The 62,303-nt window shown below is 44.6% G+C and overlaps 1 protein-coding gene across 1 annotated transcript; it reads right to left on the reverse strand.

The window, feature by feature from the left end:
• Positions 1-15,982: 15,982 nt before the first annotated feature.
• ANXA2 (annexin A2) lies at positions 15,983-60,633 on the reverse strand. Its single transcript, XM_082619107.1, has 13 exons — positions 60,502-60,633; positions 49,289-49,347; positions 46,008-46,107; positions 31,479-31,573; positions 28,347-28,460; positions 24,946-25,036; positions 23,930-24,009; positions 22,270-22,329; positions 20,242-20,335; positions 19,504-19,599; positions 18,616-18,674; positions 17,366-17,488; positions 15,983-16,355 (listed from the first exon to the last, which is right to left on the reverse strand). The coding sequence occupies exons 2-13, from the start codon at positions 49,334-49,336 to the stop codon at positions 16,296-16,298; spliced, it is 1,020 nt and encodes a 339-aa protein (XP_082475233.1). The 5' UTR covers positions 49,337-49,347; positions 60,502-60,633; the 3' UTR covers positions 15,983-16,295.
• Between the last annotated feature and the right edge of the window lie 1,670 nt (positions 60,634-62,303).

Genomic DNA, 62,303 nt, shown 5'->3' on the forward strand with positions numbered 1-62,303 from the left:
GGGCAAAAGGAAAATAATACATGGAGGTTATAGGACCTCAGTGACTGGGCCAGAACTCGCAAAGCTCACTTCCACAGCACTCTAGTTCCACAAACCAGACAGAAACGTTTTGCCAATAAAAAGCTTTAATGTGCATACAAATCATCTTGGGGATCTTGCTCAACTGCAGATTCTGATTCAATAGGTTTGGGGCAAGACCTGATTCTGCATTCCTAACAAGCTCCCAGATGATTCTGGTGCTCTGGTCTGAAGACCACACTTTGCGTGGCCAGGACTTAGTGAACCATTAACATCTCTATGATGAAACCATTTTAGAATATTTTAAAGGCAACATTATTATTTGTGATTATCAAGAAACAATTTTCTTCTTCCCTTTTACTCCCAGAGCTACATTTGGAATTCTAAATATGCACCCATTGTTTAGCCATCCCTTTTACCTTATAAGTAATTGATCGAGTGGTGATCAAAGCCAATGTGCTTTTACTTAACTAAAACACAGCTGAGATTTGCACACAGTGAAACACTTCACTATACAATTTACCCTTCTAATAGGACTCAATGGCCTTGGTATGTGAAAGACCACGCTGTGCTGACCCTTAATCAAAGAACTTTAAAAAATATACCAAGCAAACCAATGCATAATTGCAATTAAGAATGTTAAATCAACATTTAATAGATGCCAAACAAGGTAAACCCATTTAGAATGATCTTTTCTGTCTGAAAAGGAAGTACTTATTATGAGATTAAAGTTTATCTGCTGAATTAAAAGATGTCAGTAATACAAAAGTTACTTCACTCAGCTTTTGCACGGCAAAGGAAACCATCAACGAAATGAAAAAACAACCTACTGACTGGGAGAAGATATTAGCAAATCATATGACCCATAATGGGTGAATATCCAAAATACTGAGTTGGCCAAAAAGTTTGTTTGGGTTTTTCAGTAAGATCTTACGGAAAATCCCGAACCAACTTTTTGGCCAACCCAATACGGAAAAACCCGAATGAACCTTTTGGCCAACCCAGTATAAACAGCACATACAACTCAGTAACCAAAAAAATCCGATTTTAAAATGGGCAGAAAACCTGAATAGACTTTTTTCAAAGAAGACATACAGATGGCTAACAGGCACGTGAAAAGATGCTCAACATCACTAATTATTAGAGAAATGCAAATCAAAACCACAATGAGGTCTCACCTCACACCTGTCAGAATGGCTAACATCAAAATGTCTACAAATAATAAATGTTGGAGAGGATGTGGAGAAAAGGGAACCCTTGAACACTGCTGGTGGGAATGTAAATTGGCGCAGCCACTACAGAAAACAGTATAGAGGTTACTCAAAAACCTAAAAATAGAACTACCATATTCTCCAGCAAATCCACTCCTGGGTATACATTTGAAAAAAGTGAAAACACTAACTCAAAAAGATACATGTACCCCATGCTCATAGCAGCATTCAATAACCAAGATATGGAAGCAACACAAGTGTCCACCAACAGATGAATGGAGAAAGAAGATGTGGCATATATATACAATGGAATATTATTCAGCCATAAAAACAATGAAATTCTGCCATTTGCAATAGTGTGGATAGACCTAGAGGGTCTTATGCTTAGTGAAATAAGTCAGACAGAGAAAGACATACTCTATGTTATCACTTATATGTGGAATCTAAAAAATAAAACAAATGAATATATATAACAAAACATAAACAGACTCACGGATTTAGAGAACAAACTAGTAGTTACCAGTGGGGAGAGAGAAGGGGAAGGGGCAGGATAGGGGTAGGGGATAAAGAGATACAAACTGTTACATATTTATAAACTATTTATAAAATAAATAAGAAACAAGGATATATCGTACAGCACAAGGATATATCATACAATGAAATATATCCATTATTTTGTAATAACTTTAAACGGAGCATAATCTGTAAAAATACTGAATCACTATGCTGTGTATCTGAAACTAATATTGTAAATCAACTATAGTTCAATAAAGATATACAAACAAAAAAAATTAATGTTGGCTTTTTAACAAATGGTGAATGTCTAAATTTAAAAAGATGAACCCAGACACAGAACTTACACCTCACACAAAAGTGAACTCAGAATGGATTGTAGGCCTCAATATAAAATGAAAAACTATAAAAACTTCTTAAAGAAAACATAGGAGGGGACTTCCCTGGTGGTGCAGGGGGCCCGGGTTCAATCCCTGCTCAGGGAATTAGATCATGCATGCATGCAGCAATTAAGGATCCCGTGTGGGACTTCCCTGGCAGTCCACTGGTTAAGACATCACCTTCTAATGCAGGGGGTGTGGGTTTGATCCCTGGTTGGGGAGTAAGATCCCACATCCCTCCTGGTCAAAAATACAAAATATAAAGCAGAAGCAACACTGTAACAAATTCAATAAAGACTTTAAATAAATAAATAAATAAAGATCCCCCGTGCCGCAACTAAGACCCAGCGCGGCCAAATAAATTAATATTTTAAAAAGAAAACATAGGAGAAAATCTACATGACCTTGGGTTTGGCAATGAGTTTTTACATACAATACTAACAGCTCAATCTATGAAAGAAAAAAATAGGCTGGACTTCATTAAAATTAAGACTTCTGCTCTGCGAAAGATACTGTTAAGAAAATGAAAAGCTAAGCCACAGATTGGAAGAAAATATTTGCAGAACACATACCTGGTAAAGGGCTTATATCCAAAATATGAAAGAACTCTTAAAGTCAACAATTTTTTAAAAAGAACTAAAAGGGGTCAAAAGATCTGAGCAGACACCTCACAAAAGAAGATACAGATGGCAAAGAAGCAGATGAAAAGGTGCTCAAAACCACGTGTCATTAGGGATTTGCAAGTGAAAACAACAAGGAGATACCACTACAAGACTATCAGAATGGAAGCAGCCGCATTGCACAGGGAGATCAGCTGGGTGCTTTGTGACCACCTAGAGGGTTGGGATGGGAAGGGTGGGAGGGAGATGCAAGAGGGAGGAGATATGGGGATATATGTATATGTAGAGCTGATTCACTTTGTTATAAAGCAGAAACTAACACACCACTGTAAAGCAGTAATACTCTAATAAAGATGTTAAAAAAAAATAAAAAATTGGGCTTCCCTGGTGGCACAGTGGTTGGGAGTCCGCCTGCTGATGCAGGGGACACAGGTTCGTGCCCTGGTCCAGGAAGATCCCACATGCCGCAGAGCGGCTGGGTCTGTGAGCCATGGCCGCTGAGCCTGCGTGTCCGGAGCCTGTTCTCTGCTACGAGAGAGGCCACAACACTGAGAGGCCCGCGTACCGCAAAAAAAATAAAAATTAAATAGTCTTACCACCTGCCTCAGTAATTGTATTACTAAGTATTTACCCAAATGAGCTGAAACTTATGTCCCCACAAAAGTCTGCACAACTATATTCCTAACTGCCAAAACCTGGAAGCAACCAACATGTCCTGTAATAGGTGGATGGATAAACAAACTGTGCTACCTCCAGACAATGAAGCATTGCCCATTTGATAAAAAGAAACAAGCTATCAAGTCACTAAAAAATATGGATGCATCTTACATGCATATTGCTAAATGAACGAAGTCAGTCTGGGAAAGCTGCCTACTGTATGGTTCCAATTATATGACACTCTGGAAAGGCAAAATTATAAAGGTGGTAAACAGATCACTGGTTGCCAGTACTTGCAGGGGGTGATGTTGAGTAGGTGAAGTGCAGAGGGTTTTGGCGGTGGTGATTCTGTGTGATACTGTAAAGTACACGCAAACTAGAAAAAAGTTATTTCGGAGGTCCCAGAATGGAATAAAAAATATGACAAACAACACAACTGTATTACAAATGTGTGAAACAACCTTATTAAAGGGGGCTGGCGGCGGGGAGAATAGTGCTAGCCTAAGTAACTCTGGAAATGAGGAGGATCTGAAACACCAAAGAAGAAAGTAACTGCACGCAGCACTGTACTCTAGCTGATAAAGTTGTTTTCCTTGGGGACATGGGTTAACAATTCTGATATTGCTGTGCACATATACTGGAACTGAACAATTAACTAAATGGATGCCAGATGGCAGGAAGCAGTTCCTCACTGTTGGAGTGGGAATTTACAGATAAAGAAGGGGAGAAGGCTAGAATGAGCCATGCAGTAGTAGATTGGAGTTGGAGATATCAGTATGAACTCATGTTTAGCTTAATATATAGATGGGTACATATAGAAAAAATTATAGATATGTGTATATACACAGATTAGTATATACACAAATATTTCCTTGCTCTTTCAGCTGAGAGGACCTAGAAGCAATGCCATCCCCATAGGAATGAGCACACCTAATGCCCAGATCTCGGTTCCTAATACCATTCTCCAATGAAAGGAACCAGGGCTGCTTAGAGAAATGGCAGATTCGAGGACTGGAGCAGGAAATATACAAGATGAGTTTGGAGCATCTTGTAGCTCCAGAAAATAAGGGAGTGCTCAAAAAAAAAAAAAAAAAAAAGTTGATGTGTCATAGGGACACAGGAGCCAGCTGAAAGAGCTCCCAGTGGCCAAAGCTGGAACAATGAGAGCAAGAAAATTAAGTAGCATTGGATTATAACCCAAAGCATGAAATAAATATCCATGAGGCCATACTGATATAAAGTAATGATTAAATAAAGAAATAGAGGGGCTTCCTTGGTGGTGCAGTGGTTGAGAGTCTGCCTGCCGATGCAGGCCACACGGGTTCATGCCCCGGTCTGGGAAGATCCCACATGCCGCAGAGCGGCTGGGCCCGTGAGCCACGGCCGCTGAGCCTGCGCGTCCGGAGCCTGTGCTCCGCAACAGGAGAGTCCACAACAGTGAGAGGCCCGCGTACCGCCAAAAAAAAAAAAAAAAGAAACAGGGAAAAGAGACAAATCCACTGTGCAGAATTCCAAATAACTTATACAGATACTCTAGCCTCAAGGAGCTGGTAACTTCCCACTTCTTAAGTCACTTCCTTCCACAGAGGAAAGCATGGAAATGGGGGAAGGAGTAACTTGACAGGGCAAGAACCTGACAAACACTACCTGAGGCAGGTGATCAACATTAGCATTTAAGTGATGTCACGCTGATAGGATGACCTTTGATATAAGATGATGAAAATGGCATTTTACTTCTGTAGTCTTCCTCCAAAAATATACTACCCCAATCTAATGATGAGAACATCAGACAAATTCCAACTGAGGAACATTCTACAAAATAACTCACCAGCAATCCTCAAAACTGTCAAAGTCACCAAAAGCAAGGAAAGTCTGAGGAACTACCACAGCTAAGAGCCTGAGGAGACATGACTACTACATATAACACGATATCCTAGACAGGATCATGGAACAGAAAAAGGACATAAGGGGAAAACTGAGGAAATCTGAATAAACCCTGGACTTTAGTTAATAATAATGTATCAAAGTTGGTTTATTCATCGTAACAAACATATACTATCATAAGATGTTTTAAAAAGGGAATGCTGGGTGTGGGAATACAGGTACACTTACTATCTTCACAGTAATTTTGCAAATCTCAAAATATTCTAAAATGAAAAGTTTACTTTAAAAATGTTGATAGTCTTTTCCCAATTCACACACACACACACACACACACACACACACACAAATCAAAGAATAGATTTTTCTTCCGTTTTTATTAAAATTCTGCTGCAGAAGCAGTGGATGAGCTAGTTACTAACCACACTGGAGAAAGAGAGTAAATATCAATTAAGTCCATCTTGTTTAACGTAGCATTTAAAGCTTTTGTTTCCTTATTTATTTTCATTTTGGATGATCTGTCCATTGGTGAAAGTGGGGTGTTAAAGTCCCCTACTATGAATGTGTTACTGTCGATTTCCCCTTTTATGGCTGTTAGTATTTGCCTTATGTATTGAGAAAGAGAGTAAGAGATTTGGGTTCCGCTTCTTACTGGCCACGTGATTTTGGGAAAGTCAACCTTGCCGAGCCTCAGCTCTCTCATCAGTCAAATGGGCTCATGATACCCACTTCCAGGCACAGTGGAGGAATTAAACATCATAATCTATGTCAAACACATAACACAGTGCTTGACATAGAGTAAGCTCAAGAGACTGTTGCTTTAACGAGCTAGCCAGTGTAGACTGATTGACTAAACAAATGTCCTGGTAGTAAATAGATTTCAACAGAAAAACTCAATGTATACAATCTCTACACTGAGTCCTTCATTGTGGAGGAGAGAATGACAAAGTCTTACTCTTAACCCATCAAGCATCAATATCAGTTCCCAAAAAACATTCAAACAGGTATCTACTCCAGGTTCAAGCGATACAGTCTAACTCACAGAAAGCCTTTCTGGTGGGAGAGATTTGGAGATTTCTTCTCTAATCTGCTCAGTCTGACTCCAGGGCTCAGCCCATACAAATGGGTCTTTAGTCCCTGGCCCTGTGGGCGCAGCCTGAAAAAGGCGCTCCCTCTCCCTTCTCTCCACCCTGCCCCTAGTGCCTTCTTTTGCTCTGCCTTTCCCTTTGCTCCTTCATGCTGAAACCCCTCCATGCCTGTCCTTTGAGATTCAGCTCTGCTCCATGGTCAAGTCGTGAGAATGGAGAAGACAGTTAAAAGACAATCAAACTCTAGGGACTTGCCTGGTGGCGCAGTGGTTACGAATCCGCCTGTCAATGCAGAGGACATGGGTTCGAGCCCTGGTCCGGGAAGATCCCACGTGCCGCGGAGCAACTAAGCCCGTGCACCACAACTACTGAGCCTGCGCTCTAGAGCCCACGAGCCACAACTACTGAAGCCTGCGCACCTAGAGCCCGAGCTCCGCAGCAAGAGAAGCCACTGCAACGAGAAGTCCGCGCACCGCAACAAAGAGTAGCCCCCACTCGCCGCAACTAGAGAAAGCCCTCACACAGCAACCAAGACCCAACGCAGCCAAAAAAAAAAAAAAAAAAAAAGATACGCCCAGCAAAGGGTTCACACCCACTAGCAAACCTCCTTATATGTTATGAAGCTCACAGGGGAGTTTCATTGTAAAAGGCCTCCTTCTCTTCCCTGGCCTCAGCAAGGGCAGCCTGCAGGACAGGAGGAGAGAATAGGGCAAGAAGGACCACCACTGTACATGTCATTTCCTAGAAATATTTTACATACACATTTGTGACGCATGAAAATGCTACGTATGTGATTATAAAATTTTCCATCCATAAAGCTACTCCTGGTTTATCTAATACATGGAAAATGGGTCATTATTTTGTGATGTCCCCAGAAGTGACTCACAGGGACTTGGCCACAGGAACAAATGTGAGAAGCACTGCCTAGACCTAAGACTCACCACACTGGTTTAACACATCCATAGAAAACAGACACCCCAGACTGCGGGCTTCCGGGCCTTTTCCATGTTTTCTGATCTTGTGGGAGCAAAACTCCCCTGAATCTAGGCAGACTGATATTCCCTATAGTTTTTACTATTATCACTTAATTGCAGTCATCTGACTTACAGCAGCAGACCCGGATCTAAACACTCCAAACCTGTATTCTTATTGAGGGTGGGGATAGAAAATGACTGATTGATGATTTAACTCACCTCTGAGAGGGAGCCCTCAAAAACTTCTGATATCTAAGCCAGAGTTCCATCCTAAAATACAGGTGAGCCTTGAGTAACATGGCTTTGAAATGCAGTTTGAACTGTGCGGGTCCACTTACACGGAGTTTTTTTCCAACAAATACAGCATCTGTATTTTCATTATACAGATCTTTACGTTAATTAAGTGTGGGAAAAGCCTGCGTTCAATTAGAGATCACATTATGCGGACTCAAAAGAACTAGGGCTTGAATCCTGATTCTAACCAAACTGTTTGAGCTTCCAGCCCTTGGGTGAGTCGTTTACCAATTCCTTTGTTTTTGAGGCAGAGACTGAGCATGAGAGGATTTTCGACTCCACGGGAGGTCAGTGCCCCTAACCCCAGCGTGGTTCAAGGGTCAAATGACCCATCTTACCTGGCTCTTCCAGTTAAACGTCTTATATTTAGTTTCCAGTAACGCTGCACATTGAGTTATCCTCAGACCCCGTTCAAAACTCCTCGGCCCGACTCCACGGGGCAGCGAATGGCTGGCGGAACGCCGAGCGTCCGAGACGGGAAACGCGAGCAGAGCTGCCGGCCCGCGCCGCCACCCCTGAGTAGCCCGGAGCCTCGCCTGCGGGCAGCGGGCCTGGATACCTGCGTGCGGCGTGGGCGGGACCACGCGCACGCACGCCCCCACCCCACGCCTTGGCCCCCTCGAGCGTGCGCGGCTCGCTCCACGCCTATCTCCCCTCGGCGGCGCGCTCGTGCTGCCCGACAGAGGGCGCGCGCGCGGCGGGGGTGCCGAGGGGACCTCGGTGCGCGTCCCGCCAGCCTCGCTGCTCCCCTGCCTGCCTGCCTGCCCGCCCCCCTGCCTGCCTGCCCGCCGGCAGGTGTGCTTCTTACAGGCGAGGGTAGGAGGCTTTCCACTCGGAATATTCCCGAGTGCAGCGTGGCTGTAAAACCCATTTCACCAGAGGATAGTGAAACGAGAGCGCACTCATCAGCCAGTGTGGGAAACCAGTGCTCAACATCAGCTACCGGCCGCCTTAGGACCACGGCGGCGCAGGTGCAATCCCTCTGTTCCTCCACCTTGGAAGTGCCCACCAAGCATCCAAGTGCCGGTTCCCCACCACCCTGCACGTGATCACGGCCCTGCTGAGTGTCTGGCGGCGGACCTCGCAGGCCTGCACCGCCCACCTGCACTACAAATGGATCCCTGTGAGAGTAAGCCACGCGGCTGACATTCGCTCCTGCTTCCAAGGAGCAATAGGCTTCATTGACTGGGTCCGGGAAAAGGAAGGCAAGGTCCTGGTCCACTGTGAAGCTGGGCTCTCCCGTTCGCCTGCCATCTGAATAGCTCATGTCATGGAGACAAGCAGTTCCGCCTGAAGGAGGCCATTGATCACATCCAGAGGAGGAGGAGAGTGATCTTGACTAGCTTTGGCTTCCTGAGATCCTGCCTCGCACCCCCTGCCCCGGGATCCCTTCTGCCCGGAGGGTGCATCCCGCTCTTCATGTAAAGCCCATTTGCAGACACTAAGCCCTGACGTGCAGGGTTCCTACTGCACGTTCCCCACCACCCGCTGGACAGCCTCAGAGCTCACCAGGAGTTCCATGGCCACATACACATCCTGCTAAAACTGGGATGGGGGAACCAGCCCAGCCCCAAGAACAACTGTGGTTTTGTTTTTTAAACTCGTGGACATTTTATGGCTGTGCGGTACTGAATTGCTCCCTCTGTCAGGCTGCCCCAGTGGGGTAGAGTGGCCACCAGGCTTGCAAACTTCAGACTGACCTTGAAGATAGGTTCTCAGAGGAAAGGAAAGCCAAGCCGCTTCAAGAGCACAGCCTGTGCTGACTAACTACTGTTCTTCCAGATCCCCTGCCCTCTCAGGACTAACCAGTCCTTGGATGTCAAAATTTGCCTTTTCATTTCAAGCATAAGGCAATAAATATCGGCATCCACGTGGGAGAAGGCAGTTGCTAGACCAGGAGAAAAGGCAATTACAAAGCCAACTGATTTTGAAGGAAGCACGATTTCCACCTTATTTTTTTAACTTTGGCTGTCTCAGTATCTGTCTTTGTTGCTTCAGGGCATAAGCTGATCACCTTCTAGTCAGGAGAGTAACCTGCAGGGTTTGTAGGGACATGAATATATAAGCTGATTGGAACCCCTTGAGCCCACTGGAGGCAGATTCTCTCCAAGGGGAGGGCTCTGGGGTGAGAGGAAGAAGCAAGTAGCCTGTTCCTGGGACAGCTGGGCTTCCCAGGACTGAGCAGGGCCATGCCAAGCGGGAGAAAAAGCTGGTTAAATACTCCATGCTCTGGCCAGCAAAGGCCTGAAACCAGGCACAGGACAGGCCTGAATTTCTATGTGGAGATTTGGAGGCTTCAACCAAGGGGAGAAACAAAGGATACAGAGGCTAGGAATAAGGCTGACATGCATTCTCTTACTCTGGATCTGTTCGTATTAGAAGCTACATGTGAACGATGCTGAAATTTCATATTAAAACAGAACTGGCAGTTATCCCACTGAAGAGCTGAAAAGTTTTGATTCCACCTCTTCCTTTGTTTCATCTATGCTCTGAAATAATTTTCTATGGTTTCTTTGTTTTCCTAGCAACTTGGAATATGCTATCTGGAGTGCATCCTTCATCTTCCTTCTCTTGCTTTAAGACTCTAATAGGAACCTGTTTTCCCTACTAACTTAGGGTCTTCAAAGCACAAAGTTAGGTCTAAATTATGGAGCTCTGAACTGTCTGGAATACTTAGGATTTATCTGGAATACATACTGTAAATCATAAAATGTGACAAAGAGAAAAGTCAGAAGGTAAACATACAGAGGTTCCCTTCTAGCAGTTGGTTGTGGGATGTGTGCTGTCCCGGTGACTGGGGAGGAAATGGTATAAAGTCAGAGCAAGACTGGAAATAGATTTTAACACTGGGCAGAGCCTCATTCCCCATTCACCATACCATCACTAAAACGTTCCCTGCGGGAGCTAGCACTGCGGCGGACAAGGTTTTAATTCCCTGCAAACACCCGGGCTTCCCAGAGGTCAGGACACTCCAGGCACTGCATGGAGGCTGGGTACTGTCCCCATCCCCTGGGCACCGCCATGCTCAGTCTCTGAACCCAGCTGAGCCAGGGTTAGGCTACTTGCTTCTTCCTTTACTCCAGAACCCTTCCCTTTAGACAATCCAGGCCTACATATTCTTGAACTGGACTTGGAAAACTCAAAATCCACTTAACTCTTCCATGAGACAAGGGAAGCCTGACTTTTACTGCCTGAAACTCAGCCCTTCCTCTTCAAGATGGGAAGGGAAACCTGCCTCTCATTCTTTCCTGATGAGCTTACTGCCAAGGAAACAAGAGCTCAGTCTCAAACAAGTCGTCCTGCCAAAATGTTAACGGTGGTTTGTTCTAGTTGGAGTTCCAGGTGATTCAGATTTTCTCCTTTATACTTTTCTGTATTTTTTGACTTTCTACAGTGATTCTGTATTCCTCCTGTATGTCAGGAAAAAAATACCCCCCCCCAAAAAAATTCCTGCTTTAAGGATTGCCTCTCCCCAAACCTTTCCATTACTCTGGACCCCCCCCCCCAAGTGTCTCACCTGTGCCTCCATCACAGCCCTTATTATTCTGCATGGTCAGCATTGCCTTGCTGTTCTTCCAATCCTCGGTGATTAGTTCAGTCACCAGCATATAGTAGGCTTGTCTACTGAATACATTAATAAGTCAATAGGTGAATAAGTGAATGACTGAGAGATCCTGTATTACCCGACCAACTCTGGACTTTAAAATTTTTCCTAGTCATAGATGAGTTCATATCTATTAGGACAAAGGTGATCCTTTAAGACCAAAACGGTTTTCCAAAGCTCAAGAATCCAAGAAATCTGGCAACCTCACTGATATAGAAACCTAAAACTTGTTTGAAATATTTCTGTATTCCTGATCCAAACTGCTTGCTAAGCCTTGTATTAATCTTTAGAAATGTACTTGGAAGTACGATAGCCTTGGGCTCTAATGGACTACAGCTGGGAAAGTTGTAATTTGTCCTCACCTACTGTTTAACAAGCCACCTCCACACCAGGTTCTACTGACTTATCATGTCCTTTCTGGTTTGTTTCTTATTAATATAAAGCTGATGGTTCAACTACAGAACAGCAAGGATTGCAGGGAAGGGCTAGTGATCACCCTAAATACTTAGCTCACTTCTTTTTTTTTTTTTTTTTTTTGGCGGTACGCGGGCCTCTCACTGCTGTGGCCTCTCCCGTTGCAGAGCACAGGCTCCGGACACGCAGGCTCAGCGGCCATGGCTCACGGGCCCAGCCGCTCCGCGGCACGTGGGATCTTCCTGGACCAGGGCACGAACCCGTGTCCCCTGCATCGGCAGGCGGACTCTCAACCACTGCGCCACCAGGGAAGCCCTTAGCTCACTTCTTTACTGTGATTTCAGGGGTCCAAGAAAGCCCTCTTGAATTCCAACCATTCTCCCATTTCTTCACTAGCCCCGTTCATTCTCGTAATATGGGAACAAAGCCTTCATTCCAAGATAAAGCTGACCCTATACACTTACTTCCAGGAAAGAGACATGGGCTAACAGCCCTACCAAGATTTAAACAGCATCCCACAGACCCTGAAAGGAGAGGCCCTGCAGAGACCAGGAAGGGAAGTTTGGAGAACTTAAGTCCATCCTTGACCCGTCCCAGTTTTGCCCAGAGCTTGCCTAGCTTTCAGACTAGATGCAGGCTACTTAATGTTGGAATCGTTGGGTTGGGATTTCTCTAAGGCCTAGATAACGTGGCTCCTGGTTCGCTCCCCCCTTACCCTCTACTGTGGAGAACGAGACTGAGCAGGCTGATTAGGGACGCATAGCTGGGAGCAGCACAAATGCAAAAGAGGACTTGCAAAGGGGAAAGTGTGTTTTCTGTTTTAAGAAACCTGCTGACATAGGGAATGCTCCTGTTTTCCTGTAGAAATGCTTCCTTCAGTGGACAAAATTCAGCCACAATCAAGCTAATTGAATGCACAAATGTAGTATTTTTCCAGGGCACCTCCAATTTAATGCTTGATGAAATCGTGTCTTTCGCATATATTTACAAAAGCTTTTCTTCATCCAGAAATGTCTGTTAAAATTGCTTATAGATGCTGAGATAGCAAATCACTCTTCTAATGTAATGAGATAAGTCATCTCTATAAACTTTGCTTGCTCAAATGTACTCGCATAAAAGAAATCAGGCTACAGGCTTTTTTCAATAAATAGAATGAACAACTAGAACTTGATGGCTATAGCATGTTCTGCCTCATTGCTAAGGGATGTTTAAAATTGCTCCCTCTCTCTCTCTTGCAGCGGAGTTTTCATTTTGATAGTTGATGGAAAAAGGAGGTCAGATAAACTAATGTGGGTAAGAAGGCAAAGCCGTTTGTCAAAACGTGGGGAGAGGCCTGGAGACTGGAGTCATTTAAAGACTAAAAATTGATTTAAAAGATTTCTGTCCTCAAATCATTTTTCTTGCTAAATGCAGCCACTTTGTGAGCCTGGTTTCCCCTGCTCTAGCTATCTTTACTAATAATTTACGCCACAGGAACTTCAGATACTGGGAAGATTCATATGCGTAGTCATTGATGCATAGCCCAGTAAGATGGGTCCAAAGATCAAGAGTCTGTGGAAAAGACAAGGTTTAGCCACCTGTTTCTAAGTAAGATTTGTCTTCCAACTCTAATCTGGAAGCCAACAATGTGACAAAAAGGCTTACTAGGCCATCTCACACACACCTAGGGTCACCATATAGGGCTGTCATGTATGGCCGCTCAGATTGTGCACTGCGTAAGTCCAGGGGACATACCATTCATATAGACTACAATGTGAAGGGTGCCGTCTGGAGCTGTGCAATGTGACAGTCCTGTGCTGCTCCACCACACAGGTCAGGGAGAAAAAAAATCGTATCTTCTTGCTCACAATCATAGTTTAATAAGTTTCCATGACTAGCATGCATTTACCTTTAACTCATCAAAGAACACAAAGTTCTTATTATCAGCTGCCATTGTTAAGCCTGCCACATTCCCTTTTCCTTCTCTTTACAAAGTAAAATTGGGAGAATAGTCAAATCTCCACATGGTTCTTTACTTCAAGAAACCGTTTGGGGACTTCCCTGGTAATGCAGTGGTTAGGACTCCACTGCGTCTCCAATGCAGGGGGTCCGGGTTCGATCCCTGGTCAGGGAACTAGATCCCACACGCATGCTGCAACTAAGGAGCCCGCCTGCTGCAAGCAAGACCCGGCGCCACCAAATAAATAATTTAATTTAATTTAAAAAAAAAGAAATGGTTTGGACAGCTTAACTGTGGAGGACAAGCTGGAATCCAGAATACGAAGCCAAATTCCAAGGGCCCTTTCTGTCAGTTTTGGAAAACACTAGACAGCCATTGTTCCATTCAGGGGAGACAGGAGGCAGCATTTGGAATGGTTCTCCGGTGGTCTTCCTTTCGCCAAGCTGCCTTTTGGATGTTCCCTCACGCCTGCTGGAGGGTCCAGAGCAGCCAGACCAGTGGCCAGGCCACCCTGGGCAGGGCGAGAGCAGGAGCCTGCCCACACCCTGGCTGCCCGGCCCTGCCTTCTCTTTCCACCACCTTTCCCTCTGCTGCATGAAACGCATTGCGTGGTGGGAAGAAACAGCCTGAATACTTTGTGATCTGAAACACCGCTCCCGACAGCCTCTGCTCAGCCCAATCAGTTTTTTTTTTTTTTCATGGCCGCGCCATGCGGTGTGCAGGGTCTTAGTTCCCCAACCAGGGATGGAACCTGTGACCCCTGCATTGGGAGCACGGAGTCTCAACCACTGGACTGCCAGGGAAGTCACAGAGCCCGATCAGTTCTGAGCTCAACACCAGAATGTGCAGGGAAACAGAAATTCCCCGCTTCTTATGCAGTTCCTTGAACTCTGCCCCAAGCATGCGGAAAAGTATATTCTGGGATTGGAGGCATCACATCTAATATGCATCGGAAGAGACATTTGAGGAAACACACTATTTTTTGCCTAACTTGCATTTTAAAGAGTATCTCAGTGGCCTTACGGGCACTTTATGGGCCTAGAGACTGAAGAGCCATGTTCCATCTGAGTTTCCACAGCAAGTTTGCCAAAGGTCAAAATAGCAAATCAATCAGTCCACAGATGCATATCTTTTGGTTATCGTGGTGCTGTTTTCATTGGATCTGGGGGCTGAAAGTGGGGCAGGTGTTCTCCATTCTCCAGACTCCCCACTTCTGTCCAACCAGCCCATTTCACACCTGCATTTCCACTACCTGCCTAGTCCCTGCAGGCCACTAAGTGCATCCAACATCAGCCAGGTGTCAAGAATTAGTGACTGACACAGCATCCTTTACAAGGAGGAAATGTAGTGTAAGAATTTGGGGATAGTCATCAACACTGCCCCAGCCCTACCCCCAGCTTAGGGGAGGTACCTGTATGAGCAAGCCATCTTCAGGGTCCTGGGCTAGAAGCCAATGAACAGCACCTTCACCTTGTGAGCGGAGACAGGTACATCAACACACACGCCTGTTTAGTACACAGCCTATCCATGGAAGGAAGGACCAGAAACCACGCTGACTCTAGGAAGGCCCCCTGGCTGGTTGGGAAGAGAGTGGGAGGGAGATGTAATTTTCACTGCACAGACTCTGTGTGACTTTTGAAATGTGAACCAGGTGTATGAATTACCTTTATCAGAACCATAAGAATGCTCGTGGAGAGCTTCCTCCCAGCTGTAACACTTCCCCTTAGATATCAGGGCATGGCTCAGATGTTTTCTTCTCTGGGTCATCTTTCTCAATCCTCCCAGGCAAAGCCAATCGCTTTCTTCTCTGTGTGCCCGTCTGCTTTTGTTACACCACCTGTATAAGGATGCTGTAGCCTGACTCTGACAGGTGAGCCCTCGAGGCTGGGGCAGGATGTTACTTATTTCTGTAATTCTTATGGGAATACTTGCAATATTTGCTAAATGGAGTCTACCACACCATCCTACCCTTTTCCCAGTTTGAGGCCCCTGCAGCTTCTTTTCACCTAACTTACCTGTATAAAGATGAGCAGATGAAGGGGTCATTCTGGCATTTTTCCCCCCATAGGTACTATCATCCCCTGTGCAATAGAACCTTCTATTATAATGAAAATGTACTCTGCCTGTGCTGTCCAATACACTAGGTGCTAACCACACGTGGATAGTGAATATCTGAAATGTGGATAGCTTGACTGAGGAATTGACCTTTTAATTATTTCGTTTAAATAAATTTAAATGTAAATAGCCGCATCTGGAGAGCAGCTACTATATTGCAGCTCCTTTCTAGAGCTTTCTTCCTCAAGGGGACAGCCTTACCAGCCAAACAATACAACCCTTAAGCATGTTTGATTTTGAAACAATTAAATTGAGAGCAAGGTCAACAAAGTACTTGTTCCTAAAGTAAAAATTCAGTTTATTCATCTGTTTACGACACAGTACTCAAAAGGCAAAGTGTTTCACATCATAGATTTCACTTCCAATTCCCTGGAATGTTCATTTCTTTGACTGAAAAGAGAGACTAGACCAGAAAGCCAGGTAATGCTTAGGCAACTAAACTAAGGGTGGAGCAGGTGGGGTGGGCAGCACTAATGTCATCCTCCCAGGGATGGGCACAAGGGGATTGTTAGCCACATGCTGATTGTGTAGATCTGTTAGCTGGGAGCGCAGAGCAGCCGTCCTGGACCCTCGGGCCATTGCGGGCTTCAGTCATCCCCACCGCACAGGTACAGCAGCGCTTTCTGGTAGTCACCCTTGGTGTCTTGCTATAAGTGGCCAAGGAGAAAAAAGAAATTCAGGGTCAGGAGAAAGACCCACACTCTGCAGAAACACACAAGCAGGCCCACGGCACATGGAGCCTCTGTGGGACCTGCCCAGACACACCCAAACCATCAGAGGACCCTCAGGGATCGCGGCCCAGGGGAGATTATTGCCACAAGGGTAGAGAGAACACAGGGTCCTGGGGATTAACACGGTAAGTGACCAGAGGACAGAACCCAGTCTCCTCCTGCACTGAGGTCCTGCAAACACCACCCGTTTTCTCCCTGGCCCGCATCCTTCCAGAGAAGACACGCGAGGCACCTTCCTGCCTGACTGTGTTGTTTCGTGGACTCTTAAAGTCACGTGGGAATAAGCTGATGAGTTAAGGAAATAATTACTGAGTCTAAATGCTCCCTGAATTTTAAACATATGCCCTAGTAAACCTAGTTATAGCAAACCCAGCTCTAAAAAATTCATCCCTGGTAACCACTGACACGACATTGAAATTTTCAGGATCTTTCAGAAAGAGGGGTTTGCAACATCTGTCTGAATTAAACACAGTGGGAGGGACCACGGTGAACGCAATTGCTCCTTATATACGAACACTCCATCCCTCCAAAACAGGGACAGGCTAAATGGGGAGGGGAGAGATGGGAGTTCTGGGTGAGGAAATGTTGCCAGGCTTATCACAGAGGAGTTTCAAGAAATGGAAATATAATAAAACGTAGATTAAATTGATCTGTCTTTTCAGGACGTCAGCAAGTCTTGCAGGATCACTGTCATGGGCACCAGCTGTCACTGCAGAATAGGTGTGGGAAATATGAAATATTTGCCTGATTCTGTAAGATTCCAGGACAAATCCTAATAGCACTTTCAAAATAAATCCCTGATATTTGATGACTAGCATCTCTTCCCCAGGGAGTTAGAAAACAGAAAACCGCCATTCTGCCATTGTTCTGACAGGCACCTGCCCAGGACTCCCAGCCCTCTCTCTGATGGTCAGGTGGGGCCTTACCTGAATGTAGTAGTACAGGGACTTGCCGTACTTTTTCTTGAATTCACATCTAATTTTCAACATGTCCACTTCACTGCGGGAGATCATGATTCTAATCAGGACCTTATCGCGAGTTCCCTTGCCCTGAAAGTCAAATTTACGCTCCAAGTTACAATTCGCTGACAATGTTAATCATTAAAAGAGTCTAGTGAGTTCTCCTGCACATGGAACTGATTTGGGCTCCTGAAGCCGCCCTCTAAGAGACTGCAGAAATAACCACAAAACTGCTCCCTTAAGAACAATGAGCGCCTTGGAAGTCCAAACACACCAGCATGAAATCGGCACAAAGCCCCAATGCCGTACATTCAGTAAACGTGAACTGAGCGCTAACCACTGCAAGGCTCAGGTCAGGAAGTGCGTGAGTTTACGTACGTAACACAAAGCTCCTGGCTCTCGGGGGCTTAGAGGGCACATGCTACCACGCTCACCATGGCTCTATGCCATTTTGAATGATACAAGCAATAAGGACCACTAAAGTTTACATCCAGAACCTCAGACCAGAGAACGGGCCATACTTGACATGGAACTAACCGGTCTGGGGAGATGAGAGAGAGGCAGTGTGGACAAGGGGGTGACCCAGGAAGAAGCGGCAAGCGCCTGGAAGCCATAAAGCACAAGGCACATCTAAGGCATGGAAAAAGGGATGGGACCGTGGGAAGAGACAGTCCATTTAAGGGAAAACTGCAGGGCTGGCTTTGGAGTCAGACAGACCCAAGTTCAAGTTTGGCTATGTAACCTCAAGCAAGCTGAAGCTTTCCAAGCTCCATTCTCCTCATCTAGAAAGAAAATAGTCACACAAGCCTCAAAGGTTTTTTGGTAATGATTTAAGATAAAGTAAGTAGCACAATGCCTACTGCCTAGTGGTTGCTTAATAACCTCTCTTCCTTGATTGTCCTTACTCTGGGGTACCAGGAGGGAATCACTGAGAAATCTGAACAGGAGTCTGACATGATCACCATCTGGCATTTTCTCTCTCCCGTGGCACTTTGCTTTCTACCTGTACACAAACACGTGTTCAAGTAGTTGGGAGAAACAGAAGACAGATTTGTGGTTTTCTCACCTGTCACGTAAAAGCAGAGCTGACTAGTGTGTTCCTGCACCTAGACAGTGGGGTCCCTTCCTCCATCCGCTAGTCAGAAGCCTTAGTCTGGGGCACAAAGGAAGAAAAAGCCTAGTGTGGAAACACGGACCTCTCGGCCAGTTGCCCTTACCTTCATGGAGTCGTACAGTCTGTCAGCAAAATACAGGGGCTTGTTCTGAATGCACTGGACTGTGGAGAGAAGAAAAGGGTCAGTAACTCCTCTCTCCTCCACCAGTGGGGGGTGAAGCCCTGACCTGGGGCACCACCAGATGACCAGGCGTAACAGGAATGGGCTCTGCAAAATGGGAAACGCTCAGGGAAAACCAGGAATCCTCTGAATCAGCCAGCTGTGCTTTTTCTTTTTCTTTTTTTAAATAAATTTATATATTATTTATTTTTGGCTGTGCTGGGTCTTTATTGCTGTAGGCGGGCTTCCTCTAGTTGCAGCGAGCGGGGGCCACTCTTCATTGCAGTGCGCGGGCTTCTCATTGGGGTGGCTTCTCTTGTTGGGGAGCACGGGCTCTAGGCCCACGGGCTCAGTAGTTGTGGCTCACGGGCTCTAGAGCACAGGCTCAGTAGTTGTGGCACACGGGCTTAGTTGCTCCGCGGCACATGGGATCCTCCCATACCAGGGCTCGAACCCATGTCCCCTGCATTGGCAGGCAGATTCTTAACCACTGCACCACCAGGGAAGCCCCCCACTGTGCTCTTAAACCAGGGGGCTCTGAGCAATGCAGAAACCCAAATGGATGTGTGAGTTCCCCCAATGGGGAGAGCCCTTTCTCTGGTTATCTTATTCCTCCTGGGCAACGCTCCATTCTACCAACGTAAGCCCTTCCTCAGTTCCATATCTTAAATTCATACGGTGAAGATTATGAAACTACCCAAATCATGTAAAGAAGCCATGCCTCCCAAAGCCACTTGAATTAACAGGATGGCCATTTGTTACTTCTGCTTCAGCACAGCTAGCTGACTGAAAGCTGATGTCCACTAGGGATGGGGGGCCACACCTGCTTACCTAGGTTCAGGAAAGCGTTTTCCAGGTCTCCTTTAACCTCCTTCTTGATGCTCTCCAGCATGTCATAAGGGCTGTAGCTCTTGTACCTTTCAAATACTAAAGAACAGCAACAGATAATTATTATAACAGAGCCACTAGTCAAAGCTATCAATGGTCACCCACACGGTTATGCATCACACACACACACACACACTCACACACACACACACTCACACACACACACACACTCACACACACACACACACACACACAAAGATGATGATAATCATAGCATCCTAGAAGGTTAGGGATTGCCACGCAGACCGGAGCTGACACTGTACCAGTTGCCCTGGGACAGCCGTACCATGCACCTGTCCTAAATGGCACTGCCCCAGCCACATATTTTGACCATCTTCATCTCTCCGGCGTGGAACCCACTTTATCTGGGCCATGAGAAACAGTACATAGCACCCAACTAAGTCCATTACTTCAACAGATGTGGCAAGATAAAATGATCCAGACGAGAAGAGGCAGCACAACAAAGCACCAAACATGAAGAGTATTTAGGGGAAAAAAATGATCCAAAATGGGAAAGAAGGTTGAATGGACTTGGTGAGGAAAAATGGGTGAGATTAGAGGGTACAAAGCAGGGAGTGTTCTGGCAGACCCGAGCCCCAACACAGACACGCAGCTGGCCCCCTTGAGAGGGCCCTCCATTTTGGCCCTGGGGCTCTAAGACCTCCCCAGCACAGCACACACCTTTCTGGAGGTGGCACACACTCCGCTCGGTCATGATGCTGATCCACTTGGGAACATCAGTTCCTCTCCTCTTCACGCCAGCATCATAGAGATCCTACGAGCACAACCGACCACGAAAGTTAATTCCACAATCCAGAGCAAGGTCGTTAAAAACGTGTCATGCACAAAACCCCAAAACCTATACATTCAGAATGCCAAATGAGAAAGGACGATTGCACTGCAGACACAGGAAAAATGTGCTATTTAGGTCAAAAGTCTTAAGAGCAGTCTTCCTGAAGCACAGACATACAGCATAACAGTAGGTTGTGTTCGTGAGGGTGATGCTGTAGAAATCTCCTTCCCTGAACACCGAAGGGATGACCAAGAACCTCTACTCATATACAGAAGGACAAGCCAATGCTCATTAGCACTTCCAGCTCTCCTCCATTTGGGACGTTCAATAGCACATAAACTAATGTTCATCTACTAAAGACAGCTACAAGTCACGTACCCACCCCCAGAATTCTTAGAGACTCCGGAAATGATGGAGCTGAAAGAAAAAAAAAAGCTGGTCCAATCACATTTTCAGTTTCTGGAAAATTTAGGGGCTATAAGTAATGCTAAGAATGGCAGGGAAGGAGGGAGAAAGGCTTATGCAAGAGCCGATACTTATTCAGTGACCATCCACTATCTGGGAGTTGCAAAACCCTTTTCTAGGGGCTTCCCTGGTGGCGCAGCAGTTAAGAATCCGCCTGCCAATGCAGGGGACACAGGTTCGAGCCCTGGTCCGGAAAGATCCCACATGCCGCGGAGCAACTAAGGCTGTGCGCCACAACTACTGAGCCTGAGCTCTAGAGCCCGGGAGCCACAACTACTGAAGCCCGTGCGCCTAGAGACCATGCTCCGCAACAACAGAAGCTGGTGCAGCAAAGAAGACCCAAGGCAGCCAAAAATAAATAAATAAATAAATTTAATAAAAAATAAATTTAAAAAACACTTTTCTACCTCTTGCTAAGTGGGCTATGTGAAATATACTGAATTTTCAAACTAAAACAGATTAAAATTAATTTTGTTCTTCAGCTCTTATGAAATACTTCGAGACAGCTGTCGACCCTCTGGGAAAGGCATGTAGTTCACAGTGATCTGAATCAGCTTCACAAATAGTTCTGGGTGATTATGGAATGAGAACCAGCAGAAGTTCTATTCAGCCGGTAAAGAAGGAAGGGCCTCTGCCTCTCTCACCTCTTCCCCCACCACCAAGGGCAGTAAGCCTTCCTGTCCCTGCCTGTGCCTCTACCATCTCCTCCCACTGTTCTGTGTTGTGAATTCTATTAGTGTGTGTTTGTGAACACCAGCATCATACCCTGCAGAAACAAGCAAAGCCTAAATGAGCAAATGTGAGTCAGAAATTGATCCTGTAACTAACACCAGCATTATAAGGGTATATCTTGTTATAACTACAGCTTCCAGAAAGTGAAAATGAAGCCCACAAATTCTTTGACATTCCTCCCTTCCAAATGTGGAGCCTACTTCCCCTCCCACTGACGGGAAGCTAGACCTAGTGACTCGCCTCTAATGAACAAAGTGTGACAGAAGTGACAGTGTGTGTGACTCTTGAGTTTACACCATAAAAGGCACCTGGCTTCCTCCTCGCTGTGTCTCTTGGATCACTCACTCGGGGGAGAGCCAGCTGCCATCTGTGAGGACACTCAAGCAACCCCTTCGAGAGGCCCATGTGAAGAAAGAGTAAGGCCTCCTGCCAACAGTCACATGGGTGGAGGACTACATGGGTGGGTGATCTGGGAAGCAGATCCTCCTGAAGCTGTCAGGCCCTCAGATGATGCAGCCCTGGTCCACGTTTTGTCTCCAACCTCGGGAGAAGTCCTGAGCCACTTCCCAGTTCCTGACCCACAGAAACTGAGAGATAATAAATGCTTGTTGTTCTAAGCCACTGAGTTTGAGGTAATTTGTTATGCAGGATGCATAACTATACCCACTATCCAGAGACTAGGAAACAAAACCCCAAACACCAAGAAGCTTGGCACTGACCCGGGCATCTTGGTCAATCAGTTCATAATCAATGACAGAGCCATCCTCTGCTCTTCGACCCTACAGGAAAAAAAAAAATTAAGAACATCAAATGTATTTCTTTGTACATTTTAAAACTGAAAATGTTATTTTCACCCCAACTCATGTAAGCCACTATTTACTGAATAAACACCCTCCTGAAATTTTTCTTCACTTAAAAGTCTAGGTTAAAAAGAAAAAGTCTAGGTAAGACCAAGGATTGTTACAATAATTGAGGCAGTGAAGTGGGGGCTATATACCCTCTTGTTACCCAGTTCTGGGCTAAGCACCTTACAGAATCTACCCTCCTCCCCCTAAAAAAGGTAATGATATTTAGCTCCTTCCTTCAGAGAGCTCACAGTCCAGATGGAGAAATACACATGGAATAAATGGTAAAACAATACAGTATCTGTGGCTCTAAGTAGACGTGAAATGCAAAAGAAGGCAGAAATCTATCAGGCAGAATCATCAGCAAAATCTGTGGACAATGGGGTACAGCTGAGGCAAAGCGCAAAGGCTGAATCAGATGAGGATGGCACTGGGAAGCAGGAGAAGCCATTCTGCACAGGAGGAGCAGCACAGGGGAGTGATGTGCGCCCAGCCGAGGAGAAGGTGAGCGGGAGGGAAGCCTAGTGAGAAGACTAAGTTAAGGAGGGCCAGCGTACAGAAGACACTTAAAGGCAGTTGAGAGTTTGGATTTGATGCAGCAGAAATGTCTGTTGATCAGGAGCTTGGTGCAAGTGGATTTCAAAAAGATGGGTGGGGGGCTTTCCTGGTGGCGCAGTGGTTGAGAGTCCACCTGCCGAGGCAGGGGACACGGGTTCGTGCCCCGGTCCGGGAAGATCCCACATGCCACAGAGCGGCTAGGCCTGTGAGCCACGGCCGCTGAGCCTGCGCGTCCGGAGCCTGTGCTCCACAATGGGAGAGGCCACGACAGTGAGAGGCCCGTGTACCGAAAAAAAAAAAAAAAAAAAAAAAAGATGGGTGTATGCAGGGCCCGTGGTAGAGAAGAGAGCTGGGGAGGGCAGTACAGAGTTGTTATGGTGATGGAGAGGTGCGTGGGCAGGATACAGCATGCCCATCGACCATTTGTCATCAGGGTTCCCAGGGAAAATTCCTCTTCCCTCGCCCAGCTCATACACATTAAACTGCACTCGGGTCAGAACTCAGACTCAGGAAGGAAACGCCTTTCATCCACATTAATGTGTTAACATCAGTAAACAAGCAAAGACCTCTCCAGGGAAACCACTACCTGGGCAAACTGTCTCTTAAGAAATGAAAGCAAGTGAAAGGAACAAGAGGGTCACTTGCCACTGGGTCCTATGTGACCACAGATAGGGGCAAAATGACCTTCCCCTGCGTCACAGTGAGGGCTGGCACATAAATCCAGGCCAGGAGCTGAGAGCCGCTTCTTCCTCCTCTGGCCCCAAAGTCCACCTGACCATACGGTTTTGCAGGATAAGAAATCCTATTATACAAAAATGACAACTCTGCAGTGACAGTGCAAACCCACTGTCGAAAATGCAGCTGGAATTTCTGATGCAGGCACAGAGGATTGAGTTAATTCGCTCCCAAGTACAAAATGAGGTGCGCAACTTGCCTTGGGAGGAAGCAAGCACAAAGAAATAAACTGGAAACCAACCTTCGACAGGGCGACCATCAGCTTGCGGAAGTCACCAGACGTGTCAGAAACGATATCCTTCTCCAGATCGGTCTTGTACACTTGGAAAACAAAACAACACATCTGGTTTGATGCTTCCTGCCTGTGCAGCCAGCCAGCCACCCATCCCACTTATCCCCTGCCCACTAAGCCTCTAAAAAGCAGAAACAGCTGTGGCAGCATGGATATACTCACCCAAGGGAGGTGGACTCTCTAGAATGATTTTTACCCTCATAAAATCAGAACCAGAGTTATCAGTGACAAGGGACACACAGAGCAGGATCAGACCAGGGATCCTCAAGCTCACCTTTGGTCAGTGACTTCCTGGGTAGCTAAAATACTGGTTCCCAAACTTCTTGACTATACTTATTTGGATCATCAAAAAATTTGGAGGACTACACACACACACATACACAATGCAGTTTATTATCTACTGATCGAGAAAATGCACAATGGCAAAAACTAGTAAGAATTAAAAGAGTACTTTTCAATGAATTTGTACTTAATTATTCAAAATAGCACCTATGTTTAAATGTAGTCGTACCACATACACATGTAAGCTGCATCATTTACTCCACCCAGGTCTCCTACACTGCTTGGTGCACATAGGTCCATGTGTCTCTTGCAACAGTGATCCACAGTCAAGAGCTAGGAACCTCCTCAGCAGAAACTGGACAGCACCCATTCCAAGAAATCCATGTAAAATACTTTCTACTTCTCCCCATCATATCTTTTTTTCCTTTTTTGTTTGTTTTCTCTGCTTTCGCTCCTGTATATCCTTTTGTATTAGTTCTAGGGGAATATAATCATCAAAACCCAGGCCATTAGGAGATGGAGGAGAGGGACCTGGGACAGAGCAAACCCCTGGACGGTCCAGATGGCAAGCATTTCTCCACAAGTAACCCAGGCACCCTATCCTGAACACCAGCCCAGCAGGCCAGGATGGGGGTCACAGAAACAGGGCTGAGAGGGTGCACCACAGAACTAGGGCTACTCACTTTCCTTGTAGACTCTGTTGATTTCCTGCAGCTCCTGGTTGGTCCTTGAGCAGATGATCTCAATGAGGGAGTCCTCATCGGTCCCCAGCCCCTGCGAACCAGGCATTGCAGACATCAGCAGGGAAAGCCCTCCAGGCCATTAGCGCACTTCCCTGATCTCAATCAGGTAAACTACACACACAGATGGGGTGTGTAGCACGCCCCTTCCTGCATTCCTCCTGAGGGATCTGTACTGCATTCCTCAGCACAAGGTAAAGTTATATTCTATTCCTTTAAAAAAATGCTTCATCAATGGACTTCCCTGGTGGCGCAGTGGCTGAGAGTCCGCCTGCCGATGCAGGGGACACGGGTTCGTGCCTCGGTCCAGGAAGATCCCACATGCCGCGGAGCGGCTGGGCCCGTGAGCCATGGCCGCTGAGCCTGTGCACCCAGAGCCTGTGCTCCGCAACGGGAGAGGCCACAGCAGTGAGAGGCCCGCGTAACGCAAAAAAAAAAAAAAAAAAAGCTTCATCAAAATAAAAGATGGTTTAACTGACATGTTTTTTTTAGCTCAACTATATTAAAAAAATTTTTTCCCACTATATATAAATATATAGTGAAATGGGAAGAGACAGCAATGGAATACACCAAAATGTTAAAAGTGGTTGCCTTTTGGCGATGGGTTTATAAACTGAATAACTTTATCGTCTCCCTATGTTTCTTCATTTTTCAACTTCTCTAATAATCAGCCATTACTTTAATAGATGAGAAATAATTTCTTTATTATACAATTCTGCTCAGAAATTTAAAACAAAGGAATACAGAGATTTTATGCTGTCATTTGCAGCCAGCATCGTTAGATTGGAGTAGGTCTTTTACGAGGGAAAGGTATAGATAAGATAAAATTTTTAGCTTTACCTCTTTGAAATGTAAAATTGGGTTAATGTTAAAAATTTCATTCTTGTACTTCCATTTTTGCTTGATTGCGATGCACTCTTTGGGCATTTTAGAGAAGCAAAAGGAAATAATGAAGTGCCAGATAAACCTAGACACCAACACTTTATTAAGGAATAAGAATTTGATGGGTGATGTATTCAAATTTAATATATACACTTTTGAGCTGGCATGCCAGAGAGCTTGAAAGGACCCAATGAAACTTGTATTTCAAAGCTGGCTTCATGATCAAAGTCAAGATTTAATAATCAGGATTCTCTAATACTTGTCTTTCCGAGTATGGAAATATCACTTTGAACTAAGTAGAATTACAACTGTTTAAAATGTAAATCAATTATAAGGTGTTAACACAATAAGAAACTTACTTATCCACATGAAAAGTGTGTCAGCTATTAATTAAACTTATTAGAGTTTATATGCCCCTAAAAAAGTGGTTTATATAAGCTAAGCCTCAGGTTAATAGTTAATTTTGAATTTTATTCCTCATCTAATCTGAGCCAAGGCCTCTTCTCCCAGAGTTTTTAATCATGATTTGTAGAGGTGCTGGCAAAGCCAAAATTTCTTCCCTTCTTAGCAAAAGGTCTCCACAACATTCTATACAGACATTATAAAGAGATTACCAAGCATCTTCAAATATTTTAGGGGGCAGTTTTTCAGTCTCAAGGATATATAAAATAGTCTAAAAATAACTCATGCATTGGAAGAAATGCTATATCCTGACACTGTTGAAACGTAAAACAGGTACAGCAATAGAAGATTTGTTTTCTTTCATCACTGATATACCCATGTTAATATCAGAGAATTCTAATAGTATTTTTTCTCTATATTTAAAGGTGACCTTGGCAATTTCAAACTTGGCCTAAGCTCTCCACAGACTGTCCACAGTTCACATTACAAGGGCAACGTCTACTGTAACATATGGCAGATATTGCCACTGGTATTGCCAGAAGTCAAAACAGATTTTTTTTAAAGCATAGTTCAGTTCATGTGACTCCAAGCTTTATGGATTTCAGAAGGGTACTCAGCTGTGATAGCTAATGGAAGAGCTGGCACAAGGTCAAAGATTTAGCAGTCAAAGCACCTTTCATTGGGCCCAATTACATAGATTACAATGGTGATTGACAGCTCAAGCAGGTCTGTTTCAAGTCACTAATACCTAGTAATAGATACTTATAGAATTGCACAAATCACAACTAAATGAATTCTTGGCAAAAATAAGATAAACTGATCTGAAGTGATGATGGTCAGAAGAAACCCAGGAGAGGCCAGCTCATCCATGGTTCCAAAGGTCCCAAGACTGAGTGTTTTCAGTGTTCTTTTTATTAAACAGGATCATTAAGTGTTGTTGACATTTTATCATTCTGTCCAATATAGTCTACTTAGAAAACTCAGAGCAAGTCTGCTCAAATAAACTGAGCACAGCTTGGGCCAAGCTGGAAAACTGATTTCAGAGCAAATCTTTCAGCAGCCCTGAGCTATCAACTTCTGGGCCCTGGAAATACCCGGTGGGAAGCTGCCTCCCTCTCGAGGTGCTCTGTGGGGGAAGGGATGACAACTGAACTGTGACATTAGCTGGTGACAGACTTACAGCTCCGTCTCTCCAAAATTCAGAAATGGCATCACAGAAAACACACTCGGACTTAGAATAAAAAATCAGAACTACAGCTTTCCCTCCACTCTGAGGCTTTACCCAGTTTTACCAGCAGAGGGCAGTGTCAGATTATTCAAAGTGTTGCAGGCACACTTACGAAAAGGATTCTGTGCTTTGCCATTAAACATGCATTTATGTTTATATATCTATTCCATTTATATAATACTTGATGTTTTAGGTACACACAAAATTCATGGGAACTTACAACCTGGAATTTTTACTATCTAATTTAACCTAAAAAAATCCATGTTCAAAATAACTTTGCAAAATACAAACAAAAGACAGTAGCATGTACCTTGATACTTTGAACAAAACACAGGAACCATTCACGATCTGAAATCACCCTTTATGTGCACTGTGATGTTCTGATTTTGCCCAAAATTTGAATCAAACAATGGGACCAGCAAGGAGAAGGTCAGAACAAACGACCAAAACGGCATATGCAGATTTTTGTTAAGCTTCACTTAACAAAAGCTATGAGTTTTACTTTTGCCTTAATATCATAACAAATCTTTTTTAAAGAGGAAGTGTAATCAAGGAAGTAGTTTTTCCAAATGGTATTCCAATTGCCCAGGTGCCAAGCAGTAGCAGCTGGTAACTGACTTCTCTGCATCATGAAATTTCTTTACAGTCTTAAAAAAAGTAATTGAAATATTTTTGGTACAAATCCTGAGCCTTATAGCTTCAGTTCATTCCCAAAAAATGATTCCAAATGAGAATTCAACATAACTGAAAATCACCTAATTACACTCAGTAAGCTGTAATTCACAAATATTAATGGCAGATTTGACAGAGATTGCATCTCACACGTGTTTACCTTCATGGAGGCTTTCAGCTCGGAAGCGTCATACTGAGCAGGTGTTTTCAATAGGCCCAAAATCACTGTCTCCAGGTGGCCAGACAAGGCTGACTTCAGTGCTGATGCAAGTTCCTTCAGAAAAACAGGCAACAACATGGAAAACTTGGTTGGTAACCAACATTCCCTTTAAAACTAGTAAGACAAAAATATAGAGGCATGTGTCTGTAAAGCAGGTTGTGATTCTTTGACAACTCTGGGGTGTTCGGTCAAAGTATCCTTCAACCGCATTCCCTTTGGCAGACCCAAAGGTCAGAAATGGAAAGATCAGACTTTCCTCCTGTAAAATCCCCCAAAATCCAAGCTGATTTTGCCCTCTCGTCCAGTCAGTAAAAGGAAACCAGAGCAGCATGCAATGTCTCAGAAAGCTATGAGTGAATGCAGTTTACAATATACTTACACTTGCATGTGGTAACAGCCTATTTAAGACAGGGCACTTTCTAGGGTCAAGGCCCCTGCTAAGAAGGAGGTGATCAAAGTGGGCAGCCTCCAAGGAAGCAGAACCCTTGTGGCCTGCTGGTATCCTCCTGTGAAAGGTTTTGTGCAGCTGTGCAGAGGTGGCTCCAGAAAGTCTCCAGGTGGAACCAGAGACCCCCCATGAAGCTTTCCTATGCAAAACACTTCACCTAAGACTGAGAGAACCTCTATGTTCCATACCAAACTGGAATGGTATTATCAAGATGGTGGGGACTAAAGCCCTCCCCATTCACCGCTGGGCTTCCCTGCTGTGTATTGTTTCTTCAAGGTTCCCACTGTTACCATTAAAATCCACTGACAGATTTCAAGTCAGAGGCCTGAGTCAGCACCCACACAGGCAGACAGATATCCCAATTCGATGTGGCTTTGACAGATGCTTCCTCGGGGATCAGATTTCCTACAAATCATGGGCACTGAGTGATGGCTGAACTCTCCTGTTACAATTATTTTTTGTCTTTCTTTTCACTTTTTCCCCCCTCTTCTCTCTTCCTCTCCTGCTTTCCAGCAGCACCCATGGCATCTACGATGTTTAGCCCCTAGAGGTGTGTGCAGGCTCTAAGAGGTGATGTGCAGCCTGCTTCAGAGAGAATCTTCTCAAATCATTCACAGATGTCGAGGACTGAGATGGGTCTTAGAAATCATCTGGCCCAACCCTTTCATCACCTGCTTTCTCCTGCTTCCTGAAGTCCTAGTAACACATAGCACTTAGGAGAGAACTTTAGAAGCTACACCTTCCAATTATAGCACCAATTTTCCAGCGTGGAACTCTGAGGTTAGGTAATTCCACACTTAGCCTACCCTGACACTCCCCTCTACCCATTCTCTGTTCAGACTTCAAATAGCATTTGGGCACCTACTGACTTCTTCCACTTCTATAATAAACTCCTTATGGGCAGCCAACTTCCTGCTTCTCATAATGTCAAGCACAGGGCTTTCTTTGCACTTAACAAAGAATATTTGTCCAGACATGTTTGACAAATAAAATATGACCATTCCTTATATGGAGAAACCTGGCATCTGCTCGAACATGAAAGGAATATAACACTGACCCTCTGTCCCAGTTCCTGTCCACTTCTACTAGCTGTACCCATGCTGTTCAAGCCCCTCACCTAGGCGGCCTCGGTCCCTGTTGTTAAAGTACTCTACAATACAGGGCCTTCTCCTTTATTATGCAAACAATAAGGTTCTGCTTTCAGGATTTCCTTCAGAAAGTATCTCCAGTATTTTATGTATCTTTCTTAAAATGTGATAATTCTCCTTAGCCCAGGGCTAAGAGGTATCAAGAATCATAGGATAGTGAGTTGTCCCCAGCCCACCATGAAGCCTGTGAGGTTACCAAACCCATCATGATTCTGTAACATCATCCCTCCAACAGGGTATGCGAGAGCTTTGTTCTCCATATATCTCATCTGAAATCGAAATCCGGGCTTCTATATCTCTATGTACACTTATGTGTCCACACCCAAGTGTGTTCCAAGCCCACACTCTGTGACAGCTGAAGGAGCAATTACAGGCATATTGTCCAGAGGTGGGCCTTCTGCTCCAACTGGAACTCAGCTCTACCAGCTCACAGATCCTTTTGGGAAAGTGGAGAAATAAACACTCCCTTCCATGCCTCACTATAGTAGATTAATGTCAGTCTAGCTGGAAGAAAAATTTTAATGCATTATGAGAGGAAACAAGCTGCATGCTTTCCTATTTATGTCCTTTCCAACTGTTTTGAGAGGTGGGAGAGGGAGATATAGCAGGGTGTGACCTGCAACTTCCTGGACCCTGGTGGTCATGTCAACTCCAAGTGCAGAAATGTCTTTTCTAGAATCCTTCCAGCTCACCTCCACTGTGACTACGAGTGAAAGCCGTAAGTCAAACGGGAGCTGCAGGAAGCCATGCTTACTGCACCGTCCAAGAATAAATCAAAAGCTTTTAATAGCAAGAAGTTAAAAATAAAGCAGCCTGTCTGTAAAAATAAATTTCCTAACACTGCGACAAAATAAAGGATGAACAAGTGCTGGGCTGTTCCTTAACCACTCGTGGACAAGCAAGGGAAAAAAGTACACAAGACCCTTTAAATAGTGAGAGAATGGCAAGGTGAAGATAGCCTGGAGACCAAATGAACTACTAAACTAAACCTGGTGGTTGCAAAGATCTTAGGAATTCAACTGTATTTTTTTAAGAATGAGAGGAGTGTGTCAGGATCAATATTCAAATGGAGGCTAGTGTCCCAAGATTAAATTCAAAACATTTTATCAAGAACCAGCAGAAGTCATAAAGATGAAATGAGTGGCCACATGTAGAGAACGGCATACCTGGCACAAAGTTAGCATTCAATAAATGATACCTGTTGTTGTTTTCCCCTATCCTTTCTATTTCTAGAACTGCTCCCTTTACACCCTCTGGGTTGGAAGAGGGTATGGTCTTTATGAATAAGCTCCAAGCACCCCAGGGGACACGTATGTGTGAGTTGTGACTCTTACAGGATGTAAGGGGAAAACCTTGGATCTCCTAGGGTTCCAGAAGGCGCTTGCTGGGAAGAGCCAGAACTCACAAAAAGAAAAAGCAATGGCTGAGGAACTGAAATTCAACATGGAATGCCCTGCATCCCTGAACCTGGTGTACCTTTTTGGTCCTTCTCTGGTAGGCGAAGGCAATATCCTGTCTCTGTTCATTGCTGCGGTTGGTCAAAATGTTGACGATGGTGACCTCATCCACACCTATGAAGACACAAGTAGTGAGTAGTTACTCAACCATATGCTCTAGTTCCTTGGGCTTACAAAGAAGGTTTTAAGCATTTTTTCAACTTGTAATGTATATATTAGTCCCTAAAGTTAAATACCAACACATTAAGATGTTTCCTTTCTTTTTGTCAGCACCCTCCACCCAACATGTATACCCTCTTTTCTGTTTTTCCTGACAGCCTCAAACCTCAAGTCTAAATGGACCTTTTTAAGTATCTGTATTTAAAACAAAAAACAAAAAAAACTATTTCACTCATAAATTGGGTTTCTGGACTCAACAGCAGGAGGTGCGTTTGTGGGGCTTTGGCAGTCAGATGGAACAACAAAGATTTAGAAAGATTTTAAATGAAGGTCCCCAAATTACCATTTAAGTGAGGTTTTAATAGACAGTAACCGCAACCTGAATTAATAGAGACAATTATTTATATTTATTGCAGGATTATGGCTATATAAGCAGCTAGGTACAATTTCTATAATTATATAAACTGTCATGACAAATGAGTCAGATTTAATATGGCAGTTGTATTTTAATAGCGTAACTGATTAATACAATCCTACTTACTGAAGACTAAATTGTTTTGTAAGGAAAATAAATGTTCCACTGCTTTTGATATTCAATAGGCAATTTTAATAATCAATTTTATAACTTTATTAAAAAGAATAATGTTTTAATCTAAATTAAATCTAAACTGGGAGTTCTGAAGTGCCACCAAAATGTTTTAGTACCTATTTTAATTGGAACATGTGTATTTACAAAGATAAGCAATGCCTTCTGGTATCTGAAAGTTTCCAATTTTATATCAGAAATACTCTTAACATGCCATTTAACTTAAGGAAGCACTATTTCAAGAATTCAGAAAGTGAAAGGTCTCTCTCCTGACTGATTATGAACTTTGTTTAATAAAAAGAAGTCTTTGCCATAACTGCATAGGTAATTCCTGAGTGAGAAAGAGCAGAGTAGCCTCCAGGGTCACACGTGTACTGCAAACAGCCCAGCCTATAGGAAATCAGGAGTTCCAAAGCAATAGAAAGGTCAGAACGATAATGCTCTGAGACAGAGGCAATGAGCAGACTTACAAAGAAGGTATTCTAAACTCTCAGGTGTGTTAGAAAGATCAAAAAGCAGAAAGTTAGAATTTCTGGGTATAAAAATAAGTAACATTTTTGTATTTACATACTCTTTTTTTTTTTTTTTTTTGCGGTACACGGGCCTCTCTCACTGTTGTGGCCTCTCCCATTGCGGAGCACAGGCTCCGGACGTGCAGGCTCAGCGGCCATGGCTAACGGGCCCAGCTACTCCGCGGCATGTGGGATCTTCCCGGACCGGGGCGCGAACCCGTCTCCCCTGCATCAGCAGGCGGACTCTCAACCACTGCGCCACCAGGGAAGCCCTTACATACTCATTTTTAAGTGAATTCATACCAATACGTTAGTTACCTTAACTGCAGCATTTATACCTTTAGCTCTGATTTTCAGAGTAGCCGGTGTCAACGTAGAAACCCAACTGCTGAATATGAGATTGTTTCAAAGATGCTTATTTTGGCAAAAAATTAAGGGGGAAACGTCTAATAATAGATTGATTAAATAAATGTTTTTGTCCATATAATGGGATAATATACAGACATTTAAAATGACGGTATAAAGTATTAAATTACATGAAACAATGTTCACAATATACTGTTATGTAAAAAAACAGGTTGCAAAACAGTACACCCAATCTAACCTGAGTATTGTAAAAGGCATGCTCGTGTGTAAGAAAATATGTTGAACCCTTCATACCAAAAACAAATTTTTTAATTTTTTTTTTTTTTTTTTTTTGCGGTATGCGGGCCTCTCACTGTTGTGGCCTCTCCCGTTGCGGAGCACAGGCTCCGGACTCGCAGGCTCAGCGGCTGTGGCTCACGGGCCCAGCCGCTCTGCGGCATGTGGGATCTTCCCGGACTGGGGCACAAACCCGTGTCCCCTGCATCGGCAGGTGGTCTCTCAACCACTGCACCACCAGGGAAGCCCCAAATTTTTAAATTTTTATTGGCGTATAGTTGATTCACAATACTGTGTTAGTTTATACCAAAATTTTAATAGGGATCATCTGAGTGGTAGGATTATAGATAATTTCAAGTTTTCTTCCTTTCGATTAACTATAGTTTCCAATTCACTATCATGAGCACAAGAAGGGTATTTTTAAAATATATACACCACGAATGACATATAATCATTGATCTAGAATCAACTAGTGACTTCACCTCACGAGATTCCTAGTGTGGTTCTAAATACTGTAGTTGGAATAGAACACGCTATGCATGATATTCAGGAACTGTATCTATATCATTCTCTTTGGTTTCCAAAACATCCTAATGCAAACCATCTTATGTAACCCTCACAACAACCATGTGGGATGGCTATTTGTCTTCCTCGTTTACAGATGGGGAAGCTTGAAGCTTAGAGAGACAGAGGTCCAGCTCTGCCACTGTTACCGTGGAAGCATCTGCCCTCCTGGGATCTTAGCATCTACACTTGCATGAGGAAGGGAATTGAACAATGACCTCCAGTTCTGCTTCCACGAAAGACTAACACAGAAAATTGAGCTTTTTTTAAAAAAAAATCTATTCTACAGAATGTACTGCAACTTATTTATTTATTTATTTATTTACTTACTTACTTACTTATTTATTTAGGCTGCACCGGGTCTTAGTTGTGGCATGCGGACTTCTTAGTTGTGGCACATGGATCTTTTTAGTTGCAGCATGTGGACCGTTAGTTGCAGCATGCACGCAGGATCTAGTGCCCTGACCCAGGGCCCCCTGCGTTGGGAGCGTGGAGTCCTACCCACTGGACCACAAGGGAAGTCCCAAAAATTGAGCTTAGGTACAGGCTGGACAGATTTCTTCCCAGACTCGTTAAGGCTTACCAGGCTACTTTCGTGGATGTATCTGGTCACATGGGCATGCATGCCTCCCCACATACGTGTGTTTACATATGCTCTCTCTCTCTCTCTCAATATTCTATAGCTCTAACTTTATATTAAGAAAACCACTTGTTTAAACGTCTTTTTCCTTTACACTTAACTTTCTTACCCAAATCTGAAAATGGTGGAGAATAACAAAATACAATTATACACTCTAATCTCAACTCTAATATTTCCTAAAACCAATCTTTGGGCTGCTGACCTAAAGGCATGCCAAGAACACTGACCCATAAAAAATTATTCCCCCTTGGAAACAAATGCAAAGTTGTGTTTGTGTCAGAATATGGTCCTGAGCCCACTTGAATGAGAATCACATGAAGCACTTATTAAAAACACAGCTCCTATGTATAAAATAGATAAGCAACAAGGATATACTGTACAGCACAGGGAATTATAGCCATTATCTTGTAATAACCTATAATGGAGTATAATTTGCAAAATACCAAATCACTATGCTATATACCTGAAACTAATATAATATTGTAAATCAACTGTACTTCAATTAAAAAAATTAAAGAAAAAAAAAAACACAGCTCCCTGGGCCTCCCTGCCCCCTGAGATATGATTAAAGACTCTTGGACCTGGGAAGCAGCATTTCAACCAGCTCCCTGGTGATTCTTTATTTGAGAATCGCCAACAGAGATGGAAAAGCATGGGTGGGAATTGGAAAGGTCGTTGGAAATCTGCCTGTGTATAAGACTATTATACTGCTTCTACCAACTGCTTCTGTGAGGTGCAGGGTCAACTACAATTTTAGGGAAAGAAATGCTTACCTTTGTTCAAACAACCCAGGTAAGAAATAGCACCTGAAAAGAGCTCACTCCACAAACTTCAGTGCAGTCCCATGCTCTTAGTCAATGAAACAAACCTCTCTTAGCAATCAAACAATGAACCTTTGTGTTCGTAGCAGCTTAGCATTCAGCCAACAGAGTCAGAATACAATCCAGTTACTGGAAATCCCCATAAAGAGCCTGGGTGGTTAACCTGAATCTCACCTAGGACTCAGCAACAACTAGAGCCTGAAGGCACCTAAGTGTATTTTACCTAAATTACTCAGCAAACAAAACAGCCTGCTGTGATGCAGCATCCAGCATGCTGGGACCCCTTACCAATGAAAGATCTGATAGTTACACAAATGTTAATGCCAGCAACTACTAAGAAAGTAAATGGAGGCTATTTCTACGAGTGGAAGCCCCCTCCTCCTTCCGAGGGCCTCACCCGCATCAGCTTTTCCTCCCATACCACTGTTCGCAAGTTTCAAATTGAACTAGAAAGAGGAAAAAAAATCATAGGGCCCAGGATCAATGGCCTACTCAAAGTCACGTAAGGCATGTCCTGCGTTGGAACCCCAGAATGCACGCATCTGCCAGTGGGATTTAGCCATCTTATCTTCAGAACAGTACTGCTTCCTCTCGACCTGGCATCATAACTGGCGAGACGGTTTATTCCTGTGGAAAATAGTTCAGTCCAGGTTGAAGCTGCAAGGGTCATCCGGTGACTCACCACTCCTGCCCAGGATGCAGCTGAAGGATGAGGGCTGAACATTCAGCTACCCACGTCAGCACAATCACCGTCAACAAATGCACAGCAAGTGCCAGTACACCAGGAAAGCTTTACATTTAACAAGGTTAACGTAGGCGCAGAGGACGGCAGATGAGGCTCTGCCTCTCTAGGTTTGCACTTTCCGACCTCTCCTGTGCCAGTGCGAAGGGAAGTGTCTGCTGAGGGAAGGAGCCCAGGGTCGAAAACAAACTGCGTGGATGAAGCAAACGCATAAAGAAAACAATAAATGTGAATAATGCCGATTTTCCCGTCCCATTCCTCTTGTGTTTGATACGGAAGGTCACAAAGTAATCCAAGCAAAGCCTCACATTGGGAAACAATGACATGGGTGCGGGATCCCACAGAATGTGGGTGAGAACACAGTAAATTCTGTGATTCAGGCAGATTTTTTTAATGCCTTTTTTTAAATTTAATTTTTATTTTATATTGGAGTATAGTTAATTTACAATGTTGTGTTTCAGGTGTACAGCAAAGTGATTCAGTTATACATATTTATATACATATATCCATTCTTTTTCAGATTCTTTTCCCATATAGGTTATTATAGAATACTGAATAGAGTTCCCTGTGCCATACAGTAGGCCCTTGCTGATTATCTATTTTATATATAGTAGCGTGTATACGTTAATCCCAACCTCCTAATTTATCCCTCCCCCCAACCTTTCCCCTTTGGCAATCATAAGTTTATTTTCGAAGGCTTGTGAGTCTGTTTCTGTTTTGTAAATAAGTTCACTTGTATCATCTTTTTAGATTCTACATATAAGTGATATCATATGATACTTGTCTTTCTCTGTCTGACTTACTTCACTTAGTATGATAATCTCTAGGTCCACCCATGTTGCTGCAAATGGCATTATTTCGTTCTTTTTTATGGCTGAGTAATATTCCATTGTATGTATGTACCACAGCTTCTTTATCCAATCCTCTGTTGATGGACATTAAATGTCTTTTCAACACTAATAGAAGGGAAGATTTTCAAGACTGCTGAGGAACTAAGACACAAATTTATTTGGCTCCTGATGGAAAGCAGCACGAAAGTTTTTAAGCATTTATTCCTTGAATGAAAATGGCCAACTAATCTTATCAGCTAACTACAAAAATGCTTCTTCCCACATTCCGGGGCATCTGAAAAAAGTCAGTCCCTGTTCTAAGTGCTAGTCACCTGAAGCCACAGCTCTGGCAAGTGATGCCATGGGAAGGCACCGCTGACAGCAGGGCTCACACAGAAAACTCTGGGGTCATGGGTTCCTTAAAACATCAGCCATATTTTTAAAACAAAGAACACTTGCAGTCTAAAATAACGGCTGAATGCAAACCCACAAAATGGGCCTCCTGGAGTCTCCTCCTCTCTGCGGGTGGAAACCCCAAGTCAGCTCCACATCTGGCACTGCATGGAAAATGTGCATCTTTACTGTTCATGGCAAGGAACCAAGAGGCCATTCTGAACAGGATTCTGACTCACATCTGCCAAGGCACACTGACTGCACAGAGAAAACAGATTTCATTTTGTTTGATAAAGGACTCAGGAGGCCCTCCAGGCAGGGCTGACTGACTAGTCAGAAAATAAAGGAAAACTGCCCAGATCCGCTCCTTACCTAGATCATAGGTAATACCAGGACTTGGCTTAGGTTACTGGGCATATCAGTATCAAACCTCAGAAATCATCTTTACAACAAGGTCATAGGCAGGCCACAGAGAGAGGAGAAGGCACAGACCCATGGGTTTTATTTTATTATGATATTGATAGTATCAACCATTCACTGAGTACCTACATGCCAGGCATTTTACAAGGTGCTTTGTACAAAGCTCTCTTGCAATTGTCATCGTGTCCGTGTGCGATGGGTGTTATTGTCATCCCCATTGTACCAATGAGGAAAAGGCCTGGACTCACCCAAGGTCACACAGGCAAGTCACTTGCAGAGCTGGGATTCAAACCAGGATTAAATATCTACGTTGGGCTATTCTGCCTCCTGTTCCAGAAAATAATCCAAAACTTGAAAATAAGGCAAAAGGAAGGGAACATGTCTTCCCAGTGTGGCTAAAAGGCCCATCCAAGACTGTTTCTCTAGGGCACGCTCTCACTCAATTTGCTACTCACTACTGATTACGGCATAGGCTCTATGGGGTTATGTGTTAACTTGTAGATTTTGGTCCAGTAGAAAGGACAGCCCCCAAGATTATGGCTTCAGTGCCCTGAAGGACACTAACAGTCTTGTATCCAGCCTAGCAATCTTCTTCCAACATTCTTTCCTCAGGGCCTATAAACACCTAGTCTCCCAAATTTCCCTTTGAACCAGCCCTATCTCAATGAATTAAATAAATGTTTGCCACGTGTTTATCCTATATCTCTATGAGTCATGTTTGTACCTTTTTGAATTATAATTTGGTACTTCTTTATACCACACTCCTCCATCTTGTTGCTAAAAAGGATTGGAGACAGTAACGTGTCTATTTGTCTACAGAACTGGACTTACTATTTAGAACATACAAATGTACACCCATTGAATAATCTATAGATAATGATTTGCCACCCAGTAACAATGCATGACCACTGAGCTAACCCAACTGAGGTTTTTCTCAAGAGAAAGAGCTAGAAGACTCTCTTCTGGAAATAGCCATTCATAACTCAATGGGAGCCTAAAATGCCAGTAAGAGTGATTTTAGAGATGGAGAAACACATGCACGCACAAAGACACACACAGACACTCACACACACACTGTTGCCCAAAGTACCCTTCCCACCATCTGCCACGGTGTTGCCTGGCCCGACTCAGGGAAAGCGCGGTTTAGCTAAGTGCCTAAGAAGAGGATTGGGCCCAGAAATTAAATTTCTTCTATTTCCATTCTGCTCTGGTCTCACCTCAGCTGAGTCCCTTAGAAAGGATTTAAGTACAGTCTCCTTGGTAATCCCACTGGGTATTTTAATAATCTGGAACCCTGTCTGTCTTCCGTGCATAATTACATTTCTGAGATACTCTACAGGACCAGCAGGAAAACACAAAGGCCACCACTCAAGATCCAAATAAAATTGCAAACGAAGGGTTATGCATAAAATGCAAGCACCAATTTGTGCCTTGTTGCTCGACCAGCTTCCTGAGTCAGAAAGTAAAAAATCTGAATAGATGTAAAAGAAACTGATACCCACCCTGAACTCAGCTGACAGAAAAGTTACTATTTATTGTCTCAGCACTGCCGACACCAGATAAGAACGTGGTGACTTCCATCGTCCCTGGGTGTCACCGGTATTCGGATTTCCTCATGGAAAAGAGGTAACCATTTTTTACGAAAAAGAAAAAGCTGACAGGCAGGCAACACAGCCGATGCCTACAATGAGAAAGGCACCAGGGACTCCTTCACCCATGTTTCACAGGCTCCTTGGCTTGAGTCTGGCATCTACCTACCCGAGTAGACAATGATCATCTTGAAAAAAATCAGAAAATCTGTGCCCAGAGTAAAGGTGGCTGTGACTCAGCACTGGTTCCTCTTTGTTCCCAGCAGTGCTGTAAGATGAGAATTCAGTCTAAAGTCAGCTTGAACACAAAAGGAAAGTCCTCATCAACGGGAAGGTTTTGTTCCCTCCTGTTCACTTCCAGGATGGATAGGGTGAGAAGGCCCTGGGCTACGTGGGGCAGAAAGGCCTTTCCCACAAGCATGCTCACACTCAGGCTTGGGGGCTCTTAGTTTGGGCCCACACCTCCGATGCCGCTCCCGTGGGAGAGATGCTACTTTTCAGAGCCAATCTGCCTCCTGGCATCTTCAAGAGAATACATTCCTCATTGCTGTCTCAGCTAAATGAATATACCTCCAGGTGTGCAGGTGAAACCAAAAATACACATCCTGGCTTGCTTCCCACTGCCATGGGATGTTAGTCTTTCGGCCATGCTGGAAATCTTAAGCAGCTCCATTTCAAAAGTATAAGAAAAAAATAAGCGCAGAAACTTGCTGCCGCTATGCTTCTATACTTGTGCTTATAAGGGAGGGAAAAATCACCCGCTTCTGCAGCCCTTCCGGAGAACACAAATACTGCTAAAATCAAAACTGGCAATAATAATAGGGCAATTCATTACCCTCCCCTTCCAGAGAGAGACCGAAGCTGTACCAGTTTATTGGCACTTACACTAACTCCGGGGTTGTGCTGCTTCTAATTACAATCTATTTTATGTAGTCTAGATTCATCCTTTTCTAATTTAGCTGACTTTCCTTTCTAGTTATTTGGACCCATATGGTAAACCATTCACAGCTGTGTTGTACACTCTGCAGTATATATTTAACCCAAGGCCAATCTAGACCAAGAGACTCCTACAGATTTAAGTCTCAGAAACCTCTTGTTAATTAAGCAATATTACTACTTTTGCATGGCTTTATTCAGTTTCTAACTAGACGTTAATTAAGGTAAGTAATTGCAGAGTCTACCTCAAGCCAGAGCATACACAAAGCAATCATCTATTTGGTTTAGGTGACATGCTCAGGAACACTGAGATCCCTTCAAACCAAAAACAAAGCAGACCTACAAGTGTGAGCTAACTTCATTTTGGAAAAAAGGATCAAAGCTCACTAGGGGACTGTTAATCCTTTGGGGATATGGTCCAGATTCTGGAACTGCCTTCTGCTGCCTTCTCTTGCCAGCCACATATCCTGACTCTGCACTCACCTGTATGCTCTGGTATCTGTGTACATTTTCACTACTGTTCAGGTTAAATATGTACTTTCTCACATGATCCCAGAGGCCTGGGCATTAGAAAAGTTTAATGAAATAAAGTCCTTGCCCTCAAGGAGCTCACTTTCTGGTGGGAGAGACAAACCCATAGATAAATAACTATAACACAATGTGGCAAGAGCTATAAATGAGACGAAAGTATTATGAGACACAGATCAAGGAATAAATGATTCTGCCTCCCTCTTAGAGAAGGCTCGGAGAAGAGGCGGTGCATCAGTTCAGGCCAAGATGAATGGGAACTGCCTGGATGTCAGAAGTGCGCCAACACTCCCACTAGAAGCGGGCTGCACACTCCTGAGAGAGCAAAGGCTCTGTTTGTGGCACCGAATAGCCTGGAGATGAAGCTAGACAGAGAATCTGCAATGGATGAGGCAAGGAGGCCCGTAAAAGTAAGGACAGGGACTTCCCTGGTGGCGCAGTGGGTAAGATTCCGCACTCCCAAGGCAGGGGGCCCGGGTCAGGGAACTAGATCTCACGTGCATGCCAGAACTAAGAGTTCACGTGCCACAACTAAGGAGCCCACCTGCTGCAACTAAGACCCGGCACAACCAAATAAATAAATAAATAAATATTTTATAAATAAATAAGGACAAATGCCCTAGCAGCCCAGGCGAGAGATAAGGGCAGAGGAGAAGGGAGGGATAAGAGCTGTTTTGGGGCCTTCTGACCAGTCTAGGCAGCACCAGCCTATAGATCTCACCCAGGTCTGCCCCTCCTAACTCTCCCCACTGCAGGCCTGCCTCGGTTTACAATCCTTGGGTTTAAGAGCAGTGAGTAACCCTAGGCCACAGGTGACTTGCTCACAGCCCTTCTGCCTGCGAGTACTCGGATAGGGAAGCAGACGTATATCAGGCAGTACAGGTAATGCCCAGCATGCTCTACACTTGGCACATGCACACACACGTGTGCACACACACCCGGGCTACCCTATCTGAGAGGGGAGGCCCAGAGGGTCATCTTTTCACGGTCCTTTGGCTTTGTTTGTATCAGCATTTGAGGTTTACCCTGTTTCCTTGGATGTCAGGGAAACACCAATTAATTTGCATTGTATTCTTCTGGAAAAGGGTTTGAGACGGAGCCAGTTAAGGTGGGGCATGAGCTTCTTAATTACACTTAAAGTGAAAGGCATTCTAAAAGGGAAGGTAAGATCTTAATTAGCTCATTTTTTTAAAACTAGTGTTAGTATCTAAAAAGATCAAGGGGAAGGAGAAAAAAACAAAAGGGATGTGAGTTTCCCAACTACAGCTGACCCTTGAACAACTGGAGGGTTTGGGGTGCCGACACCCCCAACAGCTGAAAATCCACATATAATTTATAGTCGGCCCTCCTTATCCTCAGTTCCGTATCTGTGGATTCAACCAACCTCTGACCGCGTAGCACCGTAATACTTAGCGTTGAAAAACATCCACGTGTAAGTGGACCCACACAGTTCAAACCCATGTTGTTCAACTACGATGACTTCATTTTTATTTTTAATTTAGTTTACTGCTTTCCATTATGAAGGTAATACATGTCACCATAGAAAAACTGGAAAAAACAGAATATACCGAAAACACAGGAAAAGAATCAATTACCCATAATTCTATATGTCAGTTAATAATGCCTTTTATTTTTTTCTTTTTGACATAAAAAAAATTGTGGTGGTATGATCATACTGTATACACTATTTTGTGTCCATTTCCTATGCAACTGACAAATTTAAGGTGAAATATGAGTGTTCCAAAATTGACTGTGGTGATGGTTGCACAATTCTGTGAATATACTAAAAAAAAAACCTGAATTGTACATTTTACATAGGTGAATTGTATGAGATGTGAATTATATCATAATAACAATGTAAAAAAATTGTTTACAAACTTTACTTTTCATGTCTTGGTGACATTCTACAGACATTCTATGTAATATAACGGCAGTTACCATAATGTACTAAGTCACTCTCCAAGTAGAAGATGGATCTAGGTTTGTTACCATCATAACCAATGCTGGTACAGCAAAGGGAGATCAGCTCAGTGCTTTGTGACCACCTAGAGGGGTGGGATAGCGAGGGTGGGAGGGACGGAGATGCAAGAGGGAAGAGATATGGGGACATATGTATATGGATAACTAATTCACTTTGTTATAAAGCAGAAACTGACACACCACTGTAAAGCAATTATACTCTAATAAAGATGTTAAAAAAATAATAACCAATGCTGATAATAACATCTTTGTTACAACTCTGAGCTCTGTATAGCTATCATATTCTTTCCTCTCGAGTTTCCTAGAAGGATTTAAGGTTCTAAATATACCAACAATCTAGAAACTATTTTAAGGGACCAACAGACTTAACTCAAGAAAAATCAGTTACTCTTTAAAATCACTAGGCACCAAAAACAAATAATAAAAAGCAGTCTTAAGTGGGACCCACTGGGCATTAAGTTTGGGAGAGAAGAAGACAGGAGACCAAAAGCTGGACCCACAAATATAACATGTATCTGATATCCACAGAATCACAGCTAGAAAATGTTCTCATGCCTGAAAACAACTCATGGCAAAGTAAAAAGTCCAACCCTGACAGGTGGGTAGCATAACATTGGGGTGCCTGAGAGCACAGCCCTGGGGCTGGAAAGAGTCGTGTTAAAACCCCTATCTGGGGGCTTCCCTGGTGGAGCAGTGGTTGAGAGCCGATGCAGGGGACACGGGTTCGTGCCCCGGTCCGGGAAGATCCCACATGCCGCGGAGCGGCTGGGCCCGTGAGCCGTGGCCGCTGGGCCTGTGCGTCCGGAGCCTGTGCTCCGCAGTGGGAGAGGCCACAGCAGTGAGAGGCCCGCATACCGCAAAAAAAAAAAAAAAAAAAGAAAAGAAAAAAAACCCTATCTGAACCACAGCCAAGAGACCTGGAGTATGGTAATCCTAAATTGTGTCCCCCATAAACTGGGGATGATAGCACCCTACATGAGAGGATTAATCTGAAGTTCACCTAGGAAGAATGTTCCTGAAGTGCTTGGTGCCATGCCAGCCCATAATGAGCAGCACTCAATAAGCAGCTGCAACCCTAATAATGGTGAAGTCATCTGCACTTGACCAAACTGGAATGCAGGAATCCAGATCTTAGCCCTCCAGATGTTTCTGCTTAGAAACTACAGTATTTTTCTACTAACTCAGAAAGTGCCTGAAGGTATTTTTATTACCCTGGGAGTTTCAGCTGTTACCAGAGTTCATTTGCGCAATCTTTACATTCCAGTGTGCTAAAAGCTTTCTCATGCAGGGATAAAGGCAGCCTTTGTCTCAAGCTTGTAAAAGGCACTATCTTTGTCAGATAAGTTAACCGTTAAACTTCGGTTATATCTCTACAATGGCTAGTCGGGAAACCCCAGGAACGCAGGCACATCCAAATAGTGAGAAGGTGAGTTTTTAGGAGAGCGCATTGCGCGCGCGCGCGCGCGCGTGTGTGTGTGTGTGTGTGTGTGTGTGTGTGTGTGTGTGTGTGTTAGTTAAGGTGACATATTTTGAGTATTATCTATATGCCAGGCACCATGCTAAGTGCTTCCTACTTCACAACAACCCTGTGAGGTGGGGACTTTTATTAGCCCTCCTTCTATAGTAAGGAAGCTGAGGCTTAAAGTTAAATGTTTTCCCAGAGTCAGACGGCTAGTAAATTAGTGATAGAGCTAAGATTTGAACCCACGAACGCATATGCTCTCATCCACTAGGCTCCACCAAATAGAACTGACTGCAGGGAGGTAAGCAAGCCCTGCAGATTTTAGTTTCATTTTCTGATTAGTGACTTCCTGACTTCCCAGCCTGGCCTTTGACAAGTATGGTCATTTAAAAGTACCAAAAAAGATGGCTTTTTGAAGGTAGTTAGTTGTCCAGGCCGCCCGTAGTGGGAGGTGCCCACAATGTCCCCATGGAAACTAAGGCTGCTTTGAGGCCAGTGATGCAAACCTATGTCCTATTAGAACCACAGGACGTAAAGGATCTTTCTATACTCCTTCCTATCCCTGGAAACACAGTCACCAGTTTCTCCAAGGGTTCTAGGAAAAGTGACTATGCAATCTATCCTGCAAAATAAGACAATTCTGAGGGCGAAAGGGGGCACGATCAGTAAATATGCCGGCATAACGGGGACACATGGTCATGCCAATTTTAGGGCCCCAGGTCACCCTGACTGAGGTCTCCAGTCTGTCAGTGACCTGTATGTGAATTGTATGCATGTGTCAATAAGTAAAAACACTCTATCGTCCTAATGTCCCACAACTTGTCAGCAGGGGATGAACCAGCAGCCACTCTGGTTCATATGGCTGAACTAGCCTCATATGAAAAGAAGCACTTTGTCCAAAAGGGGAAAAGAGTGTGGTGAAATCACAAGCATCACCACAATAATCACAGGGTTTCCAAGGATCCGGGGATGGGGCAACCCCAAAGGTACATGCTTCGTTAACATAAGCCAAAGAAGTCTGAACACTGGCTCTTGTGGATACAGAAAACAGCACGGTGACCTGAACAGGCCCTTGCTCAACTCTTACCCAATTAAATGCTTTATCTGCTTTATTTCGGAACAGAGGCTTTTATGCCTCCTTGTCCTCTCTTACTCATCCTGGAACTCTAGGAAATACAATCATCCCGACAGCTCTTCAAAGCCAAGCTCCAGGCCTAAGGAGGGGCCTAACTTGTGGAGCTAATAAAAAAAAAAAAAAAAGAAGTCTGAATTTTTCGCTCATTAGATCAATCTGAGAGCAAAGCAGTAAAATGTTCCCAGCATTTTTCCAAGAAATGTAATAAAATTCAAGGCGATTTAGGACCAAAAAGAGACCCTTAGGGATCACCATGACCAAATTCTTCCTTACAGAAGGGGCAGTGAGGCCTCAAAGTGAAGAGCTCAGCCCAAAGCACCCACCCAGGGGATCAGACCTCCTGGCCCTCAGCGAAAGCCTATTTCCATGTCACTATGCTATTCGGTTATTTAGTTTCTCATGTTTTAAATCTTCTTCTCTCCAAAGAGAGGAGGGAGGGAGGGAGGGAGAAAGAGGGGGAACGAAGGAGAGAAGGATGGGGTGGGGTAGGTTTCGATTGCTCCATTAAAGCTTGATGACAATTTCAAATGACCAATATATGAAGATTCAAGAAAGAGACTAAAAACGCTTTGGTCAGTGTTTGACCAGGAGGACAAATGTATGGCCTACCTTTAGTCTTGATGGCTGTTTCAATGTTCAGAGCATCCCGCTCAGCATCAAAGTTGGTGTACGCTTTGACTGACCCATATGCACTTGGAGGTGTGGAGTGCTGAGGTTAAAAGACAAACACACTTCAGTCACACATATTTAAAATCCTCTTGTTGAAATGTCAATTCCTAAAATATTTTTTTCCTATTGTTTCTTTTAATAATTCACATCATTCTTAGGCTAGGTAACTCAGTAAGTATTAACATGCCATCACACATAGGATACGAAACTTCCTTATTTCTAATGAGAATTCTTCTTCAAAGGCTCAACTAGTTTAGAATATGATAAATCTATTTCTACATTTCATCTTACTTTTCATGCAGGCTCAAAGGCGGAAAACACAAAGCTGGGCACTTGAAACCACCTGTTTCTTTGCGGAAGGCTTTGAAGAGCATGAAACTAAGCTGGCCAAAATTTGAAACAAGCTGGAAATCTGGAAATGCCTGAATGACAAGTGTGTTTAGCCAAGTTTTTGCTACAGGCACATGAATTTCCACTGAGCCTGTATCGTTGAGCTCACAACTCTTTAAAAAGCAAATGTAGAATGCCTGCCTGCCTGTCTCGGACTATGAGATAAGTGAGGGAAGCATCTTCTTCCTGTATCCCCCCCACCTTTGGCCACCGCCGTGGAACCAAGGTGGTCAGGCCACATGGCCCACATCCTCTTCATATTGGCCAGGTTCCGCCTGCTTTCTCTACTCTCTCTACCCTCTACTCTGCTGTCTTTAACACGATACCCTCTGCCTACTACTCTTCCTAGTATTTTTTTTCTCACTGCCTTTTAAACCACGGGTTCTTCCTTTCTGGTGCTTTTCAAAGCCCATCACCCTTCCAGATCTGATGGACCCTCCCCAGCCCTCCCGACCCCAGACTGAGGTAAGGACAACAGCATGATTCTACATCAGTTCTCCTCTCCAGAGTGTTAACTTCTCTCCTTTAAAATGCACTTACAGCTCTCCTCCTCCCTGCTATCCAGTCCCAAAGCAAAGGACAGACAAAACAGGACTGACAATGTTCTTTAGGTTGGCTGATGGCCAGTGGACCCATCCACCACTGCACCGCCTTTAACGTCAAGGCTCCCCATCCCCGCCTCCCCACACTGCACACCTCCCCTCATATCATGACTCTGTCTAGGCTGTTTCTGGGAACAGTCGGAGACTGAGTTGCCCTGACTTACCTTTCCACCCACATGCATCACGTTACAAGGCACCCCAGCATTTATTAGCAGTGAGGCTGTGTAGGTAAACAACTAAGATGCCATCCTCCCAAATGTCTCCTAGCACAAAGCCACAAATCTAAGTTCAGGGCTGGACAAAATGTTTCAAAATGTACTTGTGACCATCTTGGCCAAATAGTAAATCCAGTTAATACATATAACTGAAACACAGTGGATTATCAAGGTGTTTTCCATATAATTTCACTACTTAAACTTTCCAGTAAGATTAACTCAATGGGAATAGAGCACACATTCAGGAAAAGGTAATGACAAAGTGTTATTCTGAAATACTTACTATATATGATATGGTGGCTATAAAATGAGGACAGAAATCTAAGGGAGCACATTTTCCTATTTATTAACAATGCCATCAGTTATTTACAAAGGTAGGCAGTCTGGCCATCGAGCCATATCAAATATGGCTTCATATATCAGGTGCTATGTCATCTCATCCCAAAAACAACAGGGAGTAGGGAAAAGTTTTGCATAATTTTATAGTATCTCTGGAAATAAAATTAAATGGATAATTGAACTTATTACCTGTAAAATTCATTTATCTGAAAATCAAGTTATGGAGGCCAAAGTGATGTTTCTCTTCCTTCAAAGTATTGGGGAATACATGACATTTTCTATTGCAGTCCCATCTCTCCACAGAGAAGCACATCATACTAGAGTAACTTCAAAGGCCACATGAAAAGCCCTCTGATGAAACCCAATACTAGAAATGATCTAATGATCTGATCCATTAAGAAAAAATTTATTTAGCTCTTGGACTTGTCTGGACCTCAACATGCTGCTTGTATGGTTGCCAACAACAGCGTGCACAAGGTCCAAGAAGAAAGATGAAAACGAGGTAGGCTTGACACTCCATACAACCTGTGCTCGCACCAATATCATCCATCTGAATGTTTTATGGGCAAGCACCAGAGACCACATGTACCACATGACCCAAGCTGCTGTCAACCCACTTGACTGCTTCTTTGCATTTTAATTTCAGTGAGAGTGTATTTTGAAATATCTGTAAGATGTGCCTACAAACCAGTGTCACTGCTGAGTTTCTGTAAAAGCCAGTTCTGCCAAGATAACCTGAAAGATGTATTGTATTATTAGATTTTTTACATACTCATAATTTATACTCTACTTTATTCTAAAAGCATTTGCAATGACTTATAATTTTGCATATAGCTTTTAAAATTTTTGACTGTAAAACAAAAAAGCAAATGTATCAGAATTTCCAAGTTCCCGTGAAAGACAATTAAGTATAAGTCTGAGCTACCTGATAGCCAAAGCAAAAAAGGCAACAAGATGAATTATAATACTTCTATTATTTTGTTAAAAAAGAAAAAATTCTAGCTATTTTGGAGAAAAGTTTTCCCAGGTACTAAATTTTAAAAAGTCCTTGTCTGGACTAACTCTCTGGACACTATAAGAAGTCCAAAACATGCAGGATCATTTTCAATATGGCTGTAGCTTATGCCAACCATTAAGAAAATCTGAGGGCGTGACATTAAAAATCCTGTATCAGTGAGAACCTACTGTAGAGCACAGGGAACTCTACTCAGTGCTCTGTTGTGACCTAAATGGAAAGCAAATCCAAAAAAGAGGGGATATATGTATCCGTATGGCTGATTCACTTTGCTGTACATCAGAAACTGACTGACACAGCAGTGTAAAGCAACTATACTTCAATTAAAAAAAAAAAAAGTCCTGTATCATCACAATAATTACTACCACTGGCATGTTAAGTATATAGCAGGAAAAAATTCCAAGCATCTCAGTGTCACTAGTGTCTGTCCAATTTTAATGTGATGCCAAAACAGTTTCTGGAGCCATAACATTTCTTTCAAATTGAACTACTAGGAACAGCTAAAGTACTGGGGAAGACAGGGAACCAAGGGGATTCCAGGAATGACTGTCTGAATTTTGTCCTCATTTTCCTTAGATGTACAAGGAAAGGAAGAGGCACAGTTACCCAGAGAGATGCCCAATTTGCAAAAATTACACAAAGTGAAAATGATATACTTACATCACCCTCCAAGCTGAGCTTGCAGAGAATTTCATGAACGGTAGACATTTTGAAAGAAGCTGGAAAAAAATAAGTACAACAAAAAGTATTATGAAGAGGCTTTCCTTTCCCCCGAAGGGCAGTGATTCATTATACTCATCTCCACTTCTTGGACCATTTCATCTGACGATATTAGAGTAATATTTGCAAACAGATGCAATTCTTATCTTGTGATTGGGAAAATTAAAACTGAGAGATGGTTTGCCTTAGGTTTGGGATGGACTACAGAACTAGTTAGTCTTGTTCTTGCTCAGTTTAAAAAGAACCTGGGGAGACTGAATTGTAAATACAAAACAAAACGTTTCTTCCCAAGACCAGTGCAACTTGTCCAAACAGGATAAGACTGAATCTTCCGGTTCTCCTAAAAAGTGATAATCTTGTCAAACCAGTCATTACTGCTGTATTTTTCACCAGTGATTTAATATATCATATATAATATATATCCATAGTCTGAAAACTATGGATATGAACTGAAATCAGTAGCATTTTCATGCTGGCTGATTCCTAAATGGAGCCCTTTATTACTATCCATAATTACTCTCTTAGCTCACCAATGCTTAGAAGATTTTAAACTGTTGATGAGAAAGACAATGGACAGATTTTGACATTAACTCATCCCATAAAAGACTGATCCTTGTATTTAAGATTCAAAATGGCTTAAATGAAGTCATCTTTCAGTTAATACACTTAATTGGACAGTGATAAGACAACGTAATGAACTGGCTTTCCAGCTTTGCAATCACACAGTTCTCGGAATTGATATACCAACCCCTGCCAATAAAAAGTGCTCAACTGGCAGGAAATTTACCTCAACTGAGACAAGACAGGTCATTCAGCAACAGCCTCCCCAAAATAAAGAAAACAGAGCAGAGCTGCATCCTCAAACAGTGGGAACGACGTCTGAATTGCAGCAACTCCTGTTTTGGTCTATTTTTGCTTAATATTCTTTGATCAAGGAAATTGTGCCCATGCAATTCAGCTTTCTTTTCTCTTTCAACAGTTTGCTTAGTCTACGTGTTTTCATACAGCTGGCTTTGAAGGAATATTTGGACATAGACATTTGTTAATTTATCAGAAGGCTTTGGACTAGGCAGATTCCAGGCTCTGTTTGGGGTGAGTTAGAGGAATTAAGAGAAAAAGATTCGCCTTTATTTGTGGTTATGGAAGTATTTCTACAAGATTTTCACCATGAGCTCTCTCCTACACGACGTCTTCTCTCTTCTTGATGCTTATAGAAGTCTTTTAAGCACACGGCAAAAAAGAAAATCACAGCTATTCCAACTCCCCCATTCCCCCAACTCTCAGACACTATCACACACACCCCCAACCCCTGCAATGCATCACAGCACTGGGATATGATCCTAGTTTGTAAAGTCATCCTCTATAAATAAACTGTGGTACATCCAGACAATGTAATATTATTCAGCACTAAAAAGAAATGAGCTATCAAGCCATGAACAGACATGAAGCAAACTTAAATGTATATTACTAAGTGAAAAAAGCAGTTTGAAAAGGCTACATACTGTATGATTCCAATTATATGCCATTCTGGAAAAGGCACAACCATGGAGACAGTAAAAGGATCAGTGGCTGCTACGGATTAGAGGGGAAGGAGGGAGGGACGAACTGGCAGGGCACACAAGATTTTTAGGGCTGTGATACAGTAATGGTGGATACATGTTATTATACGTTTGCCCAAATCCACAGAATTTACAACGCCAAGAATGAACCCTAATGTAAACTATGTATTTTGAGTGATAAAGATGTGTCAGTGTAGGTCCAGCAATTATAACAAATGTACTTCTCTGGTGGGGGATTTTCATAGTTGGAGAGGTTGTGTGCGTATATAGGGGGGGTGCGGGGAATATATGGGAACTCTGACTTCGTACTCAATTATTCTGTGAACCTAAAACTGCCCTAAAAAATAAAGTCTATTTTCTTTAAGAGTCTTGCTCTGTAGCTAGACTGTCCAATACACTAGCCACCAGCCACATGGGGCTAATCAAGCACTGAAGGAAAGTGTCCAGACCATACTGAGATGTGCTGTAAGTGTAAAGTACACACCCGATTTGGAAGAATTAGTATAAGAATGTAAAGTCGAAGAATAATCTCTAACTTCAACTTGGACCAAGAAACATTCTATAGCATCTCATCAGGATGCTGCTGAGAATCACCAAAGAGGACATGAGCTCCCCAGGACATGGACCACCTAAGCCCTGGCCTGGACTCCCGCCCCTTGGGCTCAGTCAGAACTGGGCTAGGTTTGCAGTGAGGGGTAAACGGTTGTCATCTGCCTTGCAGAATTCTAGTCCCCACTGTAAACAGCTAAGAAAGAAAAATGTCAAAACAAAAAGAAGACCAACAAGTCAGAGTTGTTTCCGGGTGGATTAAATTCCACTTATTTATTAGATCAGTTACTTCACATGGGTTCTGAGGTTTAGGAAATCGCAACCGCAGAGGCGGGTAAGTTTCTGCCAGGCAGTTCTTTCAAGTTGCCTTTCCAGCTCCGAGCACCGGCTTGGGAGACAGCTGCCTAACCATGTCCACACGGACCCCTCAGTACGGTACAAACCAAAGACCATTGGATTCACGTAATCCTTCTCCCACAGGCACAGCACAGAGACAGAAAATGGGGATTTTAAAAAGCCCCACAAGGCTTCCCTGGTGGCGCAGTGGTTGAGGGTCCGCCTGCCGATGCAGGAGACGCGGGTTTGTGCCCCGGTCCGGGAGGATCCCACATGCCGCGGGGCGGCTGGGCTCGTGAGCCATGGCCGCTGAGCCTGTGCGTCCGGAGCCTGTGCTCCGCAACGGGAGAGGCCACAATGGTGAGAGGCCCGCGTATTGCAAGAGGGGAAAAAAAAAAAAAGCCCCACAAGTCTTCCTTGCTGCTTAACGGTCAACAGTTGTACTGCTCTTTCATCTCAGTCCTACGTGCCACTACCAACTAAACTCCTCTATTTTATCTTGTCACAATAGTTCAAAATCCATCCTTCCGTGACGTTCTCTTACTCCAGCTCCGTCCAGCCCTCTATGGACTCCCCAGCAAAAGTGGACCTCAACCAAACTGTTCCTTGCTTCTCCCCAAACACACCGTAACTGCTTTAATCCACAGCACCTTGATTCGTGTCTCCCGCCTCATCTCCTTACCCTTGTCTCTTCTTCTGGTTACAGATGCTGCCCATTCCTCAAGTCACCACACCTCTGGCGCCTGCTCCAATGGGATGGCTGCAGCCCCCATTCCCCGGCACTGCCTCTCCCACCTTTCAATGCCAGAAACACTTTCTGATGCCACTAGACTTACTCACCACTGAGCAAAAGTGTCCTGAGTTCCTGCCACGCGTGCGCCACATATTCAGATGGCAAATACGTAGTACAATTCAACCAAACGGGGTCTCATCTGCCCCGTAGAGTCCCAGTTCCGCCTCAGATTTAAGAGGGCCTCTGCACACGCTAGGTGCTAAATAAACAGTCAGAAACGAGTTGCTATTTTGCATAATGAACATTTATATTTATATTATTGATAATCATTCTGTAGGAAAAGAATGTCACAATAACCAAAAAAACAATATCCATGAAGCTTGGGATTACTCCACGCAAGTGTCTTCTGTATCCATATAAATATTTCCTACTCCATGCAAGCTTAAGGGCAACCACATTTTCACCTTAGAAATAAAACACAGCCCTCAGGACTTCCCTGGTGGTCCAGTGGTTAAGACTCTGCGCTCTCAATGCAGGGGGCCCAGGTTCGATCCCTGGTCAGGGAACTAGAGCCTGCATACATGCCGCAGCTAAAAGATCCTGTGTGCTGCAACTAAGACCTGGCGCAGCCAAAATAAATAAATAAATATTAAAGATAAATATTAAAAATAATTAATATTAAAAATATTATTTAATAAAATTTTTTTAAAACCATGGCCCTCATTTCTTCACATGCAGTCCGCTGGTTTCTTCACTACATCCTGGTCTCTTCACTATACATCCAATCCCCTGGGAATGCAAAGTCATCTTGCAGACGACTAATTAATCTCCAGAAGAGTCGGCTGTGTCACTCATGTTTGTTAAAACATTAGCTTAATATAGTGCATGTGATTAATGAGAAGATGTCAGAGTGCTGTTCTCCTTGGAAGCAGAAAGAGAAAGTCTTGGCAGGGCTACTGTAGGTTACAATCACTGGTGACACCCAGGTAATAAATCAACCAGCCCCTAACACACACACACTGGGCCTGCCCCGCATTAAGGGCTGGGAGGGACACACACAAAACTATGAAACACAGACTCCACTCCTGCAGGACCTTGCAGCTCTCTTCCCTTCTCGCCCCAGGAAGACTAGCCCAGGTCACCCAGCTAATGAGTAAGGGAGTCAGGGCCAGGATCCAGGTCCCCTGACTCTTGGGCCCTTGCCCTTTCAACTTCACCACAGTGGCTCTTCATTCCAAGAGATTAAGACATGGAGACAGAGAAAGATAAAAGCAGCATGAGTGAGATTGGCTAAGGGTCTGAAAGGTGAGGTACTGACTAGTTTGAGAAGGACAATCACTCACCCTGGAAGGTTCCAGCCAGAGAAACAAGGGAAAGCCTGAGGAGATGGGATGTGGGAGAGTGTGCCGGGGAGACTGGGGGGACAAGAGGCCAGGTTTAAAACCAGCCATGTCTAATGTAGTGGCACGTGGGGGGCCTGAGATGTAAGTTTCTGAACGGTGCAGATTTAAGCTTGGCTATGGAAAGGGATTTGATGCCAATACTCGGTATCCATTCACCGTATTTGCTCTGGAGGCTGAACTTTCTTACTGAAACAATGGCTCTGCCTTTTTAGTGTACCTGTTGTTTTTAAGTCTCCATACCCTAGGAGACAGTTCCACCCCCAGTGACCACTTAGCATACTGAAAAATTCATAAGCGCATTAAAAGCAGAACTGCTCCTTTCCTGGCAGACCTCTCCACAGACACGAAAATGACATCACTCTTTCCAACACTACAGCCTCAGCCAGATCTCCAACTGGTTTCAACTTGCAAAAAAGAAAAAGAAAAAAAATTAGCAAATTCAATCTGTTGCTGAGTACCTCCATATACCAGTACCTCTTATTCCCAGGAAAGGGTTGGGTGACATAGACAAGATTGTTAAAATCGCCTTCTTCAGGGAAAGTTTTTTTGTTTAAGAAAATAACTAGAGAAGTACAAGGAGACTCAGTGAGAGCCATACCCACTTCAGACTGGCTTGAAATAACGCACCACTGGGAAGGAAACACAGACACTGCACCCTAATGAAGGGAACGGAACAGTTTCCTCTGGCCTTGAAAATATTAATAAATGAAACTGTTAATTGCCTGACTGGAAAAGCTCTTATAGTGCAAAGCTAGACATTAAAGAAATCCGTGCAGCTGCTGGAAATGAAGCAACTTACATCTAACATAAGCACTATCTTAAAGATAAGAGTTTGTCCTTTTCTTTTTTAAACCCAATAGATTACACTGTACTTCACTGTTTCACTTCCAACACAGCTGCAACAAAAATAGTACAAGTAAAACAGCTTTAACGTCTCCCCGCCCCCCCAAAAAAGTAAAAGAAAGTTTGCAAAAAGGTTGAAACAAACAAAAAAAGTAAACCTAAAAGCTAGTGCTTCAAATAATAAAAACAAGTTCTACTGAAATGAATGAAGAACCACCTCCAGAAAGCCCAAATGTTAATTCTCACAAACAAACAAAAACACATTGAGACAGGGCTCCTGTGCCCGGCAGAATCTGAGTATAACCCAGCAGTTCCGTGGTCACACCCACTTTTAAAATGTGGAGTGTTGATGTGTTACTGCAAAACACATCCCTAGCAACCATGATGAATCAATCAGGGACTGGATGATACAAAGGAGGAGTTTTTAAAACCAAAAAAATGGGGGCGGGTGTGGGGATGGAGGGTTGGGATTCCCCGCCAAGCCCTTACTGTGCAGTCCAGGGTCTACAGGACCAGACTGGAATTTTATACCAAGAGGGGGTAAAAAAAATGCATGAGTCGGGGGTAGGGATAGAGTGCCCACTTTATTCACTCTCTACCCCTCCCTCCCAGAGCATTTTTATTTAGCAGAACCTTCCGGAAATCACACAGTTTTCTCCTTGGTTTTTATGGTCTTGATTAATGCCTGAGTCACAGGCGCAAGTCATTCCCCAGAAATCCTGGAATTCTGCCCAGGGGCCTTGATCAAACTGAGCAGGATGGACACGGTGCTGCACTTGCTCTGGCCTGTCCCTTTTGCTGCCTGATCTGAATCAATATTTGTTTACTAACTCCAGACACACTGTGGCCTCAAGCTCTCAGAGCCTCTTGTTCAATCTCCCGACGTGGGGTTGGAGTGGGCAGAGAGACGTGCAGAAGAATGATGTCACTTGGCACAAAGTACTCTCACGGTTGAGAAATCAAGGTCTTCACATCTACAACTCAATTTCAGTGTTTTATGGCCCAAATATTATATTTCCAATGGGGCCCTGTTGCTTACAGAAAAAAGTCTACACAGCATTCAAGATCTTCCACACTCTGGACTCTACCTACTTTTCCATAAATAAAGCACACACAAACACACACACACACACACACACACAGAGCACCGAAGTCAGACTGGATTGGTAATTCTCCAAACACATTCAGCACTGTCCCACTACCTCTAGGCCTGGGTTTTCCAAGTTCCCTCTACTGGGAATGCTCTATCTGGATCAGCTGACATCCTCAGGAGACTTCTGGACACAAAAAATACTGTTACCTTTCTCCTGTACCTCTCCCTGCTCTGTGCTCCTGTCTCTCTTGGTGTATCTGTGAAATGTCGGAGCTGAGGGTACAAAGGCGGTCTTCCATTCTACCTGCCCCCAGGGTTTCTGTCTTATGCATCCCCATTTCCCCACAGGTCTGAGCACAGTGCCTAACAAACTGTAAGCGTTCACTCACATTTTTGGATGGTTTACACACACTACGTCTTTCCACATTATATTTTTTCCTTCTTTTCCCACAACATTCTCCTTCCTCAATTTCCTTTCCCTTCCTCGGACTGCATATCTCAAATGAAGTTCCAGTTCCATACATTCAGAGCTTGGAGGCTTCAATCCCCAGCCCCTGTTCACATCTTTGTAAAGCCTGGTAGAGCAATTCAGGAGACAGCCTCTTTCTCGTATGATATGCAGCTCTTCACCTTCTCCCACAGCTCAACCTCCACCTTTAATACCGTCAGGGCCCCTTGCCTCCTAGCTCTGTCCACGGGACAACGTGGAAAACTAACCTACATCTCCTTGTGGCAAGAAAGGCAGGGAAGGAGGCAGCAAGGAGGAAAGATTTGCAAGCGGCCTTGGGACTCTGATTTCCTCTGAGCTGGGAGTGTGGGGACCGGGTGTGGCAGAGAGACAAAGGGCAAGGATTCCATGTGACAAGCCACTCCCTTGAGTCAGAACTTCCCACACCAAGCCTGGGAGTGTAACTCAGACCACTTAGATGCTACTGACTTCTGACAAGACTGAGCTCAGACAGTTTCACAGCTTCAGGTGTACCCTAGGGGAGACTTGGAGGTAATCTCACTGGAGCCACAAGGCTGGGCATCTCCTGACCCCTACAGCTGACCTGCTCCCCAACAAAGGAGATGGGGACCGCCTCTGGCAACTGGAGGAGGAAAAACAGACCCGACAGTGAAAGAGTGGAAAAAAAATTTTTTTAAAAGACTGGAGTTTCCTCCTGATGTAGCCTACAACTAGAATAGGGTGTGGCACCAGGAAAAAAGAGGGTGGTGGATTCCCATATGCAAGCAAAAAAAAGAACATTCCATTTCTATTCTTTTTTTTTTTTTAATTTATTTTTGGCTGTGTTGGGTCTTCGCTGCTACCCGTGCGCCGGCTTTCTCTAGTTGCGGCGAGCGGGGGCTACTCTTCATCGTGGTGCGCAGGCTTCTCATTGCGGTGGCTTCTCTCGTTGCGGAGCACGGGCTCTAGGAGCACAGGCTTCAGTAGTTGTGGCTCACGGGCTCTAGAGCGCGGGCTCAGTAGCTGTGGTACACGGGCTTAGTTGCTCCGTGGCATGTGGGATCTTCCAGGACCAGGGCTACAACCCGTGTCCCCTGCATTGGCAAGCGGATCCTTAACCACTGCACTACCAGGGAAGCCCTCTGTTTCTATTCTCACAGTCAAATCCAGAAGGCAGGTTAAGTCAATGATAACTTTAAACAACACTTTCCCTAAAGCAAGTACACTATGAAGCTCAGGTCTGTGGAACAGCTGGATTAAAGGGGAAATGAGCCCCAACCAAGTTTGGAAACAAACATTAATTTGGGAGAACGTAAAGCTCAAAATCCAATTATTGTCTATACAATTCACTGGATTTTGTCTATTCAATTTTTTTCCCCACTAGATTTAAAGCCTAAAGAGCAGAGTTTTGTTTTGGTTTTGGTTTTGGTCTGTTTTGTTCAGTGCTATATCTTCAGTGCTTATACTGTGAGTAGAACATAGTAGGTGCTTAATAAATATTGTGGAATGAACAGATGTTTAAGGCAGCCCAAGAGAGCCTGGGAACGGGTTTGTGCCCCGGTCCGGGAGGATCCCACATGCCGCGGAGCGGCTGGTCCCATGGGCCATGGCCGCTGAGCCTGCGCGTCCGGAGCCTGTGCTCCGCAACGGGAGAGGCCATAACAGTGAGAGGCCCGCGTACCACAAAAAAAAAAAAAAAGAGAGAGCACCTGGGACTTCTATTTGTGACACACCCACGCTCAGTTTGTAAGAAATGCCTCAGCAGGCCCACAGCCCCACACAAGGGAAGACCAAGAACAAAGGCCAAATTCTAGGCCCGATGGTGCAAGAAGGGCCAACAACCCTCAAAATCAATAACAATTATAGAAGGATATCTACCTTGCCAGGAAAACTACTTAAATTAGAAATTAGTCAGGAAACCAATGGCCACGACTGCCGGCATGTCAATCGATACAGCATTTTTAACAGCTCAAAGACAGAGGATGTTATTGTGACCCCAGTCCAAGACCAAGCTCCTGCTCAAAGCCAGTGAGTCAGCTATATTTCCTGGGCATTTGCAACAGGCAGGCCATTTAGCACTGCAGGAAATCACCAAATCTAGGCGGTCCCCCAATCATAAACCTCCAATTAAAAAATTTACATTGATGGTCACACCCTTGCACTGCAGACGCAATCGATACCTCTGGAGAAAGCCTTGACTGAAGATACGAGATAACAGGTGGAGTCAGAAGTGCTGTAAGGGGTGGTCTTAACACCACTGACCACTAAGGACACTGAACCTGGCCTCATATGAGATCTTCCTTCACAATGCCTGAATATTATATTATGTGGCTCCTTCCATGGCCTCAAATTCTATAAATTACAGATGTTTAGTTTTAAAAAGGTTCTTGTTATCTTTTAAATAACACATCTCCCCTGGGTTGCTGAGGATTTCAGGACCACCAACCATTCCTAACGTTGAATATTAATGAATATTGACTCAATCTGCTTGTCTCTAGCTGGGTATGAGAACACTGAAGTGGGAGGGAGGGGGGAATGCAGCAGAACTGGAGAAGCATGGACAGGCTTTTGTAATATGTGGGGGTGGGGTGAGGGGGTCTCCAAGGAGGTAGGAGGAAGAGAGAAAAGTAGAGAGGGTGATGACATAATTTTCCAATTAAAATAATTTAATCAGGGCCAACCTTAAAACCTAGAAAACTTCCAGCGAAATACTTCAATGATTTACTCTTACGTATTATATACCTCACCCTCTTCCCACCCTCCCTCCCCACCCACCATCACTCCCATCCCGCAAATTAGGCGTGTACTATCAGTACTTCGATATAGTGCAGGTTAAAGTAGAGGTTTTCTGGGCTAGCCTGAGAACCTAAGCACCCTCTGTAACATTGTTTCAGTGCTACAGCGCATTCTGCACTCAAAACGACCAAGTTCCGGACAGGCACAGTAGGGCACACTTTTGGACAGAGCCCATCAGTACCGTCAGTATGAGCTCAGGGGTCCCGACCCCTGGACTCCAGGACCTTAGGGTTCCTGGTAAAGACCCAGCGTGCCCCATGAGGTTACTGTCCTTTTACCTTTAATAGCTTTGAAATGGCAAATCTTAACACAAAAAGAATGACACTCGGTTTTGGTATGGCACTTAATGTTTTCAGTGTGCTTTACAAATTTATTTTTGAATGAACATGTTTTTTGGAATCTTCTATAATAACCCTATGTGGGGAGAGTAAGAATGTGCATTCTTAAACCACTTTCATAGATAAGGAAATTGATGTCCACACCTTTTAAACTGAGAGTTGATGGACTCCAGGCCTACAACACCAGGCGCTGGGATCCATCTCACAGAGATACAAGGAGCAGCCCGGGGGGCTACGCCCTTTTCTGTACCCTCTGTCCCTGACTCAATGTCGCATCAGCGCCAGTAAGTCAGTGACGATTCTCCCCACAGAACCACGGGAAAACACTTCCTTTCCTGATGCAAAAGTAGTCAAACCAAATAAGAAACTCTCCAGATACACGGAAATCAGAAGTTGCTCTCCTACAAGCTAAGCTAGACAAAGGAGACTTAGGGGAGGTTCTTCCGTTGTTTTGTTTTACTGGGGCAGGAGGTTGCTGCTAAAAACTCCCACCCCTCATCCTCCCCCGACTGCTTCCCTCCTGCTCGTCGGCACAAGTTCCACAAATGCGCGTTTGTTTCAAGTAAAGTTAACTTGGAACAGGTGGGGATTACTTTCTAGATAGCCGTAGCGCTAGTGCTAAACGTGGAGGGTGCCGCACGTCTGCTCTCCACCCGACCAGGGGCTCGCAGGGAAGCCACACCCAGCCCCCCAGCGGCGCCCGGCGCGTCTGGAATGCGAGGCCTCCCTCCGCCCCCCTCCCCGGCGCCAACTCCTCGGGCTTCCTGCGAGCACTTCGGGGGGGATGCCCGACCCCCTCCTTCTGCCCTGCACCCCCCAGGCCGGGGCACACGCGGTCCCCCTCACTCCTGTCCAGGCCCCCCATGCCACTGGAAGCCCTCCTCGCAAAGCTCCTAGTGCGGACCGTCCCTTCAGCCCCCTCCCCAGACGGCCTCCCGAGTCCCCGTCTCCAGAGCTGCTCTTTGCAAGGCCGTCTCCTTCCCCCGCTCTCCACACCCCGCCAGCGCGGCGGCCCCGGGGCCATAGCGGGCGGGCGGGCGGGGCGCCCCGCTTACCTGGGCCAAGCGCAGTGCGCAGCGAGCGTCGCCAGATGCAGAGCGGAGCCAGCTGGCCTGGGTGGGGCTTTTATAGCCTCCACATCCTCGCGGTGCACGGGAGGCCCGCCCCGCCGCCCCGCCTTCTCCTGCTCCGGCCGCTAGCCCCGGAGTCGGGGTGACTCACACTGCCAGGCCCGCCCGCTCGCCCGCGGGGGACGCCTCGCCCTGGAACGTTCCCCGGGTCGCGCCAGTGGGAGCGGCCCCACGCCCACGGCTCTGCCGTCCGGTGAAGCGCCGCCGAGGCTTCTTCGAGGCCCAGTACCGGCCTAGTTTTCTCCTCTCTTCCTCTTTTACTTCTCGAGCGCCACGTCGAGTGCGCAGCCCTGCCTCAGGTTAATACGTTTGCAAGACTTTCGTAGACTCTGACCTTAAGTCACGTTTTTTTTGTTTGTTTGTTTAAGGCGTCAATGCAATGGAAGGAAGAATTGTTCCAAGAAACATAAATCGTGATTCCCCTGAGCTGGGCCGTTGGCATCCAGCTCCCCGTTACCGTATGCAAACATATCAGCTTAACCTCTGACCGGCTATTGCCGGGAGGATCGCGGGGAGGAGATCCGCCGGGTCCTGGCGGGCAAAGGACTGGCCCCGCCCCGGCCTCGGAGCGCGCTGGGAGACGCGGAGCCAAGGTGGGAGTTAGGTGGGTGGGGGCGGGGTAGGAGGCCGAAGCCAGGAGCCTAGATCCCACCCCGCCCGCCCGGGGAGGCGCCCTTTTCCCGAGCGCGCTCTGCTTGGCTTCCTTCCACGCCTCCCGCGACCCTCCGGGCCTCCCGCGCGTCCTCGTGGCAGGCCGTCCCGGGCTGGGTGGGGCCGGTGGCTTTGAACCTTCAGTTCCAACAAAGAAGTTTCCTCCCTTCATTCTGTCCTGCCGTTGTTTTCTTGTTTTTTTTTGTTTTTTTCTCAGACTCTTAGCTCCCTGGCTTGGTTTTGCTGTTTCTCGCTTTTCTTCCACTCTCTGCTTCCACGAACCGCAGTGGCAACATGCAGGCAAACATGGTTTTGTGGTTGATTGCGCAAATACTGTACTCAGACCTCAAACTAGCAGGAGAGTTTTGCTAAGAATCCCAAAGATCTCTCTGCACCTTTGAATTCCTCCCTTTCACAGACCTCACTTAGCTCTTTCTCCTGATGCTTCTGTTTTAATCCCCCGTCTATCTTAACGTCCGTTTTTACTTTCCAGTTGAGCGTCACTTCACTCCTGGGAATCAGGAAACAGCAAGGCCAAGACATCGTTGCCAAGCCCACAGTCAAGTCCAGACCACAAATGGGGGCTCTGGACACTCAGCCCAGAGCACTGTTACCCATTTCTTTCACTCAGAATGAAACATGATAGGCACTGTCAGAAGGACAAATAGAAAATAAAGCAATTCTGTTGATACAATGTCTGATTTACATTTATAGCCCTTCAATTTAGGCTGAAAGTTTTACAGCCTAAACATTTTGGAACAGAAGGAGAACACAGGCTGACCGTAATGGTGGACGGGATTCTGCTTCCCTTCTCTTCTCTGGGCCTCTTGACGCCCAGCTGTGCTGTGATAGGCCCTCTACAGAAGATAAGATTTAATTCAAATCATGTGGAATACCTAAAAGCCAAGTAGCCAGAAGAATGCTTTTGCTTGTCTAGGGCATCCAGCAAAGCCAAACATACAGATCTGTCCAATAACCAGAGTCTGCTTCTTGCTACAGAACTTCACACTGGTATTTTCATAAAAAGGAAGCTATCAGAAGTCATGGTTTGCTCTTTCTGAGGAATGGGGGCCAAT

Source organism: Mesoplodon mirus (assembly GCF_964341445.2).
Source record: "Mesoplodon mirus genome assembly, chromosome: 4".
Classification (NCBI taxonomy): Eukaryota; Metazoa; Chordata; class Mammalia; order Artiodactyla; family Ziphiidae; genus Mesoplodon; species Mesoplodon mirus.

What these genes read in the sequence shown, in the direction of transcription:
- ANXA2 (XM_082619107.1), bottom strand. Translation starts at nt 49,336, where the DNA reads ATGTCTACCGTTCATGAAATTCTCTGCAAGCTCAGCTTGGAGGGTGAT. An exon ending in AAACGCTTTCCTGAACCTAG is followed by an intron (nt 18,675 to 19,503) that starts GTAAGCAGGTGT and finishes TTCTCTCCACAG; the next exon opens with TCCAGTGCATTCAGAACAAG. An exon ending in GACTGTACGACTCCATGAAG is followed by an intron (nt 17,489 to 18,615) that starts GTAAGGGCAACT and finishes TTTGACTTTCAG; the next exon opens with GGCAAGGGAACTCGCGATAA.